At 37.9% G+C, this 72,089-nt stretch overlaps 1 protein-coding gene across 1 annotated transcript; it reads left to right on the top strand.

Annotated features, from left to right (window-relative positions):
* Window positions 1-20,475: 20,475 nt before the first annotated feature.
* LOC122903565 (glutamate decarboxylase 1-like) lies at window positions 20,476-56,109 on the top strand. Its single transcript, XM_044244387.1, has 15 exons — window positions 20,476-20,509; window positions 22,242-22,358; window positions 23,005-23,247; window positions 25,797-25,887; window positions 28,539-28,651; window positions 29,189-29,304; window positions 30,774-30,853; window positions 33,473-33,531; window positions 34,034-34,149; window positions 35,025-35,089; window positions 35,192-35,270; window positions 46,188-46,337; window positions 51,710-51,817; window positions 53,677-53,766; window positions 55,936-56,109. Exons 1-15 carry the CDS (start codon window positions 20,476-20,478, stop codon window positions 56,107-56,109), a joined length of 1,635 nt encoding a protein of 544 aa, XP_044100322.1.
* The last annotated feature ends 15,980 nt before the right edge of the window (window positions 56,110-72,089 follow it).

Here is a 72,089-nt window from a genome sequence, read left to right as displayed (position 1 = left end):
GTGCTGCAATGTACATTCACATACAAAGCTTGGGTGGACATAGCTTTCATTTCTTTAGGAAAATGCCAAGTGGTACAGTTGTTGGGTCTGATGGCTTGTGTTTCACTTTTTTGAGAAACTGCAAATTGTTTTATGAAATGACAGCACTGTGTTACATTCCCATCACCAACGAGGAGGGGGTCTCATTTCTCCACATTCTCTACCATTTGTTAGGTCTGTCTTTTCAGATATAGCCATTCAAATGTTTGTGAAATAATATCTCATTGTGGTTTTAACTGGAATTTCTCAGATGACTCATGATACTAAACATCTTTTCATGTGTTTTTTCACCATTCATATAGCTTTGGTGAAATGTCTATTCAAAATATTCCCCATTTAAAAAATTGGGTCATTGTCTTATCATTGAGTTGTTAGTGTTCTATGTTTTAAAATAAGTCCTTTGTAAATGATATGATTTGCAAATATTTCCTCAGAGTAGGTGGCTTTTTTTCCCATCTTAATGGTGCCTTTTGCAGACTATTGTACTTTTGATGTTATATACTCAAGAGCTATTTGCCTAACCGAAGGTCACACAGAAGGTCCCAGAAGGTCCTTTGTTTTCCAGTCCGTCTCTTTGGCTGATGACTTTAGACCATCTGTTCTTGGCCTGTTCCTGTCAGGTTAGTTTTTACATCTGTCCTTTATCTTTTTTGTTCTTTAATGTCACCTTGTCAGCAGTGAGAGGATTCATGAGTTGGAAGGATGTTCATAATATTATAAGAGGACAATAATATAAAGGATAATACTATTATCCTCTTCCCTCTTGTTCTTTCCCAAGTGGGCAACGCTGGTTTTTCACAGGCCACATGACTGATACTGAAGGTAGAACAAGATGTGAGGATCCGTTTCTCTTCTCTTAAGTCATATTTAAAGATATTTGCAGAAATATGAAACAATGGTACCCTTAGTAGTTTTGGAAAATACATTTTTCATATCAGTGTTCATGTTAACATGGAAGAGACTTGTTTTGGTTTCCGCAGTGACTTACAACACTGCAGGGACCGAGGCCAGGGGATGGGAATTGCTACCCTGCCTCATATGAGAGGCAGAGTGGGCTTTACGTGCTTCTTTGTTTGAGTCCTGCTCAAGACGACATCTTCTTTGGTGTGAGGGGCCAGAGCTTTCTTCCCTTTCTGGAACAACAACCATGATCTCTTCTGGCAGTGTCTTCCCCTTTGGCCTCATTTTAGTCTTCTGGCCTCCTTACTAGACATATTTAAACCCTCACATGCTGTCTTCTGTACTTCTTTATCTCCTCTGTGGTTTTCACTTCTGGGTCTCTATAATATATCTGGAGTGATTTCTTCATGTCTGTTTTGAGTGGAGCTGTATCAAATATGTTGTTTAATTGTTCCACTTGATTTTTAGTGACTGTAGATTCATTTGTAGTGTTTTGGTAGTGATCTCTTTTGCGCATTAAAAAAACCAAAATTTCAATTGAGTGATTTAAAAAAAAAAAACCTTAAAAATTTAATTACTTAAATTCTCAAAATATAATCTTTTTATATGTGGTAGCTTGTCTTTTATGGTGGGCAGTTTGAAACTAGGGATCATCTTCTCTAGGACTTAATTTGGAAATACTGCATAGCTGGAATGAGGACTTAACTTGGGGTTACTATGTGGCTCTGAGGGAGGCTAATTTCATCCTTAGGAGTTTTGCCTTTGCTTCTGCCAAGTCCTCTCCAGTCGAATCCTTATCCAGGGATTACTATTGTGTATATTTTTTGCATTGTTACTGCTGTCAAGTGACTTTAAAACCCAAACTCAAACATAGTCAGGACAGTGGTTCCGAATTCTCAAAGGAGACTTTCTTTCCCCCCACCCTCGCGCCCCCCCCTCCAACAAGCAGCCCAGGATGCAAAGGACATTTTGTCTTCTGAACCTGATAGACAGAGAGTTTCTAGTTCATCTTTCGCTGAGGGTGAAGGCTTCTAAGACTCTCAGGTGTCGATGATGGTCTTGGTTTTAACTTGCAGCCTTACGAAGACTCTATCCCTACCAGGATGTGGACATCTGAGCTCTTGGTTCCTGAGATGAGCACAGGCCACCTCCCCTAATAGACTTCCTTCTTAGTGGTAAGATGGTGTCAGCTCATGTGCTTGTCACTATTCTTTCCAGACCTGCAAAGATTTCCCTGATTCTTTGAAAGGGCTCATGAGACTCCAAAAGGCATATATCTATGTAAGGCTTTTACTTAAAGGCAGAAGATGTGGTGTTAATAAGAGAAAGAGAATTCAGCAAACATCTGAAGTCCTAGACATCTCAAGGGCAAGATGTCCAAGGGTCCTACTCACTCCTACAGGGACTTCTCCAGGTTGAAGCCAAGATCAATATGAGAAATCATGGCTTTGTGAACGTTCAAAAAGAAGCCTTTCAAGGAGGCTTAAGTCATGAGACCAAGCTTGTCAAAGCAGGTAGGCCATATGCAAAAGCTAGGTAAAGAAGCTGACTCTGGAAGCTACCAGGGAACCTAAACTTGGACATCCTAAATAGTATACCTTAAATTCCACTGCCCTGATCTTGGCTCAGAGTAAAAACCAGACAAGCACACTTCTCTTGACATAAGTGCAGAGCTTTTCCATTCCAACTGAAAATCAACTTGATCTCCACAAGTTCTCCCTTTCCTTTGGTTCCTGGAAGTCACTCTTACTTTCATATGAGCTCAGCCTTACAATTAAAGGTATGACTGTTGTATTTTATACAGAATTTGTAGGTGATTTTTAATAAGGGACTTTCCAAGTTGCCTTAATGTTACTTAAATTAATAGTCCTCCATTATTTTTAACAATGGGAGTGACCACAGTTCATTGGATTTACTATAATCCCAGTGGGCTACAACCTTTTTCCGAACCTGCATGATTTTTTTTTTAAAGATTTTATTTTTAAGTAATCTCTACACCCAATATGGGGCTCAAACTCACAATACTGAGATCAAGAGTTGCATGCTCTACTGACAGAGCCAGCCAGTCACCCCTGAATCTGCACTTTTTATTGTGTGTCTGATCTTCTCTCTAAGGTTCCTAGATCCTGTTTCTTATCCTTGAGGCCACTGGCTGGATTGCATAACAGAAATATTTGCCATCTTATTTCATCCATTTTATTCAACTTCTGTTAGCAGAACTTGTCTCAATTATGCCTGTTTCCTTTTTTTTTTTTTTCCTGTTGGGGGAGAGGGTCCTTGTAACCAGAATAGCTCTTTTGGTGCCCCAGCAGTCTCTTGCCTTCATAGGCCACCACTGCTGATATTTGATTCATTGAGCACACTTAATGACAGGGAATTTAAAAATTAAAGGTTCTGTGAAAGCAACGAGCATCTTTTGATCTGTTCTTTTCCTGTATGAAACAAATGTTTTTCTTCAGTTGCTTATCTTGTTGGAATTAAAAATTCTACTAACAGAGAGATCCCTCCACATAAATATGGAAATAAAACTGATTTCTTGTTGAATAAGCATAATAGAGAACATGAATGTAGGTCGGCCATAAAGACTATAGAGCCAGGATAAAATTCTACACAATTTATATGGCAAAGCAGGTAGAAAGTTCACTTGTGACTTGAGATAGATATTTGTTTAGTTAGTTGACTGCCTCCAAAAGAATAATAAAACTTCTTTTATCTTCCCAAGAAACTGATTTTTATACCTGGCACTGTGCATCTAAAAATAAGAAGGTGGAATGAGTGGCAACATTTTTCCTAAACTTTCAGTCTTGCCTGAGACTCACAATCATCCAGTGAAGGAGGAAATCACCCCATTTCACAGACCTCAAAGACCTCAAAAGATTGAAGTAACATGTTTCAGAACCTTTGGTCAGTGGTGTAGTGTTATAACTCCCCTTCCTTCCTCCCTTCCTCCCCATTCCCGTCCATCTGTCTGTCCATCCGTCTGTCCTTCCTTCCTTCCTTTCCTCTTCTCTTCCTCCTTCTCCTTCCTTCCTTCCTGTCTGCCTCCCTCCCCCACCCTTTCTTCTTCTTTTCTCTTTAAACAGAAAGTTGGACTTTATTTTTTTCACATCAAAGTAGCACGCTAGGATGTAAGATTGGTAAAATACTGCATTTGGCCACTCTTCCACTCTTTAGTTTTCTTTTATATCTTTTGTTCTCATGTATAGTCTATGTAGTTAAGTTCATTTTAATTTTCTATGCATGACTAAGCTTTAACATTACTGCAACATGCTCAAGGCTCTCTCTCATTGGGACAGTGGCATTTTCCCTGAGGGGAAATTATAATTAACTTGATTACCTTTTATCCAGAAAAATAAAAGAAAATAATATAGAATTGCTTTCTAAGTCAGGTTTTTAAATAAAACTTTCCCACAATTGATTAATTTAAGTAAGATGTTAAGTGTGCTTTGTGCTCACTTTATACATATTCAAAATTATTTTCTTTATAATTTATCAGGAATTTTTTGGTGCTCATTGATTCATTATCTCTTCTATGCATTGTGTATTCATATATACATATAATCTGGAATATGTCAAGCAGAGATTTTGAGTGATAAGACTACAGCAACAAATAAAGGAAGACTCAGATTTCAAAGAACTTACACTTCTTTGGGGGAGAGAGACAATACACAATTAAAACATTTAATATTTTAGGTACAATACTCTGCAGCAGTAACAAAGAAGAGCAAGTTACAGCTATGCAACATAATAGAAATTTAGATAAATTCTCAAGTTTTGCACAACATTACTGCAGGCATAAGGACTTATCACTCTTAAGGGAAACTGCAATGGAATCTAGTAAGTACCCTCTCTAATAATAGCAATTATTAAGTGCTTATTACCATACACATTTGCAACTCTGAGAATTCTGAAACACAAATCTGATAACGGGACATTTCAACGATGCACTCCCCAAAGGCTTCTTGTATCCGAGAACACTCTTCTCAAGCTTTTGCACCAAAGTCCCTCAGTGAGTAAAGGATACAATGAAGGGCATGATAACCAAGGTTTGAATGATCGTTGAAGACTGTGAAAGTACTTAAATCTTCTATTTTGATATAAATATACCAACAGATTTACACTCTATACATAATAAGCATACTTTAAAATAATATTTTATTTATAATTATATAGTATAAGGAGAAAACTTAACCATCATCTCATTGATTCATGGGTTACAATGTTGGCAAATCTTGCCTATTAGTTTTAGAAAATTGAATTGGAAGTTGACATACTATTTTCATTTCAGTTTAATTTTGATTCTTAGATTTTATATTGCAATATTGTATTAATCTTTATTACCCAAGTTGAGTAACATTCATGGTAAAGGAAGATATGTGTGACAAAATGCTCCTTTCGAATACCAAGATTTTATTTTATCCTCTTTTAGCTTTGCAGCTTTTTGAATAAAGACCTGTTGCTGGGGGGAGGGGGGTTGGGAGAAGGGGGGTAGGGTTATGGACATTGGGGAGGGTATGTGCTTTTGGGTATATTGGAAGGGGAGGTGAACCATGAGAGACTATGGACTCTGAAAAACAATCTGAGGGGTTTGAAGTGGCGGGGGGGTGGGAGGTTGGGGTACCAGGTGGTGGGTATTATAGAGGGCACGGCTTGCATGGAGCACTGGGTGTGGTGGAATACTGTTTTTCTGAAAATAAATAAATTGGAAAAAAAAAGATAATTTAAAATTCTTTAGCATAGTAGTGTTATTTGAACTAGCTTAGTAATAAAAATAAAAGGAAGGAGGGGGTGTTGGAAGAATATTAAGAATATTGGAATAGTTCACAGAGGAAGCATTTTAGAAAATAGAGCCACTCTGTTGCTGGGCGAAGCAGGGAGACACTGAGGCCCTGGAGCCTGGACCGAGCCAGACCCAAAGGAGTCACCAAAGGTTCTTGGTCTTGCCGTGAGAGGGAATAAAAGGACAGACATGCAATATAGTGGATGAATAACAGAAGCGGAAATGTTTATTAAAGTGAAAATTACACTCTTGAAATATGACAGCAGGTGAGCTCAAGAGAGCCAGCAAGCCACGTGCCCTGGAAGCTGGGTTTCTATCTTTTATTGACAGCAGTTAGTAGGGAGTGGGATATTGATTACATGGGGTGGGGAAATAGTTTCTGGCTTTTTCTAACCAATTTGGTCAGGGGTTTCCTGTCATAAGGCCCACCGTCCTGGGCTTTTCTGGTTTGGTCTGGTTTCATGTGGAATGCTGCCAGGATAGCTTTGGGATTTTCCAGTAGCTGGCCGTGACTTCCTCATTGCTGACCTCAGAGTCTCCTGTTAGAACCTAATTTCTTCCTCTAACAACTCTAGAGTCCCTCAAGAAACTGAACCAGAAGCTGGTTAGATCCAGAATTTTCTTTTTCTGCCTCTGTTTTTTATGTTCTCTGATAATCAGCTTCATTCACTCTGGCCGATTCATGTGGCAGAGAACACAGTTACCAGCAGTCTAGGGTCAGACACAAATATGTTAGTGAGGTAAAGAGGTCTTTAGCATCTGGTTCAATTAAAAAACTCTTGGGAAAGGGCTCTGATTGTTCTAGCTTGGGTTATATGCTCAACCCCAGATGAATGACAATGGTCATAGGTTGTGAGATTGATCAGGTTTTTGGGTGTATGATTGGCCCTTCAGGACCTATGTGTTTGACACGAAGTGGAACAAAATATCCTACCCCCAAATATGCCTCTTTGGTATACTGACGTTTTGAGGTTGATTATTTTTAAGAAAGAGCAGATCTAGGAGAAGCTCTGAAAACCGGGTAGAAGTTACTCTTTTGTAAGAGACACTTACACGTATAAAAGTTATCTCCATTTATAAAGTTGTATCCATCTCTGTACCAGAAAAGGCAGGTGATTAAATCTTTAGAAACTCTTATCAATAAAGAAGGCAGTGACTTAATCTGCATAACAACCATACCTTTGTTTATTGAGCTTCACTGGCAACCCCCACAAATTGTCTCTACTCCCTGTTCCGCCCAACATTGTCTTCTGTTTTAGCTAGAGATGGTATTTGAAGTGGGGGCTTGGGCCATTTGGGGGAATTACTCAGTCTCTCTTGGATATCTCCCACTGTATACAGGAGGTATGCGTGTCATTAAACTTCTTTTCATTGTTTTCCTGTTACTCTGTCTTTTATTATAGGGGTCTCAGCCACAAACCTAGAAGGGTAGAGGGAAAATTATTATTTTTCCTCCCTGACCGACACATCAGTGCAGGTCCTTTGATGAAATCACTGAAGGAATATAAGTAACACTTACTTGGCTATAGTTTATAGGATTAGAAAGAAACAAGAGCATAGAGAAGAGATTCAGTTAGGAAGCTACTGAGATATTGTTGCCCACTTAGAAGATGAATGAGACAAAGATGTGATTAAAAGGTGACTCCTCAGAGTGAACCTTGATGTAGCACGTGCTGTAGGTGTCTCAACTCTAGGTCACATCTCTAACACTTCATCTCTCCATGTAACCTAGTATTTAATAGTTAGGACTTTGACATAATTTAGGGGCAAAAAATAAAAGACTATCTTTAGTATTTATCCCAAGATTTAAGAACATAGCTTTTATGTTTTTTTTTTCTTTTGCAATAGGAAATAAGGTATTCTTTCAGTCTTATTTAGTATTAATACAAAAGATGTACTCTTGGCACTTGACTTTCCCTGGGTCAAGTTTATTTTTTGGTCCTCACAGTAGCTGAGCTGATAGAACTTGCTGAGGTTATTTAATTCACTTTACTTAACACAGAACAGCCATGGACTAAGTTCTTTGCAGTGTACCAGATCAAAATAGAGCTGAATAAGACACAAAGATGAGTAAGACACAATGCTAATTTACTTCAAGGAACTGATAATGTGGTCAATGATGTAAAATGCATAGAAATAATTATAGCCCAAGATATTTGATAAGCACTTTAAAACAGAATAAAACTTAGAATACTCAATGTTAATACTGAGGAAACAAAATTATTTCATCTTAAGGTATTAAGGACATCAAGGAGTCCTGTAGCAATAAATGGGATTCAAATAATAAAGGAAATTTGGGAAAGGCATATAAAACTGAGTTAGCAGTTTTAGGAGAGCTTAACCTTTAATTCATGCAAGTAAACTTTTACAAGGCATAAATATATTTTGGACATATACACCAGACTCTATCATCTGGTATATATAGATCACACAGGAGGGTACGTGAATGAGTGTGAATGGGTGGAGGGAACTCTACCTCACCCCCAAAAAACTAGAGAGAGGAGAGATAAATGTACTATGCTCTGCTCTTTCCTAGTTAATCATCACCATCTCTATAAGTTTTCAAGTTCTGTAATATATAAAAGTAGACTCAAACTAATATTTCATTTTCAAATGGTGTCCAATTATGTAAATCTCTATCTTTTATCTTTGTTTTTATTAGCATAGCAGTGCCCAGTGATTATAATGAGAGAGCATTTTTTCAACTATTCAGATGTCATTTATTTAAGAAGCAAAAGTTTTGCATAATACACCTACAAAAGATCAGATAGATAAATAATTCAAAGAATATTTATGAATTTATTCATTTGTTTTGCAAGCTGTCTTTCTTGGTAGGTGAATTAATGTACAAATTAAATATTCATGAGCCAGTTTGTGTTATTGGTTTATTTTGTGATATCCAGATGTTGTTTTTTTTTTCCCCTCTTTGTATTCAGTAATGATCACTTGAGATTCAAATGCAAACTCTAGGCATAGTTGTCATACCTATAGATCATTAAAAATGAATAATAAGGCACCATAAGAAAAAGCATTTTACTTACTGCTTTCTTTTCAATAAGACAATACCATTGGGAATCTTATTTTCTACATCAGAATAATTTTATATCTACAACATCTATGCTTATCAAGGCAGCATTTTATAAGATGGTGGTTTTAAAACTTCTGGTCTCAGAATCCCTTTATATGTTTAAGAATTATTGAAAATCCAAAGAATTTGTTTTATCTGGGAGAAAACTAGTAACTTTGTATTAGAAATATTATAAATTAAAATTGGTAAACTTAAAAAAACTATCAATTTATTTTAAAATAGGTCATATATTAACCATCATATATATTAACATTAATAACATTGTTTATAAAATTAATCTTATGTCCCAAAACCAAAATAAAAATTGTACCACCATCCACTTGTCCATCCACCAGACTGGCTTCCATTGTTAATATTTCACTGTGACTTGTTTTGGCAATGACAACCAGTATTCTCTATACTTCCAAATCCAGCAAGTTTTCCTCACCCTTTCATTCTTCTATTACTGGTTTTCTCTGTTGCATCTGAGGAAAACAGTTGTGTGTGTGTATGTGTGTGTGTGTGTGTGTGTGTGTGTGTGTGTATACCTCACATGGTTATCATTCCCAACAGTCTTTATTCCTCTGTATGGAGCCAAGTTTTTTTTTTTTTTTTTTTTAGAGCCAAGTTTTTAAAAAATCTTTTTATCATCTTTTTTTTAGCCTGAAGAACATCCTTAATTTATCTTGTAGTACTGTCATCAAAGTCCCCTTTGTGATGGACAATGTGACATGAAATTCTAGTTAGTGACTGCTTGTTTTCTTTCAGTACTTTAAAAAAGTCTTATTTTGAGTTTATCTATGTGTATGGTGTTAAGATAATGGTCAAGTTTCATTCTTCTACCCATAACTGTCCAATTTTCCCAGCACCATTTATTGAAGAGACTATCTTTTTTCCACTGTGTATTTTTTCCTGCTATGTCGAAGATTATTTGACATAAAGTTGAGGGTCCATATCTGGGCTTTCTGTTCTATTTCACTGGTCTATGTGTCTGCTTTTGTGCCAGTACCATGCTGTCTTGGTGATCACAGCTTTGTAGTAAAGCTTGAAATCAGGCAACGTGATGCCCCCAGTTTTGTTTTTCTTTTTCAACATTTCCTTAGCAATGCGGGGTCTCTTCTGGTTCCATACAAATTTTAGGATTGTTTGTTCCAGCTCCTTAAAAAATGCCAGTGGAATTTTGATTGGGATGGCATTGAAAGTATAGATGGCTCTAGGCAGTATAGATATTTTAACAATGTTTATTCTTCCAATCCATGATCATGGAATGCTCTTCCATCTTTTTGTATCTTTAATTTCTTTCATGAGTGTTCTGTAGTTCTTTGAGTACAGATAAAAGACCTCAATGTGAGGCAGGAATCTATCAAAATCCTAGAGGAGAACATAGGGAGTAACCTTTTTGACATCAGCCACAGCAACTTCTTTCAAGATGTGTTGCCAAAGGCAAAGGAAACAAAAGTGAAAATGAACTTTTGGGACTTCATCAAGATAAAAATCTTCTGCACAGCAAAGGAAATAATCAACAAAACAAAGAGGCAACCCACGAAATGGGAGAAAATATTCCCAAATGACACTAGAGACAAAGGTCTGATATCCAAGATCTATAAAGAACTCCTCAAACTCAACACACTTAAAACAAATAATCACATCAAAAAATGGGCAGAAGACATGAACAGACACTTCTCCAAAGACATACAAATGGCTAACAGACACATGAGAAAATGTTCATCATTATTAGCCATCAGGGAGATTCAAATCAAAACCACATTGAGATACCACCTTACACCAGTTAGAATGGCCAAAATTAACAAGACAGTAAACAACAAGTGTTAGAGAGGATGTGGAGAAAGGGGAACCCTCATATACTGTCAGTGGGAATGCAAGTTTGTGCAGACACTTTGGAAAACAGTGTGGAGATTTCTTAAGAAACTAAAAATAGGGTTACCCTATGACCCTGCAATTGCGCTACTGGGTATTTACTCCAAAGATACAGATGTAGTGAAAAGAAGGGTCATCTGTACCCCAATGTTCATAGCAGCAGTGGCCACAGTCACCAAACTGTGGAAAGAACCAAGATGCCCTTCAACGGACAAATGGATAAAGAAGAAATGGTCCATATATCAATGGAGTATTATGCCTTCATCAGAAAGGATGAATACCCAACTTTTGTATGTATCAACATGGGTGGGACTGGAAGAGATTATGCTCAGTGAAATAAGTCAAGTAGAGAGAGTCAATTATCATATGGTTTCACTTACTTGTGGACCATAAGGAATAACATGGAAGAAACTGGGATATGGAGAAGAGAAGTGAGTTGGGGGAAATTGGAGGGGGAGACAAACCATGAGAGACTGCGGACTCTGAGAAACAGACTGAGGGTTTTGGAGGGTGGGATGGGGTAAGCCTGGTGGTGGGTATTATGGAGGGCACGTATTACATGGAGCACTGGATATGGTGCACAAACAATAAATTTTGGAACACTGAAAAAAATTAAATTTTTTAGAATGTTTTTAAAAATTAATTAATTCATTCATTTATTTATAGCTCAGGTGAAGGGATGGGCAGAGGGAGAGTGAGAAAATCTCAAGCAGACTCCTCTCTGAGTGCAGAGCCTAACACAGGGCTCGATCTCAAGAACCTGAGATCATGACCTAAGCTGAAACCAAGAGTACTGACTGAGCCACCCAGGCACCCCTTGCTTTCTGACTTACATTATTTCTGATGAGAAGTCTGGTCATTGTTAACATTAGTTTCCTGTACATAAGGAATCTTTATTTGGCTGTTGTAAATTTTTTTAATCAACTACTTTCAGCAATTTGATATGTGTATTCTGATATGATTTTTTTTTCTGTTTTTTCACCTTCGGATTTGTAGAGCATTCTGGGATCCGTGTGTTTATTATGTTGATCAAATTTGGAAAATTTTTTAGCCATTATTTCTTCAAATATTTTTCTGCATCTATTCTCTTTCTGGAACTTCAGTTAAGGATATGTTAGATTGATATGCTGCACGTATCACTAGATTCTTGTCATATTTTTTCAGCATTTTTTATGCCTGTGCTTCATTTTGGATAGTTTTTATTGTCCTTTCTTGAAATTCATTAGTCTTATCTTTTTTCTTCTGTTAGGCTGAGCTAGTGAATTTTTCATTTCAGTTCTTTTTTTTCAGTCCTAGAAATTCTATTTTAGTTTTACTGTTTCCATTTATCTTTTCATTATATGCATGTCTTTGTTAAATCCTTGAATATATTTGTAATAGATGTTCTTTAAAGTCCTTACCTGCTAATTTCATCATCTCTGTTGTTTCTGGTTCTGTTTCTATTAATAATTTTTTTTTCCTAGTTGCAGGTCACATTTTTTTCTCTACTTCTTTGTATATTTTGTAATTTTTATTGGATTCTGGACATTGTGAATTTTTTGTTCCAGTCTGGAAGGGACTGATTGATTCCAGGTTATATAACCTAGTAAATACTAATACCCTTAGTTCTTAAAAATACCAGAAAGTTTGTTGGTTTAGTTGCCATATGTTCCATATACATTTCATTCGGTTAATGGATTTATTTGTCTCTGAATAACAACTATCCATAATGAAGATGACACTGTGTAGCTGTTTTATGGTTACAGAACTGGGATAAGTTGAGGTATGCCTTGATTTTCTAAGGCTGCTGCGAGTCAGTTAGCATAGATGTTATAGATCTGGCTCAGGCCAGGTTATACTAAAAACCTGTAAATTTCAACTTGGAATTATTTGTCCCTCTTAGTCCATATGCTAAAACCATTCTTTGGGGCCTGTGGCTGGTTCAGTTGGCACTAAGTGTCTGAACCTTGGTTTCAGCTCAGGTCACGATCTCAGCTTCATGGGGTTGAATGTTGGGCTTTGCACTCAGCAAGGAGTCTGCTTCTCTCTCTCTCCCTTTGTCCCTCCCCTGCTCCCACGCTCTCTCTCTAAAATAAATAAGCAAATCTTAAAAAGAAATCATTCTTCATATTGAAGGCTTTGAGAAAATGTGGGAACTTTTGAGAAAACATATAAATTACATGTGTCAACAAATAGAATGTGGAGATAAAATGGCAATTCAATTCCCTCAACGTAGAGAGCCATTTAGAAGAGCCTCAATGAACTCAGATAATTGAAAAAATTAATGTTGAAAGCAAAAAATCAGTATTGTTTTATGTATTAATATTTTATTTTCAAGTAAAAACATGCATTACCTGAAAACAATTTCAAATTTTGGTAACATCACAGGGTCTATTTACTAAGTCACTAGGTGGACAGCAATAGTTAGTATGTTATATTGTTTTAGCAAAACAAAGAGATTAAGGTTGGAAGATCTAGTTTTTGGTCTGGGGTCAAAACTCTGCCCTGACAATTGCTACTTGTTCTTTGTCTGTCTTAAGTTTTTGGTAGGTTTCTCCACGGTAGGTGTTTTGTTAGAATTATATATCTGTATAATGCAAATGATACACAAAAACAAAACAAAACTCTTTTTTTCAACTTTAAAGATCAAGCTAATAAAACAAAAATATCCTGTAATTATCCACAGTAACTACAAAGAACAATATATGGTTTCAAGTATATTATATGATTGTGATCTTTTCTCCTTTCAATGGGTATAAACAATAAATTTGCAAGTGCTCATGGGAAAATGAAGGTGAAATGAAAGGTGAAAGAATCACATGAATGTAAAAGACCAGATAAAAGCTCGAGTGATTTGCTCTGTACTTTGTGTATTTAGAATATCATGCTTCATGGTATTGTCGAAAACAATTTCTCAGAGATGAAGAGAAATTTTCCCAGAAGACATCAGTGACTTACAAAACCAGATGAAGTCAAACCTTACAAAGTAAACATGAATCAATATGTCTCTGGGTGTTTATCGAGTTATTATGTCTTTCTGTCCCACAGCTTTAGCTGTTTACTCTATCTTCAAATTTATCTTTCTCTTTGAACCCATATAATCAGAAATTATGTGGAAAAAATGGCTAATGAATATGACCTAGGTGAACGAATGGTGTAACTCTCCTTTGGATATTACACTGTGACTCCACATCATAGAAATGTTTAAAACATTACATGGTATTAAGCACTGTGAAAGTGTAGAAGGAATTGAATTATACTTTTTCTCATCTTCAAAGTTTATATAATCTGAAGTATCTGGAGTATCAACATAGGTAAGTTAAGAAATAAGAAAATATTAGGTAATAATTGTTACAATCTTACATGTTTAACATGTTGAAATTCCAAACATTTTTTATATCATAGTCCAAATGTAACTTTTTCAACTTTAGTAGCTAATAAATGCACAAATGTGGGCAAGGCACATAATCTTTTTGTGCGTCCCTTTCCTTATCTGAAAGTTAGTGCCCCAGTGTCTGCACATGGCGTAGATTGTTAATGCCTACCAATATCCATCTCATCTTTGTATTAGTAACTGTAAATCTCTTTTCAGCTCACTTCTTTCCTCCCTTATATACAAAGTGTTAGCAGGGAAGATGTCCATCCAGCAGGAGACTAATTTGTATCCTAACCTCCTAGCAGCTCTGTGTGGCTATGTCAGCTCTCTGGTCATGTGACTAAGTTCTGGCCAATAAGACATGCCTACGTTCTAGATCACACCTCAGGTGATGGTCTGATTTCTCCTACCTCTCGTTCCCCCATTCCTTGGTTTAGAATTCAGATACAGTGCTAACGAGCTAGCTTTGTGGTTGAAAAGTGTTTGAAAACAACAGATTTGACCTGCACTGGCCAGTTCAGTGGTTTTCAGCATCATGCAGCTGTTCAGCATTTAAAATGTGGTTAGTGTGACTGAAGAAATGCATTTTTTATTTTATTGGCTTTAATGAATTTTAAAAATTGATAACTCTAGTTATCAAAGAACTAGCAGACTCCCCACTGAGGAGGCAGCCCAACCTGGGGCTTGATTCCAGGACCCTGAGATCACAACCTGAGCCAAAAGCAGCTGCTTAAATGACTGAGCCATCCAGGGGCCCCTCGAAGAACTTTTTAAAGTATTTTGAAACACACATAAATTAATCTTTTTAAATCTATTTTTTAAAAGATTTTATTTATTTATTTGACAGAGATCAAACGTAGGCAGAGAGGCAGGCAGAGAGAGGGGGAAGCAGGCTCCCCACTAAGCAGAGAGCCTGTTGTGGGACTCGATCCCAGGACCCTGAGATCATGACCTGAGCCGAAGGCAGAGGCTTTAACCCACTGAGCCACCCAGGCACCCCTTAATCTATTTTTTTAACTGTAGCTTTTATGAACCCTAAATGTGGACCAAGTATTTCTCAATTAACATGTAATTAAACATGCACTTAACATCTAATTGAGATACAATGCATGTTTGAATTATAATATTTTGGATATAGTAGGTTAAGCTGAGTGAATTTTGAAAGTGAATTTTACCTGTTTCTTTTTATTTTTTTTAAATGTGAGTAATAAAAAATTAAAAATTACACATGTGCTTTACATATATTTTTCAGAGAGCACTGGTCTAGGGGGTAGGTTTAGGGAGAGTCACAAGACAGAAGGAACCCTGGTCTTTGGATGATCTCATGGACAGACTAATACAAGCAGCCCTGGACCATTTACCAGTTTATACTTCTGTGTAAGAGAGCAAGTAGGAGAGCAATAAATCTTGTAATTATCTTACATCACTATTTTCATTTTTGTTAAAGCAGCCATATACTGTTTCAACTAATAAACTACTTCATAGAGTTTGGGAAGAACTAAATGAGTTAATGCTCATTAATGTTTAGAACAGATTGTGCCTCTGACTAAAGGCTCAATGCCTATAAATTATTATCATCATTATTATATCTCTCAGTTTCAATGAAATTTTCTACCCCCTTATAATTCTATATCATTTTATGTATTTGTATTATATAGTACCATCATCACTATCAATTTCATGCATTTTTAAAAAGATTTTATGTACTTATTTGAGAGAGAGTAAGCGAGAGAGAGGAGGAGTGGAGGGAGGGACAGAAAGAGGGAGAAGCAGACTCCCACTGAGCAGGGAGCCCAATATGGGCTCGAACCCAGGAGTCCAGGATCATAGCCAGAGCGGAAGGCAGACCTTAACTAACTAAGCCACCCAGGTGCCCCTCAATTTCATGTATTTAAATTAGAATTCACTTTGGAAAATTTCTCAGAAGTTCCTGTTCTATTATCTGTTAATCTCAAAGATGATAAACAGCTCTTGCTCAGAGTTTTACTAATATACTTATTATGTTCAGTCACCATCCACTAACCACTCTTTCTACAACCATAAGGAAACTACAGTCAGTCACTGCACATCACAAACCTTCTCTGGCTTGCTGTTGCTCTAAGGATAAGCACCAAACACATTCACATGTTTTTCCCAACTGCCCAGGATTAATTTTCCCTGTTGGTTTTCTGGGGTGTCCCCTACTCTGATTTTCTCTTATTTCTTCAATTGACATATCAAACTCTTTTTTTTTAAAGATTTTATTTATTTATTTGACAGAGGGAGAAATCACAAGTAGGCAGAGAGGCAGGCAGAGAGAGAGGGAAAAGCAGGCTCCCCGCCGAGCAGAGAGCCTGATGTGGGGCTCGATCCCAGGACCCTGAGATCATGACCTGAGCCAAAGACAGAGGTTTAACCCACTGAGCCACCCAGGTGCCCCCATGACATTTTAAATTCTTGTGCATTTGTTTGATTCTTCCTTGAATATGTTCTCGTCCCTCAACACATAGTTAGATGATGCTTAACCTTCATGTTTAAGGGCACATGTTGTCCTCTGAAGAGAGGTCTTCCATGTTCATCTCCTGCTAAATTTTCACAGAGCACCTTGATGGAACCTTCCTGTACCACTCTATCCCATCTCTTCTAGAATCTATGATTATCATTCTTATTATAAGTGTATTTATAATATATTTTTAATAATACATTCCCATTAGTAAGATATGACACTTTCCTGTCCTTTACTCACTTTTCTGCTAAGTTTTAACTTCCATAAGGGCAATATTTAAGGTACATTTTGTACTCCCCCCCCACACATCAAGACAGAACTTCTTTTGTTTTTCTTTAATGTAAGCTCTACACCCAACGTGGGGCTTGAACTCATAACCCTGAGTTTAAGAGTCTCATGCTCTACTGGCTGAGGCAGCTGGGTGCCCCAAGACACAACTTCTAATAAATGCATTAAACTGCCAAATAAACTATATAAAAATTGACCAATATTTGGTGTGATAATACAGAGAAAAATAAAGATCACTTCAGCTCAGTGATGGAGATAAGAAAATATTTGTGGTGCTACTAAGATGTGAGTTGGACCTTCTAAGGTAGAATTCAGGATAGGGTTAAGAGAGTGGATTCTAGAACCGGAATACCTGGTATTAGCAATGTGATTCTTAGCAAATAACATGATTTCTCAGTGCTTTAGTTTCTTCATCTGTAAAATGGAGAAAGTAAACAGCAGGGTTTCTTATAAGGTTTCAGGGAGAATTAAATGAGTTAATACAAATATAGCTTAGAAGAATGGCGTATAAGTAATGCTTGATAAATATGTGTTCAATGTGACCTTTGGATTAGAAGAAAGGAGGAAGGAAGGCATTTAAAACAGAAGAAACTTCACAAACTGTAATGAGGGGAAGTAAGAAAAAGAGTGAATGAACTTACTTTTGAGATGCAGAAAATTTCTGTAAATGAGTAGTAAGTGGTAGCAAAAGGAAAATGTCAGTAAAGGTCTCTACCATGTAATGGTTGGGAAGTCAGTACACACTTCTGGTCAGAGCAAGTGGCATTCTCAAAATTACTTTTTGTTTGTTTTTGTCTTTCAGGATTGCCAGAGAAAAGAGTGACATGAGGAATTAATGTTAGAAGACCTTAAGAGGCATTATCTTTTGATACCACAAAGCCACGAGCGGATATTAGTATCATGCCCACTTTGATGACGCAACTGAGGTAAGCGGACATGTGAAACAGAACAAGATAATTATAATACCAAAATCATAGAACTCCTTTGAAGATTCAACATATGAAAAATATTTAGCATTGTACAAAATATACCAGGGATCCAGTGAAAGAAATCTATAGGCGTTAATATTGATATTACTATCAATTCAGAAGGGGGAGTATTGTCTGTCCCCCTTTTCCCCCTTTGTAGTCCTATATAATGTCGTGTAATATAAGAAAGATTTCACTTGCTTTGCAGAGACAAATTGTGGATTTTAATTTCATTTATCTATGTTTACAAATGTATAAAATTAGGGTAAAAGGAAACAAACAGCATTCATTTCCCCTTGGGCTGGGGAAGGTTCTGTTTCAGCACGTCTACAAACAAGAGTCTATTTGTCAACAGTGAAGACAGGAAAAGGAAGAAATGAGTGGTAGCGAGAGAGAGTAATTTATGGCTCAAAACCCATTTCCTCAGAATTGGGATTGTTTGAGTCTTGATCATAGATTTCTGGTAGTTTTCATGTGTGAGAAAGGAAGGGGCAGGTGAGGAGCTTTGGGGATGAACTTGGGATGTGAGGGATAACTCACTTCACAGGAGTGGGCGATCGTGGGTGGCCTTATTGACAGAGATGGGGGCAAGTCAAGGAGTGCTGCGAAGGGCTCATCTTTGTAGAATGAAGATAATGGGACAATCTTCTTTAATGGATGTCACCACACTATTAGAGCTAAGAAGCTCTGCAGATCATTGAAAGAAGTGGAAAGACAGCTATGAACTCCCTGGAGTTTATTTTTTCAATTTTCTCACATTGATGCCACTTCTGCCACCGTCAGTTCCACTGGAAAGCAATGAAAGGGGGAAATGGTCTCAAATCATCAAATATATATATATATTTGTTTGTTACAAGCTCTAAATGCACTCTGTAATGAGGAAAAAGTTGCAGTAACTATCTCAAATTGCTTTGGAAGTTGTAAATGGCTTTTGACAAACCACAATGTTTTTTTCCATTATTGTTAGAATAAATTAAGAGTTACTTCATCATTTTATAAATTGCACCCAAATGCCTAGGATAGAGAATAATGTATTCCAGGTGATTTTCTTATGTGAATCTTCAGTGTTTTCCTGCTCTTTCATTAACATGCTTAAACTTGTTTAATAAAGAAAAATAATGTTGACCAGCATGTTATTGGATAGTTTTAAATCCCAAAGGATAAGTGGGCAGTTGATTAATTCTGGAGAAAATATATACTTGGAAATGAGGCTCAGAAGTGATGTCCATTATGCATTTTTGGATTATTTAAAATCTTAAGGTTGTCCGGCACCTGGGTGGCTCAGTTAAGGTTAAGCAGCTGCCTTCAGCTCAAGTCATGATCTCCGAGTCCTGGATCAAGTCCCCCATTGGGCTCCCTGCTCGTCGGGGTGTCTGCTTCTCCCTCTTCCTCTGCCTCTCTCCTCTACTTGTGCACTCTTTCTCTCTATCTCTCAAATAAACAAATAAAACATTTTAAAATTTTTAACTAATTAATTAAATGAAATAAAAAAGTTTTTCAAACCAAAGGCAAAAAGTAATACCCGTGTTACAAGGGTGTGAATTGTATCGTTAACATACCCATCCATTTTTCTCATTTCTACCCTAGAATGTTAGGTACCTAATGCTTCACTCTACAGATAAAAGTAATTGTCAAAATGGAAGTTACTTTCTTTTTTTAAATTTTTAATTAACATATAATGTATTATTAGCCCCAGGTCTGTGAATCGCCAGGTTTACACACTTCACAGTACTCTCCATAGCACATACCTTCCCCAATGTCCATAAGGGAAGTTAATTTCTGAAGGAATTTTCACCATGTTTTCCAAAGTGGCTGCACCAACTTGCATTCCCACCAACAGTGTAAGAAGGTTCCCCTTTCTCCACATCCTCTCCAACACTTGGTATTTACTGTCTTGTTAATTTGGCCATTCTAACTGGTATAAGGTGGCATCTCAATGTGTGTGTGTTTTTGTTTAAAGATTTTATTTATTTATTTGACAGACAGAGATCACAAGTAGCAGAGAGGCAGGCAGAGGGAGAAGAGGGGGGAGCAGACTCTCCGCTAAGCAGAGATCCCTTGACCCTGGGATCATGACCTGAACCGAAGGCCAAGGCTTAACCCAGTGAGCCATCCAGGTGCCCACCTCAATGTGGTTTTGATTTGACTCTCCCTGATGACTAATGATGATGAACATTTCTTCACATGTCTTTAGGAGAAGTGATTTGGGGGAAATCAGAGGGGGAGATGAAACATGAGAGACTGTGGACTCTGAAAAACAAACTGAGGGTTTTGGAGGGGAGGTGGGTGGGGAGAAGGGTTAGCTTGGTGGTGGGTATTAAGGAGGGCACGTATTTCATGGAGCACTGGGTGTGGTGCATAAACAATCTTGGAACATGGAAGAAAAAATAAAATTTAAAAAAAAGGGAAGTTGAAACCCATTCCTTTTTTGACATGAAATCATACTCTTAAAAAGCTATGTTTAAACACAAATACACTGCAATCATCTTTTGTTTAATTCACTAAACAAATAAAAGCATTGTATCCCTGAACTTTTTACAAATAATGAAATTGCTTCAGATTTCTGTGCCATCAATAAAAAGGACTCTAAGAGAGTCTATGTTATAAATTAGAGCAGTCAACACACCTTTCATGGCCAGCTTCTTTCCTATCACATAAAAAGCACAGTCTGGCTCCAGGGAATCTTTGAAAGCAGGTACGATTTTCTCACAGAACATGGATGTCAAGAAGTATGGATGTAGCCTGACAAGTAAGTTGAAATTTTGTGCAAAGTGGGAATTCAATGGCAATTATTAACTGAAAGAGTAGGATTTTGAGTGTTACTTGTCAAAAAGTGCAGACTGTCAAAAAAAGTCTTACTTATTTTATATGGTTATTAATCACAATCATCTATCACTTATTTTGACAAAAACTTATTAGCAATTTTTATCTTACATATTTAAAATGGTCATTTTGTTATTAAATATAAATTTAACATAGTTTTAGGTTGTAGATTCAATGTGTAGTTGAACTAATAATGGAGGCAAATATATCAGATCTTTTGGTTTTTACATAATTTCTCTATAAACATTTGTTAATATCATTCCATGTGTAGATTTTTTAAATTTTTACTTTTTCTTGTAATTGTTGTTTCCACTAATCATTTAAAAGGAGGTATGCTTCTAAAACTTTAGTTACTTTAGAACTTATGTTATTAATTATTATTCACTTGGTATAGCAGGGGAACTTTAAAAGGCATTTTTCCTCTAGAAAAAAGTTTTACAAAGAATTAACCTAATATATTTCTGTCTACAGGGTCAACATGTAATATGGAAATTTGTTTTTAAGTACACTGTATGCTTTATAAATCATCCCACATTTCTGTAATTTGTCTTGCACAGTTTTTTCATGTATCAGGTTTTTAGTCTTTATGAGAAAAAGCTCTAAAAGAACATTTTTATCTGTCATACATAAACACTTTAAAATGCTTAAGCATTAATTAAAACAATTTAAAAGTGATTTTGCTATAGTTTAAAAATGTGATCTGAAATATATAGGGAATGCCTTATTTTATTTTAAGAAAAATCTGTTAGAACTAGAAGCATTTAATACCACTAAGCTTATTATAAAGCCCAAACTACAAAATTTGGCTAGAAACTATTTTCTGATTACTTCATATTTTCTTTCTGCCTAGCTGTAGGCAAACACCTTGATGTTATGAATTCCAACCTCTCCCACAAAGCCCAGAACATTAAAAGATACTTAAGAATGACTTACTTGTTGAATTGAATGTTTGGTTTAATATTTTTATTGAAGAGGACCACAGGACTTACTGTTTTTAAATACTGATTTTTAAAAGATGGTCTTTGGATTCAAACATCTGTCGATAAATCCTAACTGTATAGTTATAAGCTATTTTTGTTAATAATAGCATCTACATCATAACCCTGTGTTATGAGGATTAAGTAGTACAATACATGTGAGATTTTAGAATTATTTAGATTTAGGATTATTACTATTGCTTAACTTCTTTAAATTTGTTTCTTTATCTGCATACTGGGAAAAATGGGATTATGTTGTAGGAATTATTATGAGGATTAAAATGTGTGCAAAGCACTTAGAGCTCTTAATATATGGTAGACATTATCACATATAGTTAAATGTTAACAGCAGGATCTTATCATGAAGTAGTCATTGTTATTTATAATTAAACATGGTAGGTCTTAATTACTAAATTTCTAATCTTGTACACAAGGCTGATATGAAACTAACAACCACAAATTGTATCATCTGTTCTCTATATGGTTATAAAAGAGACTTACATAATTTTGGTAGTAATGCTTCTCTCCAGTTTATACCTACCCACCAGAGATCACATGTGGATATAAATAAAAATTCAATGATTATAAGTTTCTTGAAAGCATCTATTTACAGATAAAAGCACTAAATACGTATTATGAGCATGCTTTAATAATCACAAAACACTTCCTTCTCTAACTTAGATAAGGAAGAGATGAGAAAAAAGTCTGGTCCTACTTTTCAATCAGCTGAGAAAAATGTGACAGAAGATGCTCAGACTGAGAATGTAATGACTAATTTATCAAATGTGTATGCTTCAGGTATGGGTGTCCATAACAAATGCTATTTATTTCATTCTTTTTTGTCATCTACATATTTATTGAAGCAACTGTAATTTCCTTAAGTTTTGATGCTATAAATTTTTTTTTTTTTGAGAGAGAGAGAAAGAGCAGGTGTAGGGAGGGACAGATGGAGGGAGAGAGAGAAAGAGAGAGAAATCTCAAGCAGGCTCCACAGCCAGCACAGAGCCCGACACCAGGCTCGATCTCACAACCCTGAGATCATGACAAGAGCTGAAATCAAGAATCGGCTGCTTAACCTACTGAGCCACCCAGGCGCCCCTCTATGCTTTAATTTACTTCTAAGCGTACAATGACCAGCTCATTTTTTGACAACACAATATAATAAGGTCTACCTGGGGGATCTAGAAGATTCAGTTACTCCAATGGCATTAATCTAAAATGGCTGTGTGTGTGTGTGTGTGTGTGTGTGTGTGTGTGTGAGAAAATTGTTATCCAGTGGGACTTTGAATGAAGATTATAAGTAAGATTTGGACAAATGTTACTTGTTATTTGACATGGACTTTTAGTATCTTTAATTGCCAGTTATCAAAACTCTATCCCCATGGTGATTTTCTTTGGTATTCTAGTCACTGACCTGGCTGTTTCTCTCTTTTTTTCTCTCTAGATTTGTTGCCATCCAAGGACGGTAAAGATTTAACAAAATGTTTTTTGCTAGAAGTGGTAAACATTCTTCTGCATTACATCAAAAAAAGTTTTGATGTCAAGAGTAAAATACTGGACTTCCATCATCCTCATCAACTTCTTGAAGGTTTGGATGGGTTTAACTTGGAACTGTCTGACCACCCTGAATCTTTGGAGCAGTTACTTGTTGACTGTACAGATACCTTAAAGTACAGTGTTAAAACAGGTGATTTTCAGATCGATGAGCTTGAGCTGGAGACGGGTTGAATAGTCTTAAGTTATGTGTATGTTGACGATGGTCCAGTTTTGTTTGTTTTTATTTAAAACATTTGTCTAGTTTACTTTCAGATTGGTGTTATCCCATTGAATTGTTTATTAATTAAAAAAGAAAAGTAGAAATAGTTTTGGTTTGGGGAGTTTCATCGCAAGGGCAACTAAATGTACCATCTTAACTTCTTTTCATTTATCTATTTCATTTGGTCAAATTTATTATTGTTGCTCAATTTGTTATCCTTTTACATCAATAAAATATAGAGAGATAATATTATATATGTATAATTATGTATATATACATCCTGTATTTTAGAAATTGTTTTCCAATTAACTTTATTGTAACTTTATTCTTAGCCAATTAAAGCGATGGTACTTCCAGGAGCTAACACTGTTCGAATAGGCTGTATGGTCCTCTTTTTCTAAAAGTCTTAACTGTATACTAAATAATGTATTGGAAACAACATAGTCTTTGGGAAGAGACACACACAAAAAGGGTCCAAATACAACCTATATCCCTGGGGTTTATTATCCATTTCTTATTATGTGATCTGTAAAATATTTCATGGATATTTTAATAACTGGAAATCATTTGTATATGATGACTGGCTTTGTATTTGATAAACATAAAATAGACACTTAAAATAATGTATTTTTGACATCCCAGAAACTTTACCCATCACAAATATTTAATCTTCAGAGCAAACTGATCAACCATGCCACCAAGAGAAAATGACTTCTATTAAAAATGTTCATTTCTACATTAATTTCAATAACAAAACCCCAAAAAAGTATACTCATTTTGACATTTATTTTATATAAACTGGATATCCTTTGAGAGGATACTATACAATGTTACCATTTGAAGTCCTAGGAAAGTCATGGGGAATTTCGCACAAAATTTTAATTATTATAAGAAAAATACCACAAAGTAATATGTTCAATATGATTTCAATCATGTTTATATTTTAAACTCTTTGGAAGTGTGTATATGTATATATACACACATAATACTACCTATTTATGAAAACACATTTTTAATTTGTACCTTCCAAATGTATTTATTATAAATATTTGAATATTTATAATATCCAAATTATAATATCCAAAACTATGTAGATAATTTCTGTACATCTATGCATAAAAATTACTATTCTGTATGTATTATTTTCTATTCTATGCATTTCTATAACATGTAGTGTATTTACAACTTAAAAAAAAAAATGATTGAATAAGGCGAAAAGAAAGTCTCATAGGATTCCAAAATAAAAGGCACGTTTTAAGACTAAGTTCAACCATATAAAGAAAATGTGAAGTAGAAATAAATTTTCATTAGAAATAAAAATAGCAAAAGAAGTTCTGAAAAGCAGCAGGGCAATTGGAAAGCACTCTGACAGATGTAAATCAAGTTGTATTTCCTTCCCTCCTTTGGCATTGCAAATGCGGAAGAGTCTCTAGGGGCCCATTCCCTGCCTTTGCATTTCCCTGTATCAAGCACTGAGGGAAAAGGCAAAGATGCTGAGAAAGCGAAGAGTAAATAAGAGAAAGAAACAGTTGGTAACTAAGCCAGACATTCCATTCCTTCCACTGTAATGAACATGTACTGAGCACCTACAGGTTACAAACGATGCAGGTGCTTTGGAGGAGGGCGCTGCAGGTGAGGGAAAGCGAGGGAAAAGAGGTTTGCGGAGAGCCTTGATGGACTTCATCCTCTGGATAGGTCATCAAAGAAGAAGTGCAAAGACCCTAAGGAGGAAATTAGTTTAAACGGAGTTGACTATAGAATATTCAATGTGGCAACAAGGCTTGGTGATTCTTTATTAATATAAATCCTCAAAATATCATTCTAATATTTGTCCAAAAAACGTGGAAGCAGTTTTTGAGAGAAAAAAAATTATTTAATTTGATTTAGGTGGTTCCTTCCCCACCTTCCCCATGTGTGGTTTCAAACATCCCAGCCTGGGTCTTTCTATTTTAGATCCAGGATGGCTTCCTCCTTCTCAGGCTTAGGAGATCTTCCTCAACCCAGTGACTTCTCGAAGCTGCTTCTCCTACCCATGATGCATCTCCTCTGCTCTCTGTCTGGAAGCTAACTTTAGTTCTTACCAGAAAGGTCACTTCCTCCATGAAGCCCTCTCTAAAGATTGCCTCTCCTTGCTCCCCTGACCGCCTTAAGCCCCTGAGGCATGGTCTTATGGTCTTACAACGACCCAACCTTTTCCTTTGTGGTACTTTTCACAATTGCAGTGAAACACATGGGTGTTTTCTTCCACTGGTCAGTAGGATCTGCACAGTAGTGCCTCTGTCCACCTGTTTGCTACCGTGTTCCCCGTGCTGAGCGCTGTCGCTGCCTATGGGCTCTCCGTTGTGTTTATTGAATGAAATAATTCGTTTGTGTGTGTTTGATCCCTGAATACCTGTTCACTGAGAAACTGCTAGAAATTGAAAAGCTTTTTAGCCCTGTGTTTTTGTTGTGGCTCATTTGTAGTTTTGTCTGTTGTCTAGGACATCCTCGCTATTTTAACCAGCTCTCCAGTGGGCTAGATGTGGTTGGACTTGCCGGGGAATGGTTGACCACCACTGCCAATACCAACATGTGAGTATCCTTCTGGGCTCAGAACATGCATAAATAAGAGCGAAGATGTAGATTGTATATTTTTGCTGGATATGATGCTAGCCATGTCAGAACCAAATAGTCCATACCCTGAGAGAAATGCAAAGCAGCTGCTCCATGTTCCCTGGGTAAACTGTTCAAGGTTTATCCAGTCCTCTGGACAGGCTCTAGAAACTTCCAAGATCTTAATGCCTTCGTAAGGAGTAAAGGTTACTTGACGAGTCTGGGTTAGTGGTGTGCCAACTCTGAGTCTGGTTCTAGGGTTGGAATCATTTAAACACTCCCCCAAAGAACCCACAGCATACAATAGTCTAAAAGATATACACACGTGTATGGGAAGTCACCTGAATATAAATTAGAACCTGAATCTGATCGAAGGTGAAGAAAGTAAACTTCTAAAGGAAATCAAAATCCAACTCCAGTGGGATTCTTTAAAAATTTGACCTTTGCCACAGCAAACCTGTTGGTCCTATAAAAATTAGATCTTCTGCCGCAGTGTTTTGAAGCAAAGTTGATTTTAGGGCAATATTTTTCAAGGTTAAAAGGACAGGGAAATGATTGGGTATGAAATTGAAAGGAACAGACTGTGTCAAATGTTAATATAATTTAACTAGCAATCAAAAGAGAGAGCTGGTAGGAATTTAAACTTTAAAACCAAGAACTAAATGTTTATGAGGAGAGACTGCTTTGTGATATGGAAAAAGTAAGGTTTATTTTAACTGTTTGTTATCGTTGGGGTTTTAATGATGCATGGCTCATGGTAGTAATCAGCATTTTGTAGGTATGAAACGCAAACATAAATGGCTTACACAAGCTACTGCTATTTTTAATTTTCATTGCTTGATTATGGCCTTTGAAACATGCACAGAGTTCTCTATTACCTAAAATAACTTTATCTTCAGAGAGAATATGTTTCTTTGCTCTATAAATGATGACATAAAACTTAATTTATAAATCTTACTCCATTGTTAGGAGACTTAATCATTCTCTACTGAAGAAAATACAGAAGAAGAGCTCCTTTTTAATGAATGGAGATCTCTTAGCATACTCTGAGACAGTGGGAACAAGAAGAACCAAATTCCATCCTACCACCCTCTCCAGTGCTGGGAAGTTTAGTGAGTCTCTGAAAATAATGGCATGGCAATAGGAGCAGAAGGGTGGTGTGTGTAGATGTTGAAGCTGGCTTGGCATGTGCTGGCAGAAAACGAGCCGGTTGAAATACCAGTGTATAAAGCTTGCTTCTTACATGGTGTCTCATGGAACAAGAGTCTTAATTCTCGGAGGCAATGGGTTTCCCTACTGGGTCTCTGTGCGGGGCCCCTGGGCAAAAGTGTTTGCCCGACTACTTTATCAGGCCATGCCATCCTGAAGAACAGGGTTGAGGAAAGACAAAGGGAGTTGGCACGGGGCAGAAGAGTTCCTTGAGGGTGATGATAGACCTGCTTATACCATTAGTATAAGCAGAAGCGAATGTTCCGTCGTCTGGGATACAGTGCCCTCCGGTCAGCAGCTGCTTCAAAGAGCAGCCCATCTGTAGGGAACAAGGGAAAGGAACTGACTTTCAGCCAGGTCTCTTATGGCCAAAGGACTTCACTGTGGGATGTTAACTCCCCCATGGTTGGGCATTCCTGGGACTCCCAGAAGATTCCATGATTTGTCATGCCTGGATACGAAAGGCGATCCCTGGGCTGGAGGTCAGTGCCTGTCTTGTAGGTGGGAGGCAAGTCTCTGCTGGGTTTGAGTGTGTCTGAGTGGAAGTGGTCACAGCAGTGGCTGGGCCTGAATAATGTCGGGAAGCTTTAGAGACAGAGCGAGCTGAGAGCATCTCAAGTCGCACATAAATGGTGTCCAATACTGGTATCTCTATGGAAGAACAGTTACAGTGGTCTTTAAAAGGGTTTTGAGGACAAACAGAAGAATTCCTTGAAAATAACTGAACCAACTCTTTGATTTCTGAATGCATGGTAAGTACTTCATTGCTGACTGTTTATGGTGTGTAAAGACAAAAGCTTATAGCCTTCTTTTTTATCTTAGCTCCTTCTTTTTGTGGAAGGGACTCTAATCTCATGGTGTGACTCCGAGGAGAGTCCCCATTGCCAGGTTTTCTGAATTCTTATTCATGAATCGTATACTGTTCTTGCCTTGTACCATCTGCTTGCTTCGAGCTATAACTGAAAACATAATAGCATTTCACCCTTTTTTGGTGTGTTCATCCAAAGTACAATCTTTAGGTAGAAAATCATTATCAATCGATTTTGAGAAAAGGCTTTTCTACCTATTTCATGTTCTGCACAGTATTGTCTGTAGCTCTAGATCTCTTTCTAACTGGCTACATATATATAAAACTGGACATTTTCTGGATGTAACAGTATTGTGTATGTAGGGGTTACTATCAAAATTCCCAGTGACTGCACAAAACAATGGAGTCCACGATACTGTCTTTGTAGAACTTTGTAGAACTAATATACTCTTAATCTGGAAGGGGGGTTGAGAGCATTTAAGTTTTAACTATTTCTTTTACAGTCTTCTATAGAATACCAAAAAAAAGTTTATAACCTTATCTAGCACATGATTTTTATCTATCCTTTTCCCTTTTATATGATTCACAGTAGAAATCTATGTATGTAATATAGGTTTACCTATGAAATAGCTCCAGTATTTACTGTCATGGAAATGATTCTTCTTAAGAAAATGTACGAAATTATTGGCTGGCAAGAAACAGAAGCAGACGGAGTATTTGCACCTGGTAAGAAAAAGCAAGAAATCATTTCTCTAAACTAAATAAAATATCTACTAGGAAACACTCACAATATATTTCAACAAATACTATTATTTTTGAGAGATAAATGTTCATGCATCATTGTGTTAGTTAAAATTATGAACAAAATTTCCATAAATATAAAAGTTATGAATTGTGGTATTTGACATTTCTCTCCACACTTCCAAGGAAAGACATTTTTAAAATAATGTTCGTGCAGGATGCCTAGGTGGCTTCGTCTGTTAAGGGTCTGCCTTCTCCTCAGGTCATGATCCCATGGTTCTGGGATCGAGCAAGGGCTCCTTGCTCAGTGGGGAGTCTGCTTCTCCTTTTGTCTGCCATTCCCCCTGCTTGTGCATGCTCTCTCTCTCTCCAGTAAATAAATAAAGTCTTTAAATAAAAAATAAGATACAATAATGTTGGTGATTTGGCACCATTTTAGTTTCAGAAAGCTCTCAAATTATGATTTCAATAAACATTTCTGATATTTGAAATTAGGTTAACATTACTATTTCTCTTGCATAGGTGGAAGTATAGCCAACCTCTATGGTATATTACTAGCCCGTTATAAGCAATATCCAGAGATAAAAAGACAAGGCATGACCGCACTCCCATGTATTGTGTTATTGGTTTCCGAACAAGTAAGTATCAAGTCTAGGTTTTTCCAACTTTTAAGAGTCTTCTGGGATAAACTATAAAGTAATTGGAAGTCAGAGAATATTAGCTTCACTCTAACAATATATAGATTCAGTAATCTCTGTGTCTGGGTCTGCATATTGATATTAGAAAAAAACACTCTCCATTCAACATGGACTCTAGAGATTAGCAATACAGATAATTCAGAATTAAAATTTAATTTCAAAATATGAGAAACTGACAAAAATGGGATTATAAATATAAAGCATTGTGCTCTTTACAAAAAAAATCAAGCTATAAAAAGTTTAAAGACTTAATGATTCTTTTTATCATTGAATGCAGAGAAAAATGTGATTGATGTTTTATTTTTCCAGTGAGGATCAAAGGAATCAGTTAAAGAGAAAGGCTTATTTTTATAGACTAGGTCCTCAGCCAAATGTTTCTGGTATTGACAATGTATCCACTGATGTCTCCTTTTGTTTGTGTTCCAATCTTGTGCACAGCATCAACACTTCTTTTTAAAAAAAATCAATTCATCCCTTTAATAAATCTGGTCACATTTTCTTTTCCACCTCAGCAACATTTGTGACATTAAAATATAATAGTTGTCCCAGTTTGAGAATTCCACGTAAAAGTGCCTGGAAACACAGGGTTTTCTTTGAAATGTCTCTGTGTTTGCAAAATGCGTCTATGACCAAACTCAAACTGGCATATATAGAGGCATATTATCAAGTTGGAGACCGCTGTTGCATGATTAGTGTTATTTGCTGTAAAACATAAGATGCTGGCTTACAAATGTCATTTTCATCATTTGACATGGCTTTTTTTTTGGTGGGTTTTGTTTTTTTTTGTTTTTTTTGTTTTTGCATAGAAGGAGTAAATATGCTGAATTCCCATAATGTAGATTTAAAAAGTCGTTTTCCTATTTAATTGGTGCATTCTCCATGGAAATGAAGCATAGTTAGGGTTTTAAATTTCTTTATTTTTTTTTTCATATATCTGGTCTTTTCCTGGCAGATATATATATATATTGTATATATATGTATATATATATACATATATGTATGTATATATATATACACATATACCATATATATATATGGTATATGTGTTTGTAATGTAAGAGTTTCACTGTCTGGAAAATGTTAGGGTTTTATCTCTAGAGAATATTATTACTAGATTTATGAGTGACATGACATTCTATGTGTATGGAGAACTAGAATACTCAAACTCCCACTGCTTGTGAAGGGTTGTGTGATGGTGCCTTCTAAAAGGGGCGTCGCAACCTCCTTCATCTGAACAAATGTCATGATGAGGGTCTGGAAATATGCCTTGAGACCCATACGTGTGTATATAGAAGTGTATGTGCGCAAACCCATTCAAAGCTACATGTTCACGCTCCCAAATGCACTCGTGTGAATCATCATGGAATGCAGAGAAATGAATGCCTTTTCTATTTTCATTTTTGCCCAAGGATCATTATTCAGTTAAAAAAGCTGCAGCAATCCTTGGTATTGGAACTGACAATGTAATTGAAGTAAAATGCGATGAAAGGTATGTTTCTAACACAGTCTCAAAAATCGTTATCATTATGCTTTGCAGATTAAAATCCCATTTCCTATTCCAGTTTTTAGCAAGAATACTCTCCTAGTTTCAATAAATTTTAACTGCCATTAGTATGAAAGAAGCATCAAAGTCATCCTATCCTATTCTTAACATTTCTTTACTAAATATAGTCTTATATAAGTGGAACTGTCTATCTTCCCATTTTAAGTGTATTGAATTATATGTAATATAAATACACATAAAAATATAATAATATTTGTAGATAAAAATTCAACTGCTTCAGCAATCTACAAAGTAAAAGTGTATTTCTGTTTTCCTTTAATGCCATGTTTCAGAAATAAATAATATGACAACTATAACATATATTCTGAGGATCATTTTTATGCATATCAGACATACTCATACATCAATTCTGTGTGTATTCTATAACTTGCTTTCATAGATTTTTTTTGGTTTTAGGATATGTTTTATAAATCTTACCCCATTAATTCATGCAGACCTTATTCTTTTTTAATTACTTCAGAGTTTTGCACTTTATAAATGCTACAGAATTCAGAAATCTTATTTTAAAAGACACTTAAGTGTTTCCCCCTAGATGTTAGTGTTTAAGAACAATGATTAAATGAATATCATTGTATAAAATTATTTGAGAGTCTGTGTTTGAATGTCTCACATAGATTCCTAGAAACTTAATTATTGATTCAAAGGATGTCTGGATTTAAAATTTCATAAAGATTTTTTTTTACCCTTCAAACATTTTTAAGTTAATTGATGCTCTTATCTACAGTGCCAACCCTGAATATTAACAATACTTTTATTATTGAAAATTCTGACCAGAAATTGTGTATAACCGTGATTTGTCTATTCATGTGCTTTGCCCATTTTTCACTGGTTGTTTATTATTTGTTATTGGCTTATAAGGAGTCTTTATGTATTTAGAAAATCTGAAACATAAAATAAATGAATATAAAGTTTCTTGCAGATGTGTTTTATAAGTTTATTATTCAGTACTTTGTCATAAGTTGTTTGATTTTCTTTATGTATTCTAGGTACATTTCCTGAGAATCACCCCTGCCCAAGATACTTTACATTTTTTTTTATTATTATGAACGGGATATTCTATTATTTATTCACAACAATTTGTTTATGTAAATAGGAATATGATTTACTCCTGTAAGCACCCAGTTGCTCAACATTCTTATTATTTTCATTGGCTTTTTAATACATAATTTTAGATATTCCTGGTATACTGCCATATTTACTCCCATTAGGGGTTTATTTCCTCTTTCCTTTTTTCTTCTCTTTTCTTTGTTCTTCTCTTCTCCTTCCTTCCTTCCTTCCTTCCTTCCTTTCCTTCCTTCCTTCTTTCCTTCCTTTCTTTCTTTTTCTTTCTATCATACATTTAAATAATAGATAATTTCTTCAGAGAAAAATGCTATAATACTGATGGTAGTGAGCATCCTCTGATGTTAGTGGGAATGCTTCTAGTGAATCACCAGTAGGCATGCTGGGTTTCGGTCTGATACCCGGATCAAGTAGATGAGTCTTGACTTGTTTCCCTCAGGTATTTGCTGTGAAGAAACGTGAAGGCCATCTGAAATTTGCCACCCTTCTTCCTCCCTTCCCAATTGGACACCTGATTTTTATACCTTGATGTCAAGAGGCTTTTACTTTTTTTTTTTTAAGTTTTTATTTAAATTCCAGTTACTTCACATACAGTGTAATGTTAGGTACTGGTGTACAATATAGTGATTCAACACTACCGTGCAACACCAGCGCTCCTCACAACTAGAGCTTTCCTTCATCCCCATCACCTGTTCCACCCATCCCCCACACACCTCCTGTCTGGTGACCATCAGCTTGTTCTCTGGAGCTGAAAGTCTATTTCATTGTTTGCCTCTCTCCCCATTTGCTCATTTGTTTTTTTTTCCCCCTAAATTCTGCATATGAGTGAAATCGTATGGTATTTGTCTTTCTCTGACTGACTGACTTTGCTTAGCATAATACTCTCTAGCTCCATCCACGTCATTGAAAATGGCAGAATTTCATTCTTTCTTATGGCTGTGTAATAGTCCATTGTGTATATATACCATATCTTTTTATTGCCCCCCTCAGATCTTGGGTTAGGTTAGGGTTACAGCCAGGGTAAGGGTGAGGGTATATACCAGAGAAGAGGTTTTTACTTTAAACTGCTCAGTAGGGAGCCTGCTTCTCTCTCTCCCTCTTCCCCTCCCCCTGCTTATATGTTTGCTCTCTCTCTCTCTCTGATAAATAAATAAATAAGTCTTTAGACATAAAATATAATAAGTTGAAATTTAATCACTTGAAAGATTATCATTCTACATCTTTCTTAGAAAGCTTAAGTAATACAAATTTTAAGATGACTGAATAGCACACTAAACATTCTTTAATTCAACAGGATATTTACTATTAGTTTTTGGGAACTGAACATTTACCCAGTATCTGTTTATGGACATATAAATGCCTTAGGGAGACACTAAAAACTAATTGTTTTTAGTCTTATGTATCATTTATTCATCTCATTGGTAGAATTGGTATGCATATTCAAATACTCATAATAAATCAGTGTGCATTTGTATTTTTAAGGGGAAAGATGATTCCAGCTGAGTTAGAGAAAAATATATTACAAGCTAAAACAAAGGTATGTTCTATAGCTCCATACTTAACATGTAAATTCATTTTTATTTTCTTTACCTATTTTCATTGGTGGAAAACAACTGTTAAGGTAATTACCAGGAGAAATAAGATGATCCCTAAATGTAGGAAATTCCTTATAAAATTAAAATGAAATAATTAAGATTGCGCTATTTCTCTCCATAATTTTCTGTCAGATATCTGATGAAAAGTTATCAGGACATGGACTACATAAAGGAATTTGGACATCTCCATTTTCATGGTATTATTTTGCAAAAATAAATTTGGAGAGAAATATAATAACTAAAACTTAGAGGCAGTGATATGAGTTCCTTTAATGGTTACACTACTTCGTCCAGTCCTGGAGATACCTCAGAATATGTGAAATTGTTAGGTACTTGGGGTTTGTGTCCAAGTCTTCCAGCTTCCTGATGCCAGGAGTGTAGTAAAGTGACAGGACTCTTCCGGTGCCTCCCGAGGCCACGCCTACAACTTAGTTTGTGTCGTCACCAGATCCAGACTCCTTTCTGTGTCACAGCCACAGCCGCACCACAGTGTTTGGGGCCTTCGACCCTCTCCACGACATCGCCGATATTTGTGAGACGCACGGACTCTGGATGCACGTGGATGTGAGTCGCCTCCTTTAGTCTGACTCAAGACTACTGCTTTAAAAAATGTGTCCTATGAGCAGTCCTTAGAATCACTTCATTGGCATTGCAGGCCCGATGAAGTTTTCTCTGGAAACTCATTTTTATAATGAACAAAATAGACTTAATATATTAGCCCGGAAAGAGCTACAAATGTATCAGTGTTTTTAAAGAGCCCAAACCTCTCCTCAATGTGTGCGAGTAGGGGAAGGAGCAGAGGGAGAGGAAGAGAATTTCAAGCTGACTCCACGCTGAGCGTAGAACCCAATGTGGGGCTCAACCTCAGGACCCTGAGATCATGACCTGAGCCAAAATCAAGAGTCGGGCGCTTAACCAACTGAGCCACCCTGGTGCCCTTTAAACCTGACTTTAAGTTAAAAGAAGATTTAGTCCATTACTCTAATAAACATTTCAAAATTAATACTTATTAAAGAAATAACAATTTTTGATGCTATTAATTTAGTACAATGATTTTGGGCAAAACTCTTCAGCTTTGGTAAGAGTTAGACAAATTTAAAGTTATACAATCTGGTAGAGATGTTACTTTTTCTGTGGTATTGCCAAATTTGATGCCAACCTTTTTATGTGTCTCTGGAAATTATACAGAAGGTGTTTGAATTAATTAGAAACCTTTATAAAGCTTTATCATGACACGAATAGGCAATGAGAATTCATAGGAGGAAATTTTAAAATGCATTGTTCTTATAAGGAGTATAATGATAGCCAAGTTTATAATTATCTAGCATAGCAATTAAAGCTTCATCAACTTTTGAAATCAATTTAACATGGGAAAAAGTCACCAATGCTATTTAAAAAGAAAGAATTAATAGAACAACGAATATCTTCTGTACCTGTAGGCAGCCTGGGGAGGTGGACTGTTGCTGTCCAGAAACCACGCCCATAAACTCAGTGGCATTGAAAGGTAAGACCTGTGCCATCACTTGTGAAAACAAAATAACCTGTTTAGACTTCTATTCTCTTTCATTAGATCTTGAGCGCTGATTGAAGCTATTTTATCACCTAGGGCCAACTCTGTGAGCTGGAATCCACATAAACTCATGGGTGTCCCCCTTCAGTGCTCTGCTATCCTGATCCGGGAAAAAGTAAACGATTTCTTTCTTTCTTTTTTTAATATTTTATTTATTTATTTGACAGAGGGAGAGAGAGAGATCACAAGTAGGCAGAGAGGCAGGCAGAGAAAGGGGGAAGCAGGCTCCCCGCCAAGCAGAGAGCCCGATGTGGGGCTCGATCCCATGATCCCATGACCCCGGGACCATGACCCAAGCCGAAGGCAGAGGCCCTAAAGCACTGAACCACCCAGGCACCCCACTTTTTTTTTTAAAGATTTTATTTATTTGAGAGGGAGAGACAGTGAAAGAGGGAATACAAGCAAGGGGAGTGGGAGAGGAAGAAGCAGGCTTCCCGCTGAGCAGGGAGCCTGATGTGGGGCTCAATCCCAGGACCCTGGGATCATGACCGAAGTAGACAAACACTTAACAACTAAGCCACCCAAGCGCCCAATGATTTCTATTTTTAATTAGTGCAGTGATGGATGTCTTGTCTAGCTTCATTGTGAATGTTTAAAACCAAAATAATTATGGCCTCGGTGAATTAGCACAGTGCAGCACAATTTGCCCTCCTAAACTGATCCTTCCCCCTTGATCTTTAAGTAGCAGTCACTGGGCCATTTAGGTGCCACATGACCAAATGAGTGTAAGGACAGGCGTTAACTCCATGTGTGGATAAGATCTGGGATCACACAATGTGTGATCAGAAAACCTGATCGCTCATGCCCCACTTATTAAAAACACCACAAACAAACGAAATGTCTCTTGGAGATCATGTTTGGCCCACTGGAACCTTTTGTTATTTCAGAGTGTAGGGCCAAAAATGTCGCTCATTTTAGATGCAGATAAGTAGGAGTAACTGCAATATATTTAGCATAGCACAAATTTATGGGTTGTATGAAATTATTATCTCCTTATACGTTTTTGTGTTTTATCTCCATCAATAGTAAACCCAATGTTACACAAAGAGATAAGCCCATGATCTCCTCCAAGGAGGGATACAGTGATAAAATGCAGCTTAGGAATTCTTATCTCCATGTCATTGTCAGAAATGCAAATTCGTCTTGTATAGTATCATTTATAGCTTTGTTTTCTTTCCTACTCACCAGCAATCCAAGACTTTGGATGTAAAAATAAAGTGTCTGTGTTCTTAAAACAAACTGCATTAACTTTAAGGCAGTCCTCAGTCTGTTTTAAAAAAATTATTTTAATTTATTTTTAAAAAGTATTTAAATTCCAGTTAGTTAACATACAGTGTACAATATAGAGCTTCAATATGTTTATGCAACACCCGGTGCTCATCCCAAGTGCCCTCCTTAATCCCCATCACCTATGTTGCCCATCTGTCCCACTGCTCCCCTCTGAGGACCATCAGTTTGTCCTCTGTAGTTAAGAGTGTGTCCCTTGATTTACCTCTCTCTCTCAGCCATAAAAAAGAATGAAATTTTGTGTTTTGCAACAACGTGAATGGAACTAGATGGCATCTTGCTTCAGCAAAGTAAGGCAGTGAGAGAAAGATAAATGCCATATGATCTCACTTCTGTGTGGAATTTAAGAAACTCACTCTTTTTTTTTTTTTTCCCAATTTATTTATTTTCAGAAAAACAGTATTCATTATTTTTTCACCACACCCAGTGCTCCATGCAAGCTGTGCCCTCTATAATACCCACCACCTGGTACCCCAACCTCCCACCCCCCCGCCACTTCAAACCCCTCAGACTGTTTTTCAGAGTCCATAGTCTCTCATGGTTCACCTCCCCTTCCAATTTACCCAAATTCCCTACTACTCTCTAACGCCCCTTGTCCTCCATGCTATTGGTTATGCTCCACAAATGAGTGAAACCATATGATAATTGACTCTCTCTGCTTGACTGATTTCACTCAGCATAATCTCTTCCAGTCCCGTCCATGTTGCTACAAAAGTTGGATATTCGTCCTTTCTGATGGAGGCATAATACTCCATAGTGTATATGGACCACATCTTCCTTATCCATTCATCCGTTGAAGGGCATCTTGGTTCTTTCCATAGTTTGGCGACTGTGGCCATTGCTGCTATAAACATTGGGGTACAGATGGCCCTTCTTTTCACGACATCTGTATCTTTGGGGTAAATACCCAGGAGTGCAATTGCAGGGTCGTAGGGAAGCTCTATTTTTAATTTCTTGAGGAATCTCCACACTGTTCTCCAAAGAGGCTGCACCAACTTGCATTCCCACCAACAGTGTAAGAGGGTTCCCCTTTCTCCACATCCTCTCCAACACATGTTGTTTCCTGTTTTGTTAATTTTGGCCATTCTAACTGGTGTAAGGTGATATCTCAATGTGGTTTTAATTTGAATCTCCCTGAGGGCTAATGATGATGAGCATTTTTTCATGTGTCTGATAGCCATTTGTATTTCTTGATTGGAGAAGTGTCTGTTCATATCTTCTGCCCATTTTTTGATGTGTTTGTCTGTTTCGTGTGGGTTGAGTTTGAGGAGTTCATTATAGATCCTGGATATCAACCTTTTGTCTGTACTGTCATTTGCAAATATCTTCTCCCATTCCGTGGGTTGCCTCTTTGTTTTTTTGACTGTTTCCTTTGCTGTGCAGAAGCTTTTGATTTTGATGAAGTCCCAGAAGTCTATTTTCGCTTTTGTTTCCTTTGCCTTTGGAGACGTATCTTGAAAGAAGTTGCTGTGGCTGATATCGAAGAGATTACTGCCTATGTTCTCCTCTAAGATTCTGATAGATTCCTGTCTCACGTTGAGGTCTTTTATCCATTTTGAGTTGATCTTTGTGTACGGTGTAAGAGAATGGTCGAGTTTCATTCTTCTACATATAGCTGTCCAGTTTTCCCAGCACCATTTATTGAAGAGACTGTCTTTTTTCCACTGTATATTTTTTCCTGTTTTGTCGAAGATTAATTGACCATAGAGTTGAGGGTCCATATCAGGGCTCTCTACTCTGTTCCACTGGTCTATGTGTCTGTTTTTATGCCAGTACCATGCTGTCTTGGTGATCACAGCTTTGTAATAAAGCTTGAAATCAGGTAAGGTGATGCCGCCAGCTTTATTTTTGTTTTTCAACGTTTCCTTAGCGATTCGGGGTCTCTTCTGATTCCATACAAATTTTAGGATTATTTGCTCCAGCTCTTTGAAGAATGCCGGTGGAATTTTGATCGGAATGGCATTAAAAGTATAGATTGCTCTAGGCAGTATAGACATTTTAACGATGTTTATTCTTCCGATCCAAGAGCATGGAATGGTCTTCCATCTTTTTGTGTCTTCTTCAATTTCTTTCATGAGTGTTCTATAGTTCCTCAAGTATAGATCCTTTACCTCTTTAGTTAGGTTTATTCCCAGGTATCTTATGGTTCTTGGTGCTATAGTAAATGGAATCGATTCTCTAATTTCCCTTTCTGTATTTTCCTTGTTAGTGTATAAGAAAGCCACTGATTTCTGCACATTGACTTTGTATCCTGCCACGCTGCTGAATTGCTGTATGAGTTCTAGTAGTTTGGGGGTGGAGTCTTTTGGGTTTTCCATATAAAGAATCATGTCATCTGCGAAGAGAGAGAGTTTGACTTCTTCATTACCAATTTGGATACCTTTTATTTCTCTCTGTTGTCTGATTGCTGTTGCTAGGACTTCTAATACTATGTTGAACAAGAGTGGTGAAAGTGGGCATCCTTGTCTTGTTCCTGATCTCAACGGGAAGGCTGCAAGCTTTTTCCCATTGAGGATGATATTTGCTGTGGGTCTTTCATAGATAGATTTGATGAGGTTCAGGAATGTTCCCTCTATCCCTATACTTTGAAGCGTTTTAATCAGGAACGGATGTTGGATTTTGTCAAATGCTTTTTCTGCATCAATTGAGAGGACCATGTGGTTCTTCTCTCTTCTCCTATTAATTTGTTGTATCACATTGATTGATTTACGAATGTTGAACCATCCTTGTAGCCCAGGGATGAATCCCACCTGATCATGGTGGATAATCTTTTTAATGTGTTGTTGGATCCTGTTGGCTAGGATCTTGTTGAGAATCTTAGCATCCACATTCATCAGTGATATTGGTCTGAAATTCTCCTTTTTGGTATGGTCCTTGCCTGGTTTGGGGATCAGGGTAATGCTGGCTTCATAGAAAGAGTCTGGAAGTTTTCCTTCTGCTTCAATTTTTTGAAACAGCTTCAGGAGAATAGGTGTTATTTCTTCTTGGAAGGTTTGGTAGAATTCCCCAGGGAATCCGTCAGGTCCTGGGCTCTTGTTTTTTGGGAGATTTTTGATCACTGCTTCAATCTCGTTATTAGATATCGGTCTATTCAGGTTGTCGATTTCTTCCTGGTTCAATTTTGGTAGTTTATATTTTTCCAGGAATGCATCCATTTCATCAAGGTTGCTAAGCTTATTGGCATATAACTGTTCGTAGTAACTTCTGATGATTGTTTCTACTTCCTTGGTGTTAGTTGTGATCTCTCCCCTTTCATTCATAATTTTATGAATTTGGGATTTCTCTCTTTTCTTTTGGATTAGTGTAGCCAGTGGCTTATCGATCTTATTGATTCTTTCAAAAAACCAGCTTCTAGTTTCATTGATACGTTCTACTGTATCTCTGGTTTCTCCCTCATTGATCTCAGCTCTAATCTTGATGATTTCCCTTCTTATGTGTGGAGTTGGTTTGATTTGTTGTTGATCCTCCAGTTCTTTAAGGTGTAGAGACAGCTGGTGTGTTCTGGATTTTTCAATTTTTTTGAGCAAGGCTTGGATGGCTATATATTTTCCCCTTAGGACCGCCTTTGCTGTATCCCATAGGTTTTGGACCGAAGTGTCTTCATTCTCATTGGTTTCCATGAATTGTTTCAGTTCTTCTTTGATCTCCTGGTTGATCCAAGCATTCTTAAGCAAGGTGGTCTTTAGCTTCCAGGTGTTTGAGTTCCTTCGGAACTTTTCCTTGTGATTGAGCTCCAGTTTCAAAGCATTGTGATCTGAGAATATGCAGGGAATCATCTCAGTCTTTTGGTATCGGCTGAGTCCTGATTTGTGACCCAGTATGTGGTCTATTCTGGAGAAGGTTCCGTGTGCACTTGAGAAGAATGAGTATTCTGCTGTTTTAGGGTGGAATGTTCTGTATATATCTATGAGGTCCATCTGGTCCAATGTGTCGTTCAATGCTCTTGTTTCTTTATTGATTTTCTGCTTCGATGATCTGTCTAATTCTGAAAGAGGCGTGTTAAGATCACCTACGATTAGTGTATTCATATCAATATGACTCTTTATCTTGATTAACAGTTTTCTTAAGTAATTGGCTGCTCCCATATTGGGAGCATAGATATTTACAATTGTTAGATCATCTTGGTGGATAGTCCCTTTAAGGATTATGTAGTGTCCTTCTGTATCTCTGACTACAGTCTTTAGTTTGAAGTCTAATTTATCTGATATGAGAATCGCTACCCCAGCCTTCTTTTGAGTCCCATTGGCATGAAAGATGCTTCTCCACCCCTTCACTTTCAGTCTGCGTGTATCTTTAGGTTCAAAATGGGTCTCTTGTAGACAGCATATGGATGGGTCCTGTCGTTTTATCCAATCTGCAACCCTGTGCCGTTTTATGGGTGCATTGAGGCCATTCACATTGAGAGTGATTATTGATAGATACGTTTTTATTGACATCGAGTTACCTTTGAAGTCTTTCTTTCTGTAGACTGTCTCTATATTTCTGTTCAATGCTATTCTTGGGATTTTTCCTCTTTTATAGAACCCCCCTTAATATTTCCTGCAGTATCGGCTTGGTGGTTGCATAGTCTTTTAAGTCTTGCCGGTCTTGGAAACTCTTTATCTCTCCATCCATTTTGAATGTCAGTCTTGCTGGATAAAGTATTCTTGGCTGCATGTTCTTCTCATTTAGTGCCCTGAATATATCTTGCCAGCCTCTTCTGGCTTGCCAGGTCTCTGTGGACAGGTCTGACGTTATTCTGATGGGCTTCCCTCTGTAAGTAAGGAGCCTCTTTGCCCTGGCAGCTTTCAAGAGATTATACCTACAATTATAATTTCTCAATTTGACTATCAGGTGTCGTGATGTTTTTTTGGAGTGTATAATCTTGGGTGGAGACCGTTCAGCCTCTAGTACATGAACGCTGGTTTCATTCGCGAGATTCGGAAAGTTTTCATGAAGGACTTGTTCCACGACATCTTCTAGACTTCTTTCTTTCTCCTCCCCTTCAGGAATTCCAATAATTCTGACGTTGGAACGCTTCATGGCATCACTTATTTCCCTAATTCTGCTTTCGTGGGATCTAAGCTGTTTGTTCCAGGCTTCCTCCTGATCCTTTCTCTCTATCTGTTTGTCTTCCAGATCACTAATTCTATCTTCTGTCTCAGTTACCCTAGCTTTGAGAGAGTTTAGATTGGATTGGAACTCATTGAGAGCATTGTGGACCTCCTCCCTGGTAGCTTTAAGCTCCGCCCTAACATTGTGAACATCCTGTCTGGTCGCTTTCAGTTCGGCTCTAATCAATTCTGTTTGGTCATCCATGGCTTTCTCCAACCTAGCTATTGCCTGGATAATTGTTAGCCTGAATTCTCTTTCCGACATATTGTCTATGTTGATAGCCGTTAGCTCTGTTGCGGAAGGTCCATCCTCTGTATTTTTCTTCTGTTGGGCATTCCTCCTCCTAGTCATTTTGGTGGGAGAAGACTGAACAGATGTAGCTGGATGTATCAACTCTGGTGCAGTCAAGGTGCACCCTGGAACACTTCCTGATCTCCGTCTCAGAAGCCTCAGTCTGGGTGCAGAAGCTGAATAAATTCCCCCTTGGATGCTGGCAGTGCAGGTTCCAAGTTAAAGACCCTGGGGGCGCAGGATCTTTTGCTCGTCCCCAAAGCCAAGGCAGTGGCGGCTGTCTGGGAGCTCCTGACCGCCAGAGAGGTTCCAAGCAGCGATCGCACACTGAGATTTTGCCGCTGGCCGGGGCTGGGAGTGCCCGGCTTGCGCGCACCTCTTTTCAGAGGCGGCTGTGGGTCGGGCGCGCGTCTGGGGCACTGAGAACGGGGCGCTGGTCCGTAAGCCGCAGGCTGGGCTTTTGCGCGCCTCTGTCCGGGGAAGAGTTTCGTGCGCGCGAGGCTTAGACTTTGAAACAATGGCCCGGGTCAAGAAGCGCCCCAGGGCCTTAGAAACCCAGGAGAGCTGGAGCGACGTGCGCGCGCATCTCAAGCTTTGTGGTAGGGCTAGCGCGCGTTCTGCAGACGGCGCAGCTCCCATCCCCTCACAGGAGCCGGAACCCCGCGCTCTGGGGCACGCTGGCGGCTTAGGGACCAGGAGCCGGTTTCTCCGCCGCACTCTCTCTGCCTCTGCGCCGGGGAGGCCGTCTGGGACCGGGGACTCAAGCCCCTGTCCCTAGCCGCCCCCGCGATCCTTTGCTCTTTTGGAGTGCTTTCAACCAGTCTCCGAGTTAATGCTGGTCCCCAGACTCAGGGCACTCTCGCTCGTATCGGGGTATTACTTTCCCACCGGTCGCCTCTGGTGGCTCCCTCCCCCTTTTGTTTATCTTCCGATATCAGTCCGCTGTTCCCATTCCGCTTTACCTGCTCACTGGCGTCTTCTGCCCCTGTAGAGATCCAGACGTGTATAATTCTGATCTCAGGCTGATTTCATGGGTGATCAGAGTTCTTTGGTAGGTAATCAGCTCACTTTGGGGTACCAGCTGAAAAGACGCCTCTTCCTAGTACCCCGCCATCTTCTATCCTCTAAGAAACTCACTCTTGAGTACTCAGTGCCCACTTTGTCTCTTCTTTTTTTTTTTTTAAGATTTTATTTATTTGTCAGAGAGAGCACAAGCTGGGGGGTGGGGGCATCAGGCAGAGCAGGCAGAGGGAGAAGCAGGCTCCCTGATGAATAAGGAGCCCCATGCGGGACTTGATCCCAGGACCCTGAGATCATGACCTGAGCCGAGGGCAAAAGCTTAACCACCTGAGTCACCCAGGCACCCCAACCACTTTGCCTCTTCTGAGAGAGTCTTTGTTCTTTCTCAGAAGTGCAGGCTGGCACTTTGAGATCTGCTTCAGACTGTGAAGTTGGCCACATGGCAGCCATATTCTTTCCATATCCCATCAATAAAAGGGCGGCTGCCTTGTGTTTGAAGCCTACAGGTTAATAAGCTACTCCTTCCTGTCTGTTCCTGTGTGTCCCATACCCAGAAATGACAGTTTGACTACATTTGTTTTCTTGAAGAAGCTTCGGAGTTTGCTCCCTCTTCCTGTTGCTGACAGGTCTGTCCTCAACGTTCAGATTTCTGATACCTTTATGTTTAGGACCCAAAAACAAATGTTTGGCCGTCTTCCCTGATTTCTTCACCCATAATGAGTATATTGAAATAGTACATTTTATTCTCTTACCACATATCATGTGTTCCTCAAATAAGTTCAGTTTCTGTTTTCTTGTTTTATACTCCTTTTTATCTTTTCCTAAAGACAGATAGATTGTCAGTGGAGGGAGAACAGAACCCCCAAACTACTAAAGCTTTCACTATTTTTAAGGTCATCTCTGGAAAATAAGCCTATTGTGGTGTATCCTTAAATTAAGAGGAGCATTTGATTCTTATCTATTAAACGATCTGAGTGCCTAAGGTTTCACATTAGACCATTTTGACTCATGCCTTAATGAGCCACTTAAACCAAGTGTATTCAATATTAATATATTTTCTGATACTCAAAAGGCACTATAAGTATATATATTTTGCTGTAACTCTACATAAAATACAATTAAAACTAATTTTCAATTTCTTTTATTTAATTGTGTAAGGGAAAGGAAGTGCCATCTGTTTTTGAAATGAAGTGCTAATCACGTCAATCTCTTTCATCCAGGAGGGCTTTTTCATAATGCAAAACTGAAACCCATTCCGTGGCTCCTCATTGCTTTTAGGATGGGGATTGAAATCCCTGACGTGGCCTACAAGGCCTGGGAGGTACAGCCCCATGCCCTTCTCCACTCTCCCATTCATCCTGTGCTTCCTTTTGCTTTCTGCCCTTGATATCCCTTGACCTGCCCTCACTTCCACGAAGGAGCCATGCAGCTCAGCCCCTGTGACCTTGGCAGGAGTTTCTCCTCCTACCTATCCAGGGGTGGCTCCACTTTGTCTCCCACACCTTCCCCCAGCATCTTCCTCGTTTAGCTCCTACTGAGCTCTAAAATGACTTTTCTCTGGAAGCCTTCCTAGACTTTCTGACGAATTGAAATCCTTGACCCTTAGAGCAGAATATCCCAATACTGTGAAATTCCTTCCTAACATTTATCCTGGATACAATTTCACATCCACGTATGCCACATTTGGTTCAACCCACCCACCCCCGAGCAGCCCAGGTTGTAAGGTCAGTGGGGCAGGGCATGTCCACCCTTGCTCGCCGCAACTCCATGGCCCTGCACAGCGCGAGACAGTTGGGGGTAACTATGACTAACTGTAGCTTACTCATCACGTCAGGAGAGTAGATAAAACTATACTGATTATATGTTTTAAAGTATTTTAAATAGTCTCCAGCTCTTGCTAACATAACATTAAGGAGTTTGAAATAGACTAAAGAGAAAATATTTTCACGTGTGAGGAGGATTCCCAACATGTAGACACTAAGGCACTCTTTTCAAGGTATCATTTCTGTTCCTTTTACCCTAACTACTTCAGTTCTTGCCACCACATTGTGCTCCTTTGCCTAGATCCACAAGCCCATCCTAAACAAAGGAGTGTGAGATTTTTCCTTTGAAGTTAGCCTTCCACAAACTGCAAGAAAGATCCCAGATCGATCACTGTTAGGTTATGTGACCTTGAAAATTGCTCAATATGTTGATGTATCCGTTTCCTCAGTCTGCAAATTGATACACAATAGTACCTCAGCTGTGAGTTTTCTGTGAGGCTCAAATGACGTACTAGTTGTGAAGAGGCCAGTTATAATAAACACATAATAAATATATTGTTATTTGCTTCTTGTACGAAAGTAGAGCTTCATGTCTACTTAAACAGTACCCCGTCTGCGCATGTGCGTTTGCCTGGGTCGTGCTCTCTCTGAACACACCCTTTGAGAAAAGCCTCTCTTTAACTGGGGGACGGGAAGCATACCTTTTCTCTAGTGATTACTTCTTCTTCTTTTTTTTTTTTTTTTAAGATTTTATTTATTCCTTTGACAGAGATCGCAAGTAGGCAGAGAGGCAGGCAGAGAGACAGGGGGAAGCAGGCTCCCCACCGAGCAGAGAGCCCGATGTGGGGCTCAATCCCAGGACCCTGAGATCATGACCTGAGCCAAAAGGAGAGGCTTAACCCACTGAGTCACCCAGGCACCCCTCTAGTGATTACTTCTTAACCATCCAAAGGAAATGTTTCTCCATTCTTTCAACATCTTTTACGAGAGAAGCACAAAATTAAATGAATGGATTACTTTATTCTCCACCAACTGTGACTCTCAGAGCACTTTGTTGACAGGAACCCAAACGGCTGATTCATGGGATAGTTTAGTGCAAGTGAACAAGGCCCTCAGTTCTCATTAACTTCAATACACAGTAGCAAGTAGTTTCAAAAAAGCAGCAAAACCTCAAGAACTCTGAGAAAAGTTAGAGAGAAATAGAGAAATCGTGTTACACCAATTACACAATCTGTTGTTCCAGATAAACCCAAAGAACAAGTAGATGCACTAACATCCTAGAAAAGTAGCATTTTTTATATAAAATAAACAAAATTCTCTTTAAAAGTGCATGCACTGAGTAACATACAGAATTGTCCAATCACTACATTGCACACCTGAAATGAATATAACACCGTATGTTAACTTTACTGGAATTAAAATACAAAAGTTCCTAAAATTTTAAAAAATAAAATAAATGAAGGTACCCCCCCCAAAAGTGCAGGTAGAGTAGAAATGCTAAGTTAATTGAAATAAATAGTGGTGGCTTCTTATTGAATGCATATAACCTGCATATAGATATATTATTCCTTCTTTAGGGTCTTCTGGAAGCATGCAACCAGATGCGAGCTGGCTGTCTTTTCCAGCCAGATAAACTCTACAATGTGGACTTCGACGCTGGAGATAAAACCATTCAGTGCGGCCGACATGTTGATGTCTTTAAGCTGTGGTTAATGTGGAAAGCAAAGGTAGGAATTTGTCGTCCCTTTTATTAGGTCCTCTTCATTTGGATAAAGAGGATAGACTATTCCATTATTTTTAGAGTTCTGTTTGGGCATCTTTTCCAAAGCTTTAGCCTCCTTATTTACCTAAATCTCTCAAGGAAACCTCTGTATTTCTAATTACAGATGACAAGTTGGCTTCTCAGGTCTAAATTCTAACTGAGGTGGAAAAAAAAATTGGCATGTTCCACTGTCGCTATATACTCTACCAAACTGTAGGAATAAAAATCTGTTAAGAATATAAACTTGTCTGCAACTTTAAAAAAAAATAATTTTTCCCTCCTACTCATTGGAATTGTTAATAGTCAGGTAGACTTGAAGTCAACATAGATTCTCAGACGTGAGCCCTTACTTATTACATGGGTGTGCAGTCTGCCTTGGAGTCAAGGTCAGCACATGGTCTCTCCGAAGATTATGACCATAGCAGGACATGTTCTGTACCCTTTGCCTGCCCCTTATTTGTAAGTTTTCACTGAAATAATTGGCATGCTTTGAGAAGCTCTTTCTATCACTCCATTCCCGGTCCTCCATAGAAAGATGGACACTGGGTTCTGTGCAGAAAGTTCTGAGATGAGCCAACGCCATCTATAATGTATTACCAATGCTGCTGTTTAAGTTGAAGTCTTTTTTGTAGTAGTAGTTGTTGTTGTTGTTAGAAATCTATTAGCACAAAACCAGAGGCACCTCTTTTCAGAGAAGTCGCCCAGCAGTAACCTAAAGTATAGTCTGCACTCTCATACAAGATCATTAGTTACTCGGGAAGACAATCAGGCATTAGTTCGTCTTGGAGGTTCACTGATAATTTTCAATATTTGAAGATAGGCATTCTCTAAGTTCTTTTTCTGAAGATTTTTAGATATCCACTTCAGAAATTTTGTTAGAACTTCCTTTATTCTAAGTTCAAATTTTTGAAAACATGAAGCCCAAAATTTTGTGTAGCTCTCTCAGACACTGGAAAATCCAAATACCCCTCAGTCTGACTCTGTATAGATTTTATTTATGTAAATATTCTCCTGGGCCTCCTGAATTCTATAAGACATTGCTGGTTCTGCCAAAGCTTAGCTGTTAGTCACGGCATATACCTTGACTTACCTTAAACAAGTATATACCCCTAGATACTGGCCAAAAGGTTTATCATTGAACTAGCAACTGCTCAATATGTACCAAAATGTTTAAATAGGAAATTATGTATGTAAGGGATTAGGAAAAGGATCATATAGTTCATCTATACCTTTATACAATAAAGGAGTGGCATTTAACCTTGTTAATGCAATCGATAGTAAGAAATACATTTTATGTTGTGGCCCAGTAATTGTATACACACACATAATTAAAACAGACGTTTCAAGAAAATACCTTATAATATGAAATTCTCTAATATTTTTTTATCCTACTCTTTCTCTTTGAAAGAAAAGCTGGTATGACCCACTTAACTGGTTCTATTACCTGCTAATGGCCTGTCACCTGCGGTCCAAAAGGTACAGATGAGCACGTTTGGCCTGGATTAAGCCAGACCATCAGAGAATTGTGTACTTGGGCCACCTTGTCTGGCCTTCTACAAAGCAGATATGACCAATGAATACTTAGTTTCTATATTTATGTACTTCATCATTCCTGTAAACACAGTTTTCTGAATCAGAGGAAGATCAACTATTTACTTAGAGAATATCTCAGTGTCAATTTCCCACACCCCGGTTCCCCTCAGGACAACACGGCAAGGCCGTGGCACATCTAAGTGTGCAAAGGAGATTTCTACCATAGGCAGAGACCTGCAATTAGGAAACTGGAATCTTGTACATGAGCTGGCACACCCATGCTGAGAGAGAGGGAGGGAAGGAGAGAGAGCTCATGTTAACGTCCTGAATGCTAAGGAATCTTCTTTTGGTAGATAAAAGGAAGTTTCTATCCCATTCTACCCCAGCATGAAAAGTATTTGACTCCTGGGGAGATAAAGATTTTATTACCCTTTCAGTGGGCGCAGATGATTACATAAAAACTCAGTATACACTGGAATGGAAATGCTTTTCCCATGAAAAAACCACTTCTCACTCTGGAAATCAACTTCAGGAAATATCCACGGCAGGTTGGAAAGAGAGTTGACTTGCAAGTTTGAAAAATTCTGTTTTGTCCTCCTTTGCTCTAATTATGCAATGAATTCTTCATTGATGGTAGAAAGAGGAGCCATTGTTAATGAAATTCATATTTCCTATAACATACTCAGGTTATAAAAATGAGGAGAAAATCATATAATAATATAAGATGCTACAAACATTAACTATATATGCAAAAGCAAATATAACACAAAAGCTTCCTTTTACATCAATTTCTCTACATGAGTTGGACTGGTTTTGGATTCATAAAATGAATCTGTTTTGGCCATGAGAATGCTACAGGGAGTTTAATTGTCCAAAAGCCCCATCTGTTTCTCTTAAATTCATAATTATGTTTGCCCAGGAGCTGTTTCCTGGAGTTTTCTCCCAGCCAGTGACTGAGCTTGTCAGGGATGCTAAGGCATTCCCCTTCCCGAGGGGCATAAGGCTCTGCTGATGGCTGACTTGCTGTGAGGCTTCCCCAGTGGCCTTTCTGAATTTTCCTCAGACTTCATGGTAGTCTAGCGAGCTCCCCCCACTTAGCATCCCTTTCCCCTTCACTTAGGGCCTGACTTCCGCACAGTCTAACCAGCTCCTCCTACTGTCTTCCTCTCAGGTGTTGCCACTAATAAGACCCTGGTACCTTTAATCTCGTCATGATGTCTGCTTTTTGGAGAACATGGGCTAACAGGGACCAATAAAACTTAAATTACAAGTGCCATTGCCTTTAATAGTCAGCTTTTATAGATTTTTTTCACAGAGCTTAAAGATGCATTCATAATATGGACACATACCTTGATATTTTTCAGTGGCAGCTCAGTACGCATGAATTTCCACCAAAAGCTCTCTATGCACAAGTCCTGGAGAGAAGTAAACCGTACAGTGATCACTTCGGTGATCCTTGGCCTCATTTACTCAGAATCAAAAGTGGGGGGACGCCTGGGTGGCGCAGTTGGTTGGACGACTGCCTTCGGCTCAGGGCGTGATCCTGGAGTCCCAGGATCGAGTCCCACATCAGGCTCCCAGCTCCATGGGGAGTCTGCTTCACTCTCTGACCTTCTCCTTGCTCATGCTCTTTCTCACTGTCTCTCTCTCAAATAAATAAATAAAATCTTTAAAAAAAAAAAAAAGAATCAAAAGTGGGAACATTCTTCATCAATAAATTTCTGTTAATTTTTCTCCTTCCCTTCTTAACTGTTTATAGCTTCCCCCAGAAAACCAGATTGCCCTCAAGAATTTCTGGCATATCAGATGAAATGTGGTTATCACAAGAAATGTGTCCACTGATAGTGAATCATTCCTATTCTTAAGCATTTCAGATCTAACAATGGCTTTTCCAAATGTTTCTGCAAAATTTTGAGAGTTGGTCCTAACTACATATTCATATAATTACATTTTTTACATATATTATATGTTGTATATATAAAACATACCTGTTATACATATTACACAAACTATACATGTATATTTCCTGTGGAGAAAGACACTGAAGGCATTGAAAAGGATAAGGAGTGAAGGGAACAAAGTCTATTGGAAACAAGGTCTGGTTTGAGCATGAAGTGTGCTTTCTTTCTTTCTTTCTTTCTTTCTTTTTTAGATTTTATTTATTTATTTGACAGAGAGAACACAAATAGGCAGAGAGGCAGGCAGAGGGAGAGAGAGAAACAGGCTCACCACCGAGCAGAGAGCCCGATGTGGGGCTTGATCCCAAGACCCTGGGACCATGACCCGAGACGAAGGCAGCTAGCTGCCCCACTGACTGACCACCCAGGCGCCCCTGAAGTGTGGTCTCTTAGCATCCCTGATGGCTCAGTTGTGTTCACCTGTACTTTCACTGAGAGTCACAGAGCTCCATATAGCACTGGGCTGGTAGAAGTCTCTGCTCATTGAACATGGCAAAAGCTGTGTGCGACTAGGGTGTCAGGTCACGGAAGTTGCGTGCATCTCCTCAGCTCACATGCATGTTCCATGGTCTCATTAAGGACATTTTCCTTACTCTACCTACAAACACAAGCCCAAGGCAAAATTTTAAAGAATTTCAGAACAGCAATGGCAGAGAAATAAATTAAGCACAAAACCCTTCTGAGTATAGGGCCTGTGTGACTGTGCAGGTTGTATACCCATGAAGCCAGCTCTAATTATAAAGGCTTATGTGTTCTACCATTTCATATGATTGTAAAGCCAGAATAACCATGAATGCATATCCTCAGCTTGGGCTATAGGTGTGTGGACAGACACAAAGAGATCAGTTGGGAAGCAATTTCAGTAATGGGGGAGAGACCGACTGGGCCGGCAGCAGACAGGTTAAGGTATATTAGATTCTAATTACATTTTGAAGGTAAACCTGATGAAATTTACCAAAAGTTATATGCGGACTAGGAGAAAAAGCAGATCAAGGATACAAGAGCTTTAAAGTTTTGGGCTTTAACAATTAGAGGATCAACTTAATACATTATTGACATTGGAAAGACTGTGGGAGAAACAAGTTTGTGTAGAAAGATCAGGAGTTGAGTCTTGGACATGTCATTCTGAGGTGTTTATTAGTCATTTCAGTGGAGATTTGAATAAGCAGTTGAATATTAAAGTCTGAGATTCAGAGAGAAGTTCTCAGAGGAAAACATAAGTGGGAAAGTCACCCCTTTGGTAGTGCTTAGTACCATGAGACAAGCAGAAATCACAAAAGGAAGAAGGTGGTTGGAGACACACTGGACAATTCTGTGCCTCAGTTGCTCACCTCATAGGGTTCTTCTAAGAGTAAATTTAACCAAGTGTATCAAGCGCTGAACTACATGCCTATGAAGTAGCAGAAGCTCAACAGTCATTAATTTTGAAATACATTCTGCTGGCAAGTATGCAAAGGGCTTTCTTTGTAGTATTTCCTCCACTGTTGTAACAGTATATGTAATTTTTAAAAATTTCCTCTACATACTAGACAGATGAAAATTACATGTCAAAATATTTAGCAAACATGTAGATCTAGACACTGGGGCATGGAGGGCTAGGTAACTGGCCTGAAGTTCCCAGACAGTAGGGATCAAAGTGGGATGAGGAGCTGGCAATAAAAATGAAGTGATAATGGAGAACACCTACCAGGAGTAGGATAATAATCACATTATGAATCAAGAACATTTATTTATTTATTTATTGAAATGTACATTTAAATAACTGTAATCAATTTCAGGAACTTTTTCAATGTAACTTAAAGGGACATACTTTTGAATGGAAACTTTGATTTTGTTTTTCTTATAGGGAACCCGTGGCTTCGAGGCACAGATCAACAGATACATGGAACTTGCAAAATACTTCTATAAGGTTTTGAAGAAAAAAGATAACTTTAAGCTTGTGTTTGATGCAGAGGTAAGGATGTCTTTTTTTAAAATAATTTACTGGATTTATATTTTGTTCTCTAAGTATTCTTATCTGATTCTTACATGAGATAATTTTAAAAGTATACTTAGCAATTATCATAAATATTTTATCTTATCTAAATGCATACCATTTAGGTTTTAAAACCTGTTTCATTTAAGTTTTATGCCTTATAAGTCAAGGGTCCAAAAGACTTTTATTTGATAATTATACTCAATATTTTCATTTTTAAGACAATTTAAACTGTTTGGTTATAATTGCTTTTCTGATTTCTCTGGCACAGAATAAGAGTAATTTAATTGTTTCTGGCTTTTTTCTCATATGTTATAATATGCAGCTGGGTTTCTGGACAGTAGGTCATAGGAGAAGGTGGACTTCGAATTATGATAATCTTTGGTAGATCATTATTAAGCCATTAAGTAGATATTAAGGAAAAAATTGAGATTTTTTGCTAGAATTATGTCCATTTTCCTCTCCAAGGCCCACTCAACCATCCAATGGCATGAAACCATTTTAATAAGAACTGTTAGGAAAAAAAAAGTACATTGTCTTTGAAATTGTCTTCCTCTGACTATATTATTATCTTAATTTTTGTGACTCTCTTGCAGTCTTAAGTGGAAACTAGAAGTAAAGGAGACTGGGTTTTTTTTTTAATTTAATTTAATTTTTAAATTTTTCTAGAGAGAGAGAGCGGAGGGAGAAAAGAGAGAGAAATAATCTTTTTTTTTTCCAATTTATTTATTTTCAGAAAAACAGTATTCATTATTTTTTCACCACACCCAGTGCTCCATGCAAGCTGTGCCCTCTATAATACCCACCACCTGGTACCCCAACCTCCCACCCCCCCGCCACTTCAAACCCCTCAGACTGTTTTTCAGAGTCCATAGTCTCTCATGGTTCATCTCCCCTTCCAATTTACCCAAAAGCACATACCCTCCCCAATGTCCATAACCCTACCCCGAGAGAAAGAATCTTAAGCAGGCTCCAGTGGGACCCCACATGGGGCTGGATCTCACAACCCTAGATCAAGACCTGAGTTGAAGTCAAGGATCAGATGCTTAACCATTTGAGCCACTCAGGTGCCCAAAACGCTGTTGTTTTTTTGTTTTGCTTTGTTTTGTTTTTGTTTTTTTAATACTATACATCCTCTACTAGTTTGTTTTCCTCTCTGGAATGAGCTTAAATTTAAGTAAAGTTCTCTTACATTTTTTATCTATGTGAAAGACACCCAGTCACTGAAACCAGAAAATTTGAGTTCATCTTGAAAAGCTAACAGAGAGAGCTTAATTATTTCTGTCGAAGATTTTGAAAATGTAAACCCTCCTATCTGTACCCACAGCCACTGCTTTAGTGAAGTCTTCTCCATTCCTTCCTGACTTACAATCAGAGCCTAATATTCTAATATCTAATATTCTTCCCTCTTTGCTTGTTCTCTTCTCTAATCCATTATCCATACTTCAATCCAAAGAACCTTTCTCAAATGTGAAACTGGAACTAGCATTATTGTGTAAAATATTTTGAGGAACGGTCATGGAGTGGGTGGTTGATGATCTCGGAGGGAACTGACAGACCAGAGCACACCAAGGACGACCTGGCTAGAGAGGAAAATCATCAAGAATTGTGGTAGGAGAGATTTTTGAGAAAGACAGCAAGAGCCTGTGACAGACTGAGCACTCTATGAGGACAGTGACCATTTTTGTTGTCTCTGTGTCTAGAGTCCGACATATATTAGGTCCTTAAAAACTATTTTTAAATATATTAATAATGAAATTCATTAAAATACCTCTGAAATACTTAAGGAATTAGGTATGGCTTTAAGGATATTTATATAATTTTTATGTTTGATTTAGCCTGAGCTCACCAATGTCTGCTTTTGGTATTTTCCACCAAGACTTAAACATATCCCAAAAGATTTTGAAAGAGATCAAGAACTCCAAAAGGTAAATGTATGTGTGTGTGTGTGTGTGTTGTTTTTAATTTTAATATTGCCTTTTAAATAATGTGTCTATATGTTAGTTTGATTGGCTAGTACGGGTATTCATGTGGTCCCAAGCCATTAATTTAATACTTGTATAGAGATGTGCTCGATCTCAACATGTCAGTAATTTTGCAAATTAATCCAGTCATAACTTCTATAATTGAAAAATATTTACTGAGTGCTTGATATGCAATATGCTGTGTTTCCTACTCTTTGCTTAATCTATTCATCAATTAATATATATCAGATGTTCCAGTAGGAGTTAGAGGTATGAAATGAATTAGATAGAATCCCAGTTGGCCAGAACAACCCAGAATCCTCGGTTGGCAAGAAAGCTTAGTAGGAGAGAAGACAAGAATATAAATAATCATAATACTGAACAGCAATAGAAGAGGTAGTTGGAGAAGTGTTACAAAATTTGAAATACTCATCAAAAGACCATCTGAGCAAGAATGTGAGATTTTATTAGAGAATAATGAACAACAATGGGGGATATTTCATTTTTACCTTAATTAAATACGTAAAATAAAGAGGATCACTACCAGTGTATGTAATTATCGCATATATTTATTGTAAGTTCTTAACCAACCTTAAGCATGCACCATGGATAGACATTTTACTTTGAGTTATGCCAATGTCATGACCACTTATGTTCGGTCATATGTTGGCCCCCATACACCAAACACAAACTATCTGATTTGGGTGTTTAAGACCTTCTGCTTTTTCTGTCATCAAAATTGCACTGGGCTTGGAAGTTCTAAGTGAAAATAAAGATTGTTTTTTTGGCTGTCTGCTTCTCCTGAGACCACTTGTTTAATTATTTTATGGTTTGAGGAAAGTTTTAAGTGAAACCCTTCACAGTTTTCTAAATCTGTACGCGTGATCTTCCGTGAGGGCAGTGGCCACTGGCTGAGAGCCCGTGTATGCAGACTGGCAAACTGGCCCCCGAGGTGCGCACCGCTCACTTGCCAGAGAGCTATCTCTCTTCGGGGCATGTTCCTGGATGGAAGGCAAAGGGAAGACCGTGACACAATTCCATACAATGTTGCAAGCAATAATAATATCTGTTATTTTATGATCATCTTGGTTAACTATAATATTCTGTAGGGAAGGACACTACATTTGTCTTGACTACATTATTTGGTCCTGACTACATAAATGTCCAACTATAACGGTGATAAGTATATATATTTGCTTCTGCGCAGCCATTACGTCACACTTATGGGAAGTTAAGTCATGAATAGCATCTGCGGCATTTTAAAAGTGAACTGTGTGCAGAAGCTGAAGTTTTGAGAAGAGGAGCAAGTTGGAGAGTTCTAGAATGCCCTCCTCTGGCTTTCCCAAGCACTAGTGCCACTTTGCCCTCTAATAATAACCCAAGATCACTAATGCGATTGGGTCTCACGCATGTGCTGTCATTGGAAGAGCCGTGCAGGACAGTTACGCAGACGGAATTTGTTCCTGTGAAATTTACAAAGTAATTGTGTTTTTGCTGCAAAATAGTGACCTTGTAGAAAAATTCAACATGTAATACAATAACTCAAATAATGAAACTGACAATACCAAAATACACTATTTTTTCCCATTTCCTGTTTCTTCTCACATCTTTCTCAGATCCTTCTATTTGAATTGCCATATAAATGCAAGCAAAATGTCATAAAACCTTCTTTAATGCATTCTAGCACATTTATATTATTTTAAGTGTTTGGTCATTGTGAGTCATGAAGTAATGAGAGCAGCAGTATGAATATAGAACAGGCTGGGTGTATTTTTTTTCCCTATACTAAGCCTCTTCTTAAAAATTATCCCTGATTGGGGCACCTGGGTGGCTCAGTGGGTTAAAGCCTCTGCCTTCGGCTCAGGTCATGATCCCAGGGTCCTGGGATCAAGCCCCATATCGGGCTCTCTGCTCAGCAGAGAGCTTCCCTTCCTCTTTCTCTGCCTGCCTCTCTGCCTACTTGATCTCTGTCTGTCAAATAAATAAATAAAATCTTTTTAAAAAATTATCCCTGATAGTTTTAAATTGCCTGCTATTTACTCTGAACTAATTATAGTTATGTAAGCCATCTAGAATGTGGGAGACCATGTACTTGTAAAATTACCTTCTAATAATATTTACATTTACACACAGATTGCTCCAAAGATTAAAGCACAGATGGTAGAGGCCGGCACAGCTATGATAAACTACCAGCCATGTGGGGACAAAGTAAATTTTTTTCGAATGGTTTTTTCTAACCCTGCCACGAGACGAGCAGATGTTGACTATCTTATTGATGAAATTGAAAGACTTGGAAAGGATTTATGAGACTTCAATATGAGCTTGGATACAAGTGTGAACAGCAACTTTAAAAAAATCTGCTGCTAAAGATAACAAGAGAGGAATCCTGTAAGTGGTATATCCTCTTTTAGAATTCAAGATTCCCTTTTATCCTTTGCTATCTAAGATGATGAAAGGGAAGCCGGTTCACTGAAGATAAATAAGCTCAAGTTCATTCATGTATTTGTTATTTTCATTAATGTGATCGGAAGTATTGAAAATCTGTTCAATGTCAGTTACTTTTCTTGGTGTGTTCAGAGTACACCAGTGGGTGAGAAAGACAAAAATCCCTCCATTAGAGGATTTTTGTAAAGGAAGTTCCATCGTGGGCATTCAGTAACTTGGCATGTATTTATTTACATGTTGGAATTAACTGAATAAAGACTTCTTGAATTGAAATCATTTTCAATATCACTTGGTAGTATTCTGTCTCCGTAAAAAAATAAAACCATACACAGCACGTTTCTCCTTTTCAAACAGATCAGATGAATAAGGTATTCTGTATTTGGAGTCGAGAGTCAGGAATGACAGCAGCTGACATCTCTCTCTTTCGATTCTTGCCTTTGTATTTAGAAGAGACTGTGTCCCCCATCCAAGTACTAACCAGACCCGACCCTGCTTAGCTTCCAAGATCAGATGAGATCGGGCACGTTCAGGGTGGTATGGCCGTAGAAGGGACTGTGATTCTACCATGTTTCTATGCAATAATTTTAATTCATTTTCTGTCTGCAACACCATTTTTAATGTCTCTAATGATCAATGGCAGTAACATCTTTTACAGTTCTCCAAATCATATCAGCCATGTTTTCTACAATGAAATCAGGCAGCTCCATATTGATGATATCATTAGCGTTTTCCAACTCCACTTTGGAGATAATAATAGCTAACATTAATTGAGCGCTTACTGTATATCGGATGGTATGCTAAGCATTTCAGCTTGCACAGTCTCATTCAGTTCTCTTTAATGCTGTGATTTAAGTGATTTATTATCTCCATTTCACGAATGAGAAGATGAAGATTTAAAGAGTTTAAATAATGTGTTTAACACCATGCTGCTGGTAAGTAATGAAACCAAAATTTGAAGCGAGGTAGGTTTCTTCTCAAGTGTGCATGACGAAGAATCTGTCAAGTACCTTGCGGCAATTAACATTCATTACCCAGCAGTTGAGCGGTTTGTCAAATCACCTGACTCAAGCAGATCTCTGCTCATCTCTGAGATAGGAATAATAATGATGCCCAAGCTACAGGTTTTTGTTAGAATAAAGTAGTTATGTTAAATATTTTTTTAAATTGTGTCAGTTTTTTTCTTTTACAATTCATACATATATCAAGACATCATAATGTACACTTTAAATATCTTACAGTTTTGTCAATTATATCACAATCGAGCTGGAAAAATAAAAAAGATATTTTCTGGATATAGAAAAAAATCAAATGATTTTTTCAAACTTCAAAGGAAGCTGAAAGCTTAAAACTTAATATCATGTACTGGGAAAAGTGGACGGAAATATAGGGTTAAATCTAGAGAAAATATAAAGAAGGAAAAAATTTAACATAGCGTATATGTAACTTCTTCTTTCTTGCTTGTTGACAATTTCCTTTCCCCCAATAGACAAAGGAGCTGGAAGAGACCTACAGTGTTGGCTGTGTATAGGCTCGGCACATAATTAATGTTAGTATTGCAGATTTCATTTCTTAGTATGTCAAATAGAACCAGAGACTTAAAAATATATACTAAGTAAAAAAAATTACCATAAAAATAAAGTTCCACAACATTAATTGTATCTTTATTAATCATTCAGGTTTATAATCAAATACTGTCATGTTTCTTTACTACAGAGGACGTTGTACCCTTCTGTTTTCCAAGCTGTGTTGCAGTCATTCAAGTTAAATGTGTAAGAACTTCTATATTTTAGAAAGAAAAATACATGAATTGGGATAGAGATTTTTTTTTCCAATTGTTTTTCTACCAAATAAATAAGACATTTCAGATCCAAAGTTTTCCTCAGAGGAAACATAAAATTGATTATGCTACAGACTTTGATAGGCGGTGTCTTTGTGAGATATAGGGAATGGCAGTTTAATTATCTAAGTGCAATGTATCCCTTGATAAGAATTACTGCTCTAGACAGGAGGGTTTGTTCCAAATGCGATCGGGTTTGTCAGGCTTAGAAACATAAATCTGTTTCTTCCCTATGCATTATGCATGATTGCCTATCATTACATAAAGGTTATCAAAGAGAGATTAAACATTTCCTCTTCAAAAGTGTACCTCAAGTTTCTTTGTCCCTATATTCACAATTGTAGATACTGGTATTATTTCTTAATAAACATTTGGAAATAAGAACATAGTAAATAATAATATTACTTCAATGGAATGTGCATATCGTGTGGGTTATATAAACAACTTGAATTAAGTAAATATTTTTGTAGCATTTCTAAAAATCTACAATCTGAGTTTTTCAGTAGTTCCCTACTGAACTACTAGTAGTTAATAACAACGAACCTAATAAGAATTGTTCTGTTATTTTGAGGTACGCAACATTTTCAATTATCTGAATACCTTTTTTATACAGTGTTGAAAATTTGTAACATTTAAATTAAAGAATAATATTAATTAACATGTGTCACCCCTTACCTTGACCTTGGATTATTGTTTATTTACAGGTCAATCAAAATTATCTTAGCCAGAGAACACTTAACCACTTTTCCCATGGCAATGTTCTCTCAAACAAGTATCTGGCATTAGCCTTGGATTACATGAAATTACCTTCCATAACTTACAGGAATGCTATAGAATGCTACAGAAATGCTGCTAAGAGATTTAGTTTAACATGAAATTCTTAGAAGAGTATTACCAAGTTTATTTTTTTGAGCTTTTACTAAACATGATATAATATGTTTTTAAACAATGAATGTCATTCATTTAATCAACAGAAATGACTACCAGAGGGACTGTATCTTTGGAATTTAGGGTACAGTATTGTAGACTGAATAAAGTAGTTAATGTATTTCTTAAAATTACATTCGATTCAAAGTGCTGCTATAGGATCATGTACAACATATAGGCATTTATTCTGAAGGCAGTTTCAAGGATGCATTAGAGGAGGTACAAGCCTTGAGCTCAGTACCCTAGTTTTAGAGGCTATTGCAATAAGCCAAGGAAGGATAAGAGTCTAGCAGTGCCAACCGATAGGGAATTGAGAGCCATTTAGGAAGTAAAATTACCAAAATGCGTCGGGAAGAGAAAAATTCAAAGAGCCTGCAGTTTAGTTTCCAGGTTGAAAGCTTAGATCTTAGCAGCACAGAAATCCAAAAAGGAGAGCCTTATCAGCACAACATCATCGGTCTGTTTGGTTTGCATACAGAAAATAAACTGGAATTTATGAATTTAGAGGGTTTAGCTCTCTAGAAAATATCACATAAACTTTGTAACTCTAAGTATAAAATGAATATGTTTCACGATTGAGTAAGCTCCCTTCTGTGTAATTAATGTAGAATCATACATTACTTCAAGTCTTTATATGTTAATGCAGGTCACAGAGCATCCTGAACCAGCACGAAAGAATCTGGGAAACCACTGGATAATTCCGTACCTCTTCCTACTTTGTGCTTCATAATTACCTCTGTCCTAGAGCGTCTTAGTAAGGTTTCATATGGACAAGATCTCTGGTTCGTTGGAGTCTGATTTGACAGTTGGATCCCTTGTATTATCTGAGTGATTATCTGACCCAGGAGAATGAGGAGGAATATTTGAAAATCTTGGTCTAGTTAACTCTTAAGCATTTCCAGTGTAGCCATGAAGGGTTGGGCCTGGACGGGGAAAAGCCACTGAGGTCCTAGAATCTCTCTCTCACTGAATCATGTTACTCTATATCTTTGCATTCTTCAGTTTTCTGTCTGGCTTTTGTTTCAGCTCAGTCAGTCTTTTAACTCTCTTGGACTGAAGGGTCAGGTTTGGGGTTCTTTCCCCCTCCCCCTTCAAATGTCTGACTTTGACATTGATCCTTTGTCTAGGTCAACCACTCAGAATGGGCTGTTTCTCTTCATGAGCTGTTTATCAGACCCTTAACTCCCACCCACACAAAGGCTCAGGAGTACCAACCCCGACCAGTGTCTGCGCCTCACTTGGCACCGTCCTCGTTCACTTTCACTGTAAAGGGACCTAGTTCTTTCCATCAAAATTGTACCTCTCCTGCAAGGTTCGGCCGAAGGTATCTCCTCCTGAGTCTTTTTCCTGGTCCAGACCCTCCATACTGGAACATGGATTCCACATACTGGAATGTGAGTAGAAATCCAGTATTTTACAAGAATATTGGAATCTATTCCTCCAGGCTCGCGTGAGATGTGTTAGCTCTAGGTCACCATTATGGTTTTCCTTTTTCACAATTACATTAGTTGGTGGACATTAAATCTTTCTGTCCTTCACTCCCACATGGAATGTCCTCTTACCTAGGAAAAAATTTTGCAAAAAGCTTTCTTGATACAGCAATGATAGCAGGTGTGCCAATGTTATTCAAACTCTATATAGAAATAATAGATACCCCATTAAGCCATATCTATATACTCTCAAATTAATGAGCCATTTATAAGGAACATGGTGGTGCCTTCAGTTCCACACTGCACTGTATATCTCAGTCTTACCATCTCCCAACTTCCACCCAGCATTCTGAAATTTCCTGTTAATAACTTTTAATTTCCTTGAAAAAGTAATTTTGGTACATCTAGTTGCAAATCTTACCACGTTTTTAATTATAAAATAATTAAATTAGCTTTTGTCAATATATTCTAACAGAACTGTAGGCTATGGTTCTTTGGAAGGCATGATTATTTTGCTATTTTGACTTCAGTAAAAACAAATAATCTAACCAGGTTCTGTAACTGCCTAAATTCAAATCACTTGTAAATTGTGTTATGAAAGTCCAATAGGACTACATCAAAATAAATAAGCTTTTGTACAACAAAGAGAACCATCAGTGAAACAAAAAGACAACCTACTAAATGGGAGAATATGTCTGCAAATGATATATCTGATAAGGAGGTACTATTCATAACATACTAAGAACTTACACAACTCAACACCAAAAAACCAAACAGTCCAATGAATAAAATGGACAGAGGACGTGAATGGACATTTTCCCAAAGAAGACGTACAGATGGCCAGCAAATAAAAAAGATGCTCAACATCATGCATTGTCAGAGAAATGCACATCAAAACCATAATGATATATCACCTTCATAGCTTAAATACAAAAAATAAGCAACAAGTGTTGGCAAGGATGTGGAAGAAAAGGACCCTTGTTCACTGTGGGTGGGGATGTAAATTGGTACAGCCATTATGGAAAGCAGCATGGAGGTTACCTTAAAAAGGTAAAAATAGAAATATCATATGATCTAGTAATTCTATTATTGGGTATTTACTCAAAGAAACTCAAAGAAAACATGAATTTTGAAAAGATATATGCACCCCTATATTTACTGCAGCATATTTACAACAGCCAAGATATGGAAGCAATGTTAAGGGTCCACCAGTGGGTGAATGGATAAGGAAGAGGTGGTCTGTAATCTCAGTGGAATAGTATGTAGCCATAAAAAAGATGAAATTGTGCCATTTGAGACAACATGGATGGACCCAGAGGGTACTATGCTAAGTGAAATAAGTCAAATTCAGAAAGGCAAATACCACGTGATTTCATTAATATGTGGAATCTAAACAGAACAAAACACTAAATAGATAAAACAAAAAGCAGAATCAGACGTGTTAATATAGAGGATAAACTGGTAGTTGTCAGAGAGAATGGGGCTAAGGGTTGGGCAAAATTCATGAAGGGGAGTCAGAGATACAGGCTTCCAGTTAGGGAATGAGTAAGTCATGGGAATAAAAAGCACAGCATAAGGAATACAGTCAGTGATATTTTAATAGCAAGATAGGACATATGGGGACAGATGGTAGCTACACTTGTGAACAGAGCATAACATGATCGTACGGAATCACTAAGCTGTACATCTGACACTAATGTAATATTGTGATTCAACTCTTACAAATAAAAAGCAAGAAATGTGAACATTTGTTGAAAATGTGATAATAGGTGATAAAATAATACCTAATCTTTGATAGCTATTTTCCAGTTTAAAATCACATTGGCATTACATATTTTATTTTAGCTGAGTGTGTTTTCTGAGGAAGGCATGGTCACAAACTCTGTGAAAATAAAGAGTATAACAAAGAGGTTAAGAGCATGGATGCTGGAACCAGGCTTCCAGGGATCAAATCCTAGCTCCGTCCCTTAGGAGCAAGGCAAATCGGGCTAGTTCCCTGCTCTGTCTGTATTCGCTTTCCCCATCTCTCTGCTAAGTATAGTAGTACTTCCTCACAGGTTGTATAAAAATTACATGAGTTACTTTCCATATGTTATATACTTTAAACAGCCTGATATGTAATTAGCCTTTAATACATGTTAATATTAATAGAAGAAACACAAGCTTTATGAGTGTTCTTGGTTTTTTTTTGTTTGTTTATTTGTTTTTTCTTTCAGGTAGGTTTCAAACTCACTATTCTCTTTCAAAACTCAAATTCTTTCTAGTTTGCTGTGCTGCCATTCCATGTGCAAAAACCTGTGTGAAAGGCATGATATAGAACAGTCTGTACTTGGGCCTGGAAGCCTCAGTAGGAATTTGGCAAATCGCAGTGTCAAGAAAGGTATGATCTGAAAGAAGGAAGATGGAAAGACATAAAGATTAAGAATCTGTTAGTTAAGTGAGAGGTATCTCAAATAATTCAACAACATCCCCAAAACAGAAACACTTTTTTTTTTTAAGATTTTATTTATTTATTTGACAGATAGATCACAAGTAGGCAGAGAGGCAGGCAGAGAGAGGAAGGGAAGCAGGCTCCCTGCTGAGCAGAGAGCCCGATGCGGGGCTCGATCCCAGAACCCTGGGACCATGACCTGAGCCGAAAGCAGAGGCTTTAACCAACTGAGCCACCCAGGCGCCCCCCAAAACAGAAACACTTTTCAACTGTACTCTGATTCTACGATTTTATTTCCGAGGTGCCAAGAATACCACCTTTCTGATAAAATGACCAGGCTTTATCAGAAAATGTTAACTTCCTCCAGAAGGAATAAGTATGAGGGCTAAAATTCTGGTAAAATTTCTTTCCCCGAGATATTCTTGATCCATGGTGAGTTTGCCGATTACTTTCGGTTGCTCTGTGAGCTTAGTGTCCACCTGTCTGAGACAAAAGCAAAAATAAAGGCTATTTTTGAGACTCCTACTCCCAATGTTACCAATATAAAGAGATATATGAGATATTTATGAGAGACTCAGGGATTTTTTTCTTACTTACCAATTTAAGATATTTTATTTCTTTTTAAAAACTTCTATTTAAATTCTAGTTAGTTAACATACAGTGCAATATTGCTTTCAGGAGTAGAACTCAGGGGTTCATCACTTACATACACCACCCAATGCTCATCACAGCAAATGCCCTCCTTAATCCCAATCACCTTAATCCCAATCACCCATCTAGCCCAGCCCCCATTTATCCCCCTCCATTAACCCTCAGCTGTTCTCTATCATTGAGAGTCCCTTATGGTTTGCTTCCCTTTCCCTCTTTTCTTTTTCCCCTTCCCATATGTTCATCTGTTTTGTTTCTTAAATATAACTCATCTTCTTTATCCATTTATCAGTCAAATGATATTTGGGTTCTTTCCATAGTTTGGCTATTGTGGACATTGCTGCTATAAACATCGGCATGCACATACACTTTCAAATATGAATTTTTGTATTCTTTGGGTAAATATCTAGGGTGTAATTGCTGGATCATAAGGTAGTTTTATTTTTAACTCTCTGAGAAAATGCCATACTGTTTTCCAGAGTGGCTGCACCAGTTTGCATTCCCACCAACCGTGTGCAAGTGTTCCCCTTTCTCTGAATCCTCGCCAACACCTGTTGTTTGTTGTGTTGTTAATTTTAGCCATTCTGACAGGTGTGAGGTGGTATCTCATCATAGTTTTGATTTGTATTTCCCTAATGATGAGTGATGTTGAGCATCTTTTCATGTGAGCCCCAGGGATTTTTGAGACAGCAAGAAACACACTAGGCTCGGAACAATCAATGTTACATTTGTGGAGGTTGGTCTTGTATTCCCAGGCAGACCATATAATCTTGGTTACAGAGACCTCCAAGGTATTTGGAGCTTGTCCTTGGAACTGACCCATGATTTCAGATTTTCTCTTGGCAACCCTGCCGTCCGGTCTGGGAGCATTTTACCTCTGCAGTCCCTTGGGAATATTTCATGCCACGGCTAATTTTTCACAGATAGTAAACACAGTATTTTCAAGTCTCAGCACCCTTATTCCCATTCGTCAAATCATTTAAAAGTAAATAGAAATAGGAATGAAGCCATACCCAAATTATCCTTGGCTTAGTCAAGAGCTAGAGGTATGACACAATTCATAGTTTATGTTAATTCCCTTTTCCCAGACCACATATCTCAGGAAATAATTGGCATAATTAAAAGTGCAACAACCACATTCACCACGTTAACTTTAGAATGTGCACTCTATTTCAGTGATTTATGGTTAATTTTGAAAATCAACATTACTCAGCCCTCTCAAATCCTATGGATTGATTTTTGTATAATTATAGCAAAAGCATTCAGTAGCTGTGTGATAAATTAAAATTTCCTTAGAACAGATGACTTATTATGATAATTCAACAGTTCCAGATTTTTTCTACAATAACTGTATTGAAAAGTTAAATGCCCCCGGGAAGTAGGATGACAAAAATGTGAAAATGCCAACTATATAGAGTTATTTTATAGCTTCGTCAAATTTGGTCTCTACTTCTTCCTTGATTTCCAAAGTGAAGAACATTTCTATGTTTTTGTTTTTCTCTTAGGTGAGAAGTATAATTTTGTATCATTTTTCTCTTCATTTTATGCTTACCGTTCACCTCCTAACTCCAAGACCATGAAAGATGGAGACTTCCTGGTTGAGTATTGTGAGACAGGGCTCAGGCTAGGACAAATATTCCTCCTGTTTTAATTTGTTCTGGGGTTGGTCTTATTTAGGGGTAGAAATACTGTATTATGCTGCTCTGGGGAATGATTGATATGCTGTACTCTACTGCTCATTCCATTCTATCTAGCTTCCTCTGTCTTGCATTGGCAAGTAAGGTTAATGCCCTCACCACGACATGACTTCAGCTATTGGTAGCTCCATAATTCTGTACTCTTGTATCCATTCAGCACACACAGACCTCTTGGGACTTGGAAAAATCCACTGCTTTTCCCACACCACATTAGGGATGTTGGACTCTCTAGGAGAATTGAAGCATAACAAGATATATCACACCTTTTGTTTTTTGGCCCTTTCCCTAAACCTGTTTGGGATTTTTCTGCTCTCTACATTGCCATCCTACTTGTGCAAGACAAGAATGTAGACAGACTATAACTCTCAGAGTTTGTTCTGGGATTGCAAAATAGAGCAGTCATGTTGGAAAACATGGACTTTTTTTGTATAAGGTGAAACAGACTCAGCAAAAGACCCAGCAAATTCCACTCCTAAGTATTTATCTTACTGGCATAGAAACTTACATTCTTGATGATGTTCCAAAAGTTCATTTTTGTTTCTGTTTCCTTTGCCTTTAGAGATGTGTCTTGAAAGAAGTTGTGGCCGACGTCAAAGAGGTTACTGTCCATGTTCTCCTCTAGGGTTTTGATAGATTCCTGCCTCATGCTGAAGACTTTCATCCATTTCAAGTTTATTTTTGTGTATGGTGTGAGCGGATGGTTGAGTTTCATTCTTCTATATGTAGCTGTTCAATTTTTCCAACACCATTTATAAAAGCTTCTGTACAGCAAAGGAAACAGTCAACAAAACAGAGGAAACCCACGGAATGGGAGAAGATATTCGCAAATGACACTATAGACAAAGGTCTGATATCCAAGATCTAGAAAGAACTCCTCAAACTCAACACCCAAAAAACAGGTAATCTGTCAAAAAATGGGCAGAAGACATGATATGAACAGACACTTCTACAAAGAAGACCTACAAATGGCTAACAGACACATGAAAAAATGTTCATCATCACTAGCCATCAGGGAGATTCAAATCAAAACCACATTGAGATACCACCTTACACCAGTCAGAACGTCCAAAATCAACAGGATGGGAAACAACAAGTGTTGGAGAGGATGTGGAGAAAGGGGAATCCTCATATACTGTCAGTGGGAATGCAAGTTGGTGCAGCCACTTTGGAAAACTGTGTGCATATTCCTTAAGAAATGAAAAATAGAGCTACCCTATGACCCTGCAATTGTACTACTGGGTATTTATCCCAAAGACACAGATGTAGTGAGAAGAAGGGCGACCTGTACTCCAATGTTCATAGTGGCAATATCCACAGTCACCAAACTGTGGAAAGAGCCGAGATGCCCTTCAACAGACAAATGGATAAAGAAGATGTGGTCCATATATACAATGGAGCATTATGCAGCCATCAGAAAGGATGAATACCCAACTTTTGTATCAACATGAGTGGGACTGGAGGAGATTATGCTGAGTGAAATAAGTCAAGCAGAGAAGGTCAATTAAAGGGTTTCACTTACTTGTGGAGCATAAAGAATAACATGGAGGACATTAGGAGAAGGGAAGGAAGAGTGAATTGGGGGAAATTGGAGGGGGAGATGAGAGACTGTGGACTCTGAGAAACAAACAGGGTTTTGGAGGGGAGTACGGTGAGGATAAGGGTGACCCTGGTGGTGGGAATTAAGGAGGGCATGTATTGCAGGGAGCACTGAGTGTAGTGCATAAACAATGAATCTTGGAACACTGGAAAAAAAATAAAATTAAGATTTTAAAAAAAACAAACTTACATTCTTATAAATCCTACAAATGTTTATTTATAACAGCTTTATTTCTTCATTTCACCAAAAAAGCTAGAAACCACCCAAATTCCCTTCAACCAGTAGATGGACAAACTGTGGAACATAGCCCATTTGTACTCTCTCAGCAAGAAAGAGGAACAAACTTTTGATTCTGTTAACAACACAGATGACTCTCAAATCCATTTTGCCAAGTGAAAGAAGATATATATGAGTTGTTAAAAAAAAAAAAAAAGGCAGAATTATGGAGATGAGAGATCAGATGAGTGGTTCCCAGAAGCTGAAGCCTGGGGGAGGAATTGTCTCTAAAGGGGCAGCATGGGGGAATTTGGCGACGAAACTCTTCTGTGTCATGATGATGGCGGCGGACACATTACTCCATGCCTTTATCACAACCCAAAGAACTGTGTACCACAAAAAGTAGACTTTGAAAAAGCCTATATTTCACAACTAGAGCCACATGACAAATTCCTACTTTGGCGGAAGATCTGAACATCTATTTTGACAGATGATCTCAAGTATAAAAATGACCGTGAGTCACAAGAATTTGGGAGAGATCGGAGCTGAACAGGATCCCGAATACTGGGCTTCTGAGTGATTCTGCTTGGCCAAAGGAAAACAGAGACGTTTGCTCAAGTTTCTCTCCTTAATTTCAAATGACTGATCCCTGAACCCTCAGTGGGTCTTTTACATTTGTTGCCATGACAATGAGCTATGGTAAAAGAGCCACTAACTATGGCTCTTCAGAAACTACATGCTTGATCAGATGATGTAACTCATAAAAAATGATAGCTCAACATACCACTCCGTAGGCTCAGTCTGGTTCTCTTCTGGTGCAAGCTGTCTTCCTAACCATCCCATCAATTTTTATGATCACAAAGCCTGGTGAATTTGCCCTTGACCCAATGACCCCATAGGCTGTGGTGCCATCAGACCACATCGATTCCCACAGTCTCCTCAGCTGAAGAAGGTACTCTTGTGCCCAGTGTACAAGCTTGATAATTTTCCTGAAGCTCCGCTCATTGGCAGCAGAAGAGATAGTCGTTGCTCAACTGACCTGTGGAGATTGTCTCAATCTACAGAGTTATGTACGACTTCTAACTCCAGCTTTACAGATATCTCCCCACTGAGGTATTGGTGACTCACAGGAAAATTTCCCCCAATAATATCTCATTTAATAATAGATACGTCTTCTATTCAGTTAGATGATTAGCTCTACAAGGACAGGGACTATCTCTTGAATCCCATTTTGTAACCAGTGCTAATGACATAAATGGAAGAACACAATTAATATATGGTAACCAACTACTAACACTGAATATGTTACATTGAAATGATATGCTTGGCAAACCGGCTCTCTCACTGGACAGCAACGTCTTCTAGGTCAGGGATGATGTCCTATTCTAGTCCTGGGAAATAATGGGAATACACTGATGCCTAATGTATCAATGGGTGTCATGCACTCATACAGACATAGGAAATGCTTCAGGATTTTGATAATACTAGAGGATGGTGGAATTTGGAATTACTGTCTATATTTTTTTCTACAACATGTATCATTTCTCGTTCCCTGTTCACAGTAGAGAAATGATAGAGGTGTGTAGAATAATTTAATGTATAGGGCATATATGACATCAACTATGGATATATAAAACTACATAAAATCAGGAGTTAATTCTTTCATTACCTGGAGGTGGCACTAAATAAGTCATGTAATATCTTGAATTCCAAGGCTTCCAGTGTGTGTGTATCACAGGGAAGCAGAATCAGAATTTGTAAATATAATGATTTTATCTGATTATTTGCCACACATTATCATGCCATGATTGTTATGGCATTCTCCCAATCCTTAAGCAGATTTCTACAGTGCACTATTAGAGAAGGATTACTTGGCTGGAATTCAGTGTTTCGGGTGTTTGAACCTTGTATTGTTTTTATAGTTCTTTTACTCCACGTCATGAACCCTGCATGTTGGTCTAATCCATGTGATTAAAAAGGGGAGCTTTTTAAAATAATAAAAATGCATGGATTTACCCCAGATAAATAAATCAGAATTTCTGAAGTTGTGATCATAATATTGGTGGTGGTTGCTGTTGTTGTTTTAAAGCATTCCTAGTGATTCTAAAATGCAGTTAAAGTTGAGTCACTGGTTTATAAGCCAATAAAGTTCAATAGAAAAGTGTGACCTCAGTGGGTTCTATCCCCAGAATAGCCACCAAGAAATTGACTAGTTGTTTAAGAGAACAAATTTACAATATTTCGTACCCAGTATCTTGCTCTACTACAACATTTGATGAAAGATCAAATATTTACTTTGAGCCTAAATAAAGTATCCACTTAACCAAACGAGCTCATTCATCTAAGCATTTAATATGTTAATACTATGATCTATGGCATTTGGATATAGGTTCTAACTAGAAAAATACCTCATTGGTCAAGGGAGTCTTATGATACTGAGAGAAGCAGTAATTTATTCTGGAATGCAAGTAGCTGAATCTATTTCGATCATGTCTCTCCCTAAGTCAAAAAGAAGCTTGTCTTTTGTAAAACTATAGAATTAAAGCAAGACTTATTTTAAGGATACTTAAAGGTCTCATGTTAATGACTTCTAGGTCCGTAAGAGGGATTACAAAGAGCCTATTTTGTTTCTTTCATAACCTCCTCATGTGTATCAGCTAAACGGAGAAGACTTAAAGCCAGTTCCTTACAAGGAATAAAAAGAGATTGATTTATTTAAGTGCAGGAACAGAATGAGAAAGTGACAACACTCCTGGTCCTCTCTGTGACTCTGCTCACTGGGTAAGGTTGCCTCAGGGTTGTTTTCTCTCTCCCTTCAGAGGAGAGCAAGCCACAGAGGAGGAGCTAATGACTCCCACTAGTCTACAGCACAGCTACAAAGGGGATGAACTTTCTAGGCTGGGGTGAGCTGAAGAAATGGTGTGGGTCTCTTGGGAGGAGCCAGCTGAAAATACGGCATCATTGCTCGTAGCACTTGGTGCTGGCTGCAACTGAAAACATTTAAAAAATGGTTTAAAAACCATTCATTGCTCCTCTTAGAAATAACAGCAGCCGCTTGTTACCCATGAACTCATCCATTAGATGGCGCTGGTTACCTGTGGCCTGGTGGGAATGACTGCTGTGGGGGGTGGGGGCAGTGCCTGGATTACTTTTGGATCAAGAGCTTCGTTGCATTTAGAAAAACAACAGTGTAACTTAAAAGAACGCAATTTTTGTGGGTTTTTCATTCTGCCCATATAAATTAATGTGTCTAAGTGAATAAAAATATACTTAATATCTTAATGTAAATATTTCTATCTTACTCATTTCGAACTACTTGCCTTACCCTTAATCTGGAAGTTTCCTTCATGAAGGCTAAAGAGCTGTCCTTCCATTTTATCTTCCATGGCAGGAGGCTTCACAGTGTCCCCATAAATATGTTAATAAGCAAGTAATTTAATTTCTGTAAACTCAAATTTTGGATGTGTATTAAAGAATATGTAACATTTTCACATGGTTATTAAGAATGTCAGCGTGTCCTTCTCTTAACTTTCTTCTCAGAAAGTGCTGATCCTTGGAGTTTAATATCTTCATTCTTAGAGCTCTATATCTTGCCAAATTCTCCGTTATATTCATCGGGATAGGTAGCAAACAACCTTAAAACCTTAGTGGCTTTCTAGGGACGCCTGGGTGGCTCAGTTGGTTAAGCAGCTGCCTTCGGCTCGGGTCGTGATCCCGGCGTCCTGGGATCGAGTCCCGCGTCGGGCTCCTTGCTCGGCGGGGGGCCTGCTTCTCCCTCTGCCTCTGCCTGCCATTCTGTCTGCCTGTGCTCGTTCTCTCTCCCTCTCTCTCTCTCTGATAAATAAATAAAATCTTTAAAAAAAAAAAAACAAAGCTTTATTTCTTGTTCCTTCCCCATGTCCATTGCAGATTATCAGGGTGCCTGATTTCCAGTGTCTTATTCTCAGCCCTAGGCTGACAGAACAATCGTCTCTAACGTCATTGGTAGCAGAAAAGAGCTAAATCACGCATGAGTTCTTAAAGCTCCCTGGAGGAGTCCTACATCACTTCCGATCATATGTGTGGGCCATAACAAGTTATGAGGCTGTGCCACATCTCAAAAAGGACAGCTAAATACAAAACTAACATGTGTCCTGAAAGCAAAGACATGGAAGTATTTGGTCAATGGCATTGATTATTACCACAACTGACCACTCAGCCCATTGGACTCTATCTCATTTCTTTGAACAAGATATGCTCAGCCTATCTCCAGGAAGTTAACTCAAACAACCACCACCACTACAAAATCCAGTTTCATTCTAGGATCAAGATCAAAGTTCAGGATTGTTGGGTAAAGTGTGGTAATTTCTCCTCGAAGGAGAGGTAAGCCATGATCTGTAACCAAGAACCAGATGTGGCATATCTTAATTCAAAGACCAATAAAATTGAAAGACCGGACAAGTGTCCTGTACAAACCCAATGCACAATGATGGACTAGACAGAATTACCACTGGGATCTTCTCTTTCAGAAAGAGGACAAGGAGACACTGAGCTGTTATTAGTACATAGCAACTCTAAAATATCACTGTGAGAATGTCAGGAGCACCTTTTACCATGAGGACAGGGAATAGCCTTGGAGTAGCCCCCATTCAATTCATCACTCTGACCCCCAACCCACTCTTCTCAAGAATCCCCGGCTCTGCCATTTGGAGGCTTTTATTTTTTTTTTTTCATTTTTTTTTGCCTTGCCACAGCTGAACTGCAAATTGCAGAATCTGACCTCCTTGCAGATGAGTAGTTTCTCAGCCCACCTCCCGCATATAGATGCTGGAGGATCCAAGGCTAATTTAATTGCCAGGTAGTCATACTTTGTCTACACTCCAAGTTGGCTCTTCCTTTGTTAGGATCTCTCTCTCAGAAACTTAGCTCCTTATATATTTGATTGCAACAGTCCATTATGTGAATAGCTTCATCCACAGATCTTCTCCAGACTTGTAGCTTAGAATTGATGTATTTCTCCAAGTTCTCACCTCAGTACCTCCTCTTTCCCCATCCCCCCTATAGGGGTCTCTGTCTCTCT

This window comes from Neovison vison, chromosome 3 (genome assembly GCF_020171115.1).
Source record: "Neovison vison isolate M4711 chromosome 3, ASM_NN_V1, whole genome shotgun sequence".
Taxonomy (NCBI): Eukaryota; Metazoa; Chordata; class Mammalia; order Carnivora; family Mustelidae; genus Neogale; species Neogale vison.
The sequence above is the reverse complement of the archived record's forward strand: the minus strand, read 5'-3'. Positions and strand labels throughout refer to the sequence as shown.

What these genes read in the sequence shown, in the direction of transcription:
- LOC122903565 (XM_044244387.1), top strand. Translation starts at nt 20,476, where the DNA reads ATGGATGTCAAGAAGTATGGATGTAGCCTGACAA. An exon ending in GACTCTGGATGCACGTGGAT is followed by an intron (nt 34,150 to 35,024) that starts GTGAGTCGCCTC and finishes CTGTACCTGTAG; the next exon opens with GCAGCCTGGGGAGGTGGACT. An exon ending in CTATCCTGATCCGGGAAAAA is followed by an intron (nt 35,271 to 46,187) that starts GTAAACGATTTC and finishes TTCCTTCTTTAG; the next exon opens with GGTCTTCTGGAAGCATGCAA.